The sequence below is a fragment of the Silene latifolia genome, chromosome Y (assembly GCF_048544455.1).
Source record: "Silene latifolia isolate original U9 population chromosome Y, ASM4854445v1, whole genome shotgun sequence".
Classification (NCBI taxonomy): domain Eukaryota; kingdom Viridiplantae; phylum Streptophyta; class Magnoliopsida; order Caryophyllales; family Caryophyllaceae; genus Silene; species Silene latifolia.
In genome coordinates this window covers 89,617,377-89,689,465 of record NC_133538.1, presented here as the reverse complement: position 1 = coordinate 89,689,465, position 72,089 = coordinate 89,617,377, and the positions used below count along the sequence as shown (strand labels likewise).

The 72,089-nt window shown below is 35.4% G+C and overlaps 2 protein-coding genes, 1 long non-coding RNA gene, 1 other non-coding gene and 1 pseudogene across 5 annotated transcripts in view; all 5 read right to left on the bottom strand.

Annotated features, from left to right (window-relative positions):
• The window catches only part of LOC141628505 (uncharacterized), a 4,223-nt gene extending 4,222 nt beyond the window's left edge, over nt 1 (bottom strand). Inside the window, exon 1 of the mRNA XM_074441640.1 lies at nt 1. This exon is cut by the window's left edge and continues 95 nt beyond it. Coding sequence (XP_074297741.1) covers nt 1 — 1 coding nt within the window.
• Nucleotides 2–5,005: 5,004 nt separating this feature from the next.
• LOC141634466 (uncharacterized) lies at nt 5,006–7,472 on the bottom strand. 2 transcript variants are annotated; one of them, XR_012539203.1, is made up of 4 exons: nt 6,453–7,472; nt 6,186–6,361; nt 5,639–5,909; nt 5,006–5,559 (listed from the first exon to the last, which is right to left on the bottom strand). It is a non-coding gene; the product is annotated as an uncharacterized LOC141634466 (long non-coding RNA). The 2 variants fall into 2 exon arrangements; XR_012539202.1 differs by having other exon boundaries at nt 6,186–7,472.
• A 21,221-nt stretch (nt 7,473–28,693) lies between these two features.
• On the bottom strand, nt 28,694–46,135 carry LOC141628504 (uncharacterized). Its single transcript, XM_074441639.1, has 6 exons — nt 45,029–46,135; nt 43,531–44,891; nt 30,971–30,979; nt 30,523–30,865; nt 28,868–28,954; nt 28,694–28,765 (listed from the first exon to the last, which is right to left on the bottom strand). Exons 1-6 carry the CDS (start codon nt 46,133–46,135, stop codon nt 28,694–28,696), a joined length of 2,979 nt encoding a protein of 992 aa, XP_074297740.1.
• Nucleotides 46,136–49,460: 3,325 nt separating this feature from the next.
• LOC141628502 (uncharacterized) lies at nt 49,461–56,556 on the bottom strand (annotated as a pseudogene).
• Nucleotides 56,557–63,144: 6,588 nt separating this feature from the next.
• Nucleotides 63,145–63,251, bottom strand: LOC141636813 (small nucleolar RNA R71). The gene has a single exon (XR_012541397.1). It is a non-coding gene; the product is annotated as a small nucleolar RNA R71 (small nucleolar RNA).
• Nucleotides 63,252–72,089: the final 8,838 nt, after the last annotated feature.

Here is a 72,089-nt window from a genome sequence, read left to right as displayed (position 1 = left end):
TCTTCCCCTTTGTAAAGTGTTTTGCATGGTTGTTAAAGAAACAAAAAATCAAACTCTTACACGTTTATTGTTACTCATCACCATATTTTTCAATGTCGACATTAAACATGAATGATATGCAGATTGTGGAAGTAAATAATAGTAAGTAAATTGTTCTTCAACTTTTTTTTTTCTTTTGTTGTCATTTTTTAAGAGGAGTAGTAGAAGGTGAATAGGTAGAAGATGAAAATTTCATGAGTTGCTTGTTAAGTTATTAATTTTGTGGAGAAATAGCGACGTAATTATTGTAAATATTGAGTTTTTGGTGCAGGCTGTTTATAAAAATTGAGTTTAAGCTATAACAAAACCCTTTTTTTGGTGGGTTAACTAATTCGTGGAAGTTACATATTTAGTATTCTAGAGTTACATATTAGCGCACTAAAGTTTGAATAAAATTTGATTGTTAATATTAAGGTGTTATTTATGATAAAAGGCTACGGATTTTTTTTTCTACAGTGGAAGAATGTTGTGCGGATGATGAAGCGGTATGGGAAGAGGAATTTTGTCACGCATTGCAAGGAGTAGGTGAGGATGAATTTTGTAGGATAGTTGAAAGCCAGTTTACGCCATATGTTGGGCAACAGTTCGAAAGCATAGAAGAAGTTGTCGAGTTCTATAAGATGTACGCTTTAGCATGTGGATTTGATGTGCGTAAATACACCACTAAGAAGTGGCGTGACGGATCGATTAAATCGAAACTTTTAGTATGTAACCGGGAGGGATTTACGTATGCGAAGAAGGTGAGCAAATGCAAAGATTTAGAAGTCTATGAAAGCACGCAGGAGGGGGTTGAAAATGATGGAGATAAGCAGAGGAGGAAAAGTAAAGTAAGGAGGGTTGGGTGTAAAGCGAGGGTTAGATTATTGATGATGAAAGGCGTTCTAGTAATTGACCAATTTCATGCCGGCCACAATCACGAGATTGTAGAAGTTAAAGATAGGGAGTTTCAGAAATTATCAAGGCGCCTAAAGAAGTATCACAAAGGACTCATAGTCTCTAACTCAAGGGTTAGTACAGTAAGTCATATGTTGTTTATTATTGTTTTTTTATGGGGTTAAAGTTACATATTTGCGGAGTAAAATTACAATTCACATCGTTAAAGATATATTTCAATTTTATGTGATAATTTGATATAAAATAAGTATTTTTTAGAAATTTCTGACCTAAAATTACAGTAGTTGTTTAGTTAAATTATATTGTTCGGTGATAAAGTTACATTGTCTTTTATTTGAAAAGTTACACTTTGTTTGACTTAAAGTGACAGTAGTTGTGGAGTGAAATTACACTGTAGCTGACATGTCAAAGAAGTGACTTGAAATCAAAGTAAAATGACAGGGTTGTGAAATGAAGTTACAGTATTAAGGGTTAAAGTTACACTTTATGTTTTTGGTAAAAAGTTACTTGAAATTACACAATTTTATCAGTGTTACATTTTGTATTGTTTGTATATAGGTGAGATTACATTTGAATTGAAAGTTATAGTTCATGTGAAGTAAAGTTACATTATTCTTGGTTTCAATTACAGTAGAAGAACTGACATTGTGTTTAAATGCAGCTGAAGATAGGTGCTACAAAGACATTCAAAATGTGCAAGGAACATGTGAATGGGTTCGAGAATATTGGAGCGAATCTAACAGACTTCAAGAATTTTCATTGAGACGTAAAGTGCTACATTAATGAAAGGGACGGTCAGTTGTTCATAGACCGGTTTAAGAACATGGCTGAAACACGGTAAGATTTTTACTTTGATTACGAGGTGGATGTTGATGGGAGCCTGATCAGGGCAATATGGACGGATGGTGTTGGTCGAAGAAACTACTCGGTTTTTGGTGATGCCGTCTCTTTCGACCCCACATACTCAACAAACAAGTACTCCATGGTATTTACCCCTTTTGCCGGTGTTGATAAACATAAACAATCGGTTACTTTTTGTGGTGCGTTAATTTTTAGGGAGAAGGATGGGTATTTTAATTGGGTGTTTAGCCGGTTTTTGCATGCGATGGGTGGTAAGGAACCAGAGTATATTATAACCGACCAAGACCCAGGAATTATAAGCTCTATTGGGCAAATATTCAAGACGGCTAGACATTGTTTCTGCATGTGGCACATCAGGAACAAAGTTCCTGTAAAATACGGGAGCAACTCGAAAGATTTTCCGGAATTCGTGAAGAAGTTGAATGCCATTGTGTGGGACGAAGATATTGAAGCAGATGAGTTTGATAGTCGTTGGGGTGAGATAATGAAGTAACATGGAGTTGGTAAGGAATGAGAATGGTTTGAGGAAGTATACAATAAAAGAAGGCAGTGGGTGATGGCCCATTGTAGGGACTTAAAAATGGGAAGTGTTATGAGGACAACACAAAGATCGAAGAGTGAAAACAGTTTTTTTAAGAGATTTGAGAACAATTCTGGAAGTTTAGTTGAGTTTTGGATAAGATATGAAAGTGATATAGACCAATAAAGATATACACAGAAGAAGCCTGATAATGAGAATAGGTATACATCACCAAAATTGTTAACTCAACTTCCTATAGAGAGTCACGGGGCTAGAGTGTACACACATGTGGTGTTTGATGTGTTCCAAAAAGAGGTAAATCTATCAACGAGCGGACTTAGTGTAAGGGGTTTCACGGAGCGGAATGGTGTAGAGCTAACAAACCTAAAAGATGGCTTGATGGGAAGAGTGTATGACATTCAGTACAAACCAGGCATTAGCGCTGACTTTGTACTTTTGAAATTTTAGTTCGGTAGGTTGTAACTTTTATCTACTGATTGTGTAATTTAAACAGGATATTCTGTAACTTTATCAAGATTATTTACTGGAGAAAAAACTATTTTTATTTCCTGAAGTTACACTTCAATTACTATGCAGTCAGACGTATAATTTTTTTTTAATGGATGACTACACTATATTAACTTAATTTTGTTTTTGGTTTGTGTGAAACAAGGAACAAATGAGGCGAAATGCACGTGTACAATGTTTGAACGTACTGGAATCCTATGTAGACACATAATTTCGATATACTTAGGTTATGGTTTGAAACAAATACCGGAATGTTATGTGGCTAAAAGATGGACAAAGGATGCAGCCGGCGACACCTCTGATGTGAAGCGTATAATTGATAGGAAACAAATTGAAATGACAAGGTTGTGGTCAGAAGTATATGAAACAGTTGGATTACTAAGGGATATGGAGAAGAGTTATGTAGAGAGCTTGTCCAGTTTAATTCGGGAGTTTAGAGAAAAAATCAGACCATCGGGGGAGGAATTGACGAAGCAACAAGAAATAGAACAGTTACTAGGTTGTAAGCCCAGCGAAACGATTACAATATTGCCTCCTAAGCAGGCCAAAAACAAGGGGACGGGAAAAAGATTGTTGTCTACGAGGACCAAAGCTGCTGCCAAATATGCCAAACCGAAACGGATGTTCAATAATTGTAAGCAAATGGCACACCATGACAAGAGGAACTGCCCAAATCCATTTGCAGAGAGTACACCAACATCAATTCAATATTCTTCAGAGGAGAGTGAGAATGAGGAAGAAGATGTCTCGGACTAGTTGTTTGAATCAAGTTTTATTTGGTTACTCCAGGTTGTGGAAGTGTTTATTTTGGGATTATGGAGAGGATCAAATTATTATATTAAGGTGGTTTATGACTGTAAGCTAAGAGTATAAACTGTAGTTACACAATGTCTGACTGAAGTTATAAGGTTTGTGATATGAAATTATAGTTAGTAGTATAGTTGTTTTGGTTTTTTCAAATCTTGTGTTTAAGTATGACCATCAACTTGACATTCCATAGCTGAATTGATGAAATGGCACTGAAGTTTTATTGAAATATAGTTCGTAAATGTTTGTGTAGTAGCATTTAAAAGTGTAACATTTTAACTTAATTGTGTGACTAAAGATGGAAGTACAAATTATCCAACTTAAGTTACACAAATTGTTGAATGAAATTACAGAAAATATAGTTGCTTAATATCTCAAAGCTGAGTAACTTCAAGCTGAAAGAGTGTAACTTCAGACTGTATACTCTGTAACTTCAAGCGAGAAGAGTATAACTTCAGGTTGCAAGCTCTATAACTGTAAAAAAGAAAATATAGTTTACAAATTACAACTATGCTTAGTTGATTGTTAACTATTTTATAATGAAGGAGTAGTAAATTTTATACTAATGTGTTAATTACAGTTAAATTTTTTTAAAGCATTTAGAAGTGTGTAACTAAATATGGAGTTACATATTGTCCAACTTAAGTTACATAAAATGTGTCTGAAATTACAAAAAATATAGTTTCTTAATATCTCAAAGCTGAGTAACTTCAAGCTGAAAGAGTGTAACTTCAGACTGTATACTCTGCAACTTCAAGCGGGAAGACTGTAACTTCAGGCTGAAAACTCTGTAACTGTAAAACTGAAAATATACTTTATAAATTACAACTATGCTTAGTTGATTGTTAATTATTTTATAATGAAGGAGTAATAAATTTTATACTAATGTGATAATTACAGTTACAAAAAATTTAAGTTTTTGAAGTTACACAACGTATGAGTAAACTTACAAGTTTTTGAAGTGGAGTTATTTATAATTAGTCTGTAATCATTCCATATATTAAATTATTAATTGGGACTGAAACTTTGTTGACATATATTTGTAATTGTAGGTATAATAGTATGTAACAGTGTCTCTGTACAACTTTACTGTGCAACTTCAGTTAGAGTTACATGTTGTGTGACTTAAGTTACACAACATATGAACTGGAGTTACAAAAAAAAAATAGCTTACAAATAACTAAAGGCTGAGTAACTTCAACCCCTAGTTTTGTAGCTTTAGTGTGTGTATTATGTAACTGTAAGCCATAGGTGGTACACGGCGAGATATATATATACCAAACTATGCGTAAGATAACAAAAAACGATGAAAATGATAACTCAAAACAAAGATTGATAATCTTAATTTGAGGACACATTGTTTGCTACATAGGAAAAACGTTTTAAGCGGAAGTTTGCTACAAAACAAAGATAGATAATCCTAGTTTTAGGACATATTTTAGGACATATTGTTTGCAGGTACAAAACGATTGACGTCTTTATCAAGTTTGCAACATATTCAGACATAATCTAAGAAGTTGTAGCCTTCTTCTGTGATCTGGATGGTTTTGCAAGTATCTTGGCAATTTTTTGCCTAGCTTGAATTGACTCCTAAAGTTGGTCTTTTCTAGCAACAAAATGATCGACCCTCTTCAAAACTTCAGCTCGATGGCTATTCATATCAGCTAGTAAAAGGGAAGCAGCCAGTTCAATTACCATGTAACGCCGATTCGTCTTACTGCCAAGGTCGCCGTGTTGAAAGGCTCACCTTTATACATTAACATGTGACTCATAGTGAAAATGCCAGACTCCTCATTATTAGCGGCAGGGCGGGTCCATTCAAACTTAATCTGACGATGATCAAAACCGGTAACCAGGCTTCCTCTTCCCTCAAAACCTTTATAGTCCAAGTAGTCGCTCATTGCGGATACCTGCACATAATTTAGTAAATAAGAGGCTTTACAAAAAGACGGAGTCTGCCATAAAACTTAATATCGGAATAAAACTTACTAGTATAGAAGCCGCTTTGCAAACGTTTGATTTCTTCGGGTCGGGGTGTTTCTGGTTGTCAAAGATGTACATCGTTCTTGCATTGAAATTAATACACACGCATGCCATATGGTCATCTACGTTAATTGGTATGAAAAATAAAATTTGCACCCAAGTTGATCGTGCTGCCACATTCGGTGACGAAGATGTCCCAAACTTTGAAAAGCACATCGTAGTTGTTATCGTTGGGTGTGGATTGAGAAGGTGTATTCATTAGTTTCATGAGAACATCCTACGAAACAAAAAGAAAATGATTAAACATAAGTGACAAACATGATGTCAATAAGTAAGGAACATCTTCTCGTGAAGTTACAAAGTGTAAGCACTTAAGTTATAGGAATTTTCATTGAAGTTACAACATAAGAAATGAAAGTAAAGTTATTATATTCCAGGAATAAAGTTATAAAGTAGCTACACTAGAGTTACAAAATTATGAACAAATTTTGAAAGACTTGAGTTAAGAGATGTACATTTAATTACGACTAAGAAAAGAATATAAAAGTCGTACCGTGTGACCTAAACTAAAGAAAGCCATCCTTGCAACTACGCTCTCCTCTGACTCTATGTTGTTCAGCAACATTGCCCAACACTCTATGATAGAGGATGACATCAATCTATCAGGTAGCATAGAAAGAATGTCTACCCTTCGAAGCTTAGTATTGGGTCCGTGGTAAGCTGCTTCCTCTATGAGTTTAAGATAAGAAAATTAGCCAAACGATTAAAAATTAGACTAAGAAGAGAGAAAGTATTGGGTTTTGAGAGAAATTTAAGTTACGCGTTTGGCAATTGGTAGTCGTCTAGGAAGAGGTAGTCTGCCACATTCCTCCTCAAATCTTTGACATCCTTGAACAATGTTAGATTATTACATAAGAAATTAGACACAACAGTCAAGCCAATACCAGTAGCCTCCACGCAATTGAGAGTACAACCAAGGCCATCCCCCTTACCACGACGTCGGCTACTAATAGCTGAAAGGGGTTTTTGAAGAGGGGAATTCAAAACAGGTTCTCTGTAGAAAACTGGTGTCGTGCCGTCAGGGGTAGATGGACGACGACGTTTATACGTAATTTGACAGTTGGCATCATCCTCAATAATCCTCTTAGAACCAGATGTCCTTCCATCAATATCAGCACTGACAGCATTGAGGAGCTCTACTGTACGACCGACCTCGTTCCCACCTTCCTCAATAGCCACGTCCTCAGTCACCCTTTCATTCTCAATCTGAGTTAATCGAATACTCTCATCAATCTCAGCGGAAGAATAACCCGCCTCCTCTAGAATTGCACGAGCATCGATTTCAGTTGACTTATTAGGTGATCCCCCCCTCCGGACCAGGAACTACATCTTTATTGCCTAAAAAAATTTCATTGACTTCAGCCGTGCTATAAAATGCCCCGGTGTAATTAAATACATCAGAGCCAGTCTGAACATTTGCTGCTGACACTTCATCATTGCCTAAACGAACAGCATGGCCATCCAAAGCCCCTTTGCCCGCTGATTCATCAAACTCAGAGAAACCTTTTTTAAGGTCATGTAGAACTTCACTTAATTGCATTGTAGCAACGTCATCTTCAACATTAATATTATCGACTGCAGTACGCTCCTGCAGTACAGGCGCATTGGCCACAAATTGCTTCATACGTGCCGCTAGATCTTCAACTTCATCACAAAATCTATGCAATTCCTCACTTTCCCAAAACTCTTGGGTTGACTGTGAGGGTAAAAGGGCGGTGGGACAAGTTTGCCAGTTGTGAGGTGTTTGATCATGGAAATTGCATGGGAATACCAAGCATGGAAGGCGTAGAATTCCTCGAATCTTTAAGTAATTCTCATGTACATCCTAAATAAAACAAATAAACATCAAAAAGTGAAGTTCCAGATTAATATCAATTAATCAAACATCTATACAATTAAATTACATAGTATAATAAATGAAGTTACATAATTTGAGGTTTAGGTTCGACAACAGAAAAAAAATAAGTTCATAATGAAACAAATAAAATTTTTATTTAAATAGTTTAAAATTTTTTATTTAGATAATTTAAATTAGTTGAAGTTACAATTTTAGTATGGTAGAGTTACATATTTTGTTGATAAAGTTACATATTATGGCAGTAAGGGTTTATTCTGAAAAAAATCTAAATGACTAATATATAAAAGTCATAATTAAATAATTATTTAAATACTTTAAAAAAACAACTTACATCCACAGCACGGGCTTTCAACTCGTCGTCATCCTCAACTCCTTCAGGTAGTTCAATTTGGATGAACTTTTTGTCAGACCGCGGGCAAGAAGAAGATCCAATAAGAAACTGACGATCGGCGATAGGAGTGACCGGTGTAGTTGTGGGCGCATGAATGCAGCGCGGATACCTAACCGTAGACCATGTCTGGCGACCCAAACCTCCGTCCCCAACCTCACCCTTTATCCTACTCTTTAACCTCGCTTCATCCCAATGCTTGATAAGCGGCAGATCATGGACACAAGTATCACCACAGTAATCAAACCGCCGGAAGTAAGTAATCATAAGGAAGGGAATACAACCAAGCAAATGCGCGTGTCTTTTTTTGACGTCTAGGCCAGCAGTAACAAGGGTTTTTAAAACGTAAGAACACCAGTCCAACTGTGAGATGTCGCTAACATCTCCTACCGCCCTTATAAGTTTGAAATCAACACCGTCATTAGACGTCGGGGCAAGAAATGACGACATACAGAACAACACAAATAGACGACAAAAGTAATCTCTGCCTTCTATGTCAGCTTCAATAGCCTTTTTAATAATTCCTAACGGAATCGAACCGTTTGAACTTTTCACACCAAACTGCTCTCTCCAACTATCTTTTATGGACTTGTTTTCAGGGCTCTTAGAGCCTTTCATTTGTCCAGTAGGAACAAGATCAAGCTCTTTTGGACCAAACGGTAGAAGGAAGCAATCATGTACATCATGTTTGCTCACCATAAATTCCTTCGACTCAGATGCCCTAAAAACGTATGTGCCATCATTAAAAGCTTCCAAAAATAGTAGTACATGTTCAAGAGGGAATTTCGGGAACCTCAACTCTAACAGGCCACCAAACCCAATTCTCCTCACAGGTGTCCGTTGAGCTTCATTCAACTTAGGTAGTAGTTGAAATAACCTTTTCGCACGACATTTGACAGAGATTTGTTGCGTAGGAAGGTCCCCCTCTTAAACTTCTTGGTCATATTCTTCCTCAGACATCTACAATTCAAAGATTGAACAATTTTAGAAGATGAAACAGACAAAAACTTTAGAGAATGAGCTTTAAAAAAAAGGAAAATCATGAATATAAAAAGCTAAAAGACATGGGACTTGACAGGAGTTACAAACTCAAGCACTGCAGTTATATAAATATGCCATAAAGTTACAAAACTTAAAAACATGGGACTTGACCGAAGTTACAAAATCAAGGACTGGAATAACATAAATATGGCATAAAGTTACAAAACTGAATGCCAATAAAGGGTCTGCAAGTGGGGATAAGTTACACAACGAACTTGACTGTAGTTACAATGGAACTTCAGTGGAGTTACAAACTTCACGGCTATAGTTACAAAGTTAAGGGCTACAGTTACAAAGTGTTTTGTGGATTTAAATTGACATATTTACAATTTTAATAAACACAAAAAAAACGAACTTGGCTACAGTTACAAAGGAACTTCAATGGAATTACAAACTTAAGGCCTGAAGTTACAAAGTGTTTTGTTGCTTTAAATTGACAGATTTACAATTTTAATGAACACACACAAAAAAAAACAACAGAAGTACAACAAATCTATATAATCTTGTAAAAAAAATTCAAAATTCAAGCGAAATAACAGTTAAAAAAAAAGGTAATAAGTCTCTCTTAAATATTTTAGTCTGAACAAACCAAGTGAGTCTTAAGTGTAAATGGTGTATAATGCCAACTTTAGCAGACAAAACATAATTCATACACAGATTTAGCAAAAAAAAAATGACAAAGAAAGATGAAGGGTTAATGGAGATTTAGCAAAACATGATTGATACAAAAAAAAACACAGATTTTACATAAAATAGAAAGAAACATAAAAATTACAACATAAATAAAAGTAAAAAACAAAAAAAGGAGCAAAAATACCTTATCAAAGCGGGTTTTTGCAATTAAAAATGGAGATGATGATGCAAATGGCGGGATGAAGGAGATGATTATGCAAAGACGAAGGGTTAATGGAGATGAAGATGCAAATGGCGGTTTGATGAGTTTGATTTGGTGAAAAATAAAAACTGATAAAGAAGATGAAGGTTTGATGAAGGGTTTGATGAATATCAGTTTAATCTCTCCCAAATGAAAACGTATGAAAGAAGAGAAAATGTGTTGAAAAATGGGATGGATAGTTAGAGTGATTAAATTAATTGCATGCATTGAAAATTGGTGTGATGTATTTTTTAATTGCATGCATAGATTACTACAACCAGTAATCATTAGTGTGAGAGAGAGTGAAAAATGTGGGGAAATGTAAATTAATCTCAGCCATCCATCAAAACTAATCTAACGGCTTATATAAGGACTTATGGACTCAACTAAAAAAGAAGGACTTACATGATCCTCTTTCTCTCTCTCTCTCTATCTATATATATATATATATATATATATATATATATATATATATATATATATATATATATATATATATATATGTTAATAACCTAATCATTATTACTAAAAACCGAACTATCACATGTAGGAGATAGAAATTCGACATAACTCAATAAAAAAAAATCGAAATATCTTGACCCCGATTTAGCTCAATAAGTAAATTTGTAGTCACGCACTTTGAATGCCTCGTTTACCATCTGTTAGGGAAAGTTCCAAATTTTATGAATTGAAAACGTAAGATAATTAATCAACTTGATCTTTGCATGATTCAGAATTCATACGTTTTTGAAAGAGTAACCGCACATTCACATACATTGAAAGTTCCCTAATTAACCATACTACTAATAGAAATAACTAACATGCAACTCGGTTTAAAACAATTTTCTCACACATTTATGTGCGAACGGTGAGCTACTATTTATTTAAAGAAGTATTTACTGTTTACTAAATCATAAAAGAAATACATAAAGTATTGTCTATGGTTCGAATTCAAATTGCATAGTTATTGTGTGTGACCTTCGTATGATGAGACTGATAAAAGTGACCAATTTATAATAAGTAGTGAACATTTTGTGTAAAAAGATTATATTTAAAAAGTGGTCACTTTTAATAACAAAATAGATAAAACGCTAATTTTTTACCATAAAATGGTCAAGTTTATGAAGTCGCACCATACAACAGTCTCATAGTATAATTTGCGCTTGCGAATTAGGCCCTTGTCAATCTAGAGTGTAGACTCCTTATTCATTTTATCTAATGCTAAATACCATCCAATCAAAGCTCTCTAATGTAGACCTCTTATTCTTGTTTAAACAATGTCATAATCAAATTTATCCATATAAATTGTCGTTAACTAACAAAAAATTTTGAGAGATCCGAGATTACCTCTAAATAAGTTTTTTTTTTTTTTTTTTTGTTAAAGTAAAAAAACTAGGTTGATCCTCTAGGGTAGGACCAACCTATCTCATCCTTTCGAATGAGAGAGGTAAGGTGAAGCCACCGGCTTTCAAACCACCTCGAAAGAGTTGGACATGAATGTGCAACAGAAGCCATGAAGTCAGCAACCTTGTTGGCTTCACGAAAGCAATGTTTAATTATCACTTCATCGAAGAAACGAAGGTCTAATTTCACATCCTTAATAATATTATATATTTCTCAAGGAATTTTCCAAGTACTACGAAGTGAGTTAATAACACATAAATTATCACCCTCCACAATTAACTTTGAGATTCTTAAGTGTTTAGCGGCTAAAATCTCTTCTTTTAAAGCGAGAGCTTCCGCAACAAGAATACTATTAGATCCGCACTTTTTTGGTCCTAACAAAATAACTTTACCATTATGATCTCTTATACAATATCCTAAAGCAGCTTTATTGCCTTCTATTCTCGAACCGTCAAAATTTAGCTTTAGGAAACTGTTTCTAGGTTTCTCCCACCAGATTTCTTCCTTACTAGAGTTGATTCTAGTTGACTTGTCTTTTTCGGGATTGTTGAGATCCTTATGTCTGTCTCATTCCAGATCTTAATGCTATTATTACATAAAATAATAATTTTGATGCAATTGATATGAACATTGTTAAAGATAATGTCATTTCTATGAAACCATGCATTCCACCAAATAAAGATGATTTTGATGCAATCATCTTTTGGAATTAAGTCTTTGAGATAATTGAGTTTCATAAGAAAGATTTGACTTGTAATATTGTCATAATTTGACAAAAAAATTTGTTAAAACTAATAATATTCATGTCTTGGATAACCGAACCAATCAAGGGATATTCGTAAAAGAAATGATCTTTGTTTTCAATATGATGGTTGCACAAAACACAAATAGGTGGAACATTAATATGACTTTTAAGAAGCCTGCTTTTCGTTGGGAGGCCATCAACACAGGCTTTCCAAAGGAAAAATTTTAACTTTGGAGGAATATTCATTTTCCAAATCCAGTGAAATTCACATTTTTTCAAGACTTTGATTAAACAAACCTTCTGCTGACCATGTTGCTGTTTTGGTAGAAAAAATTCCATCTACAGACAACCCCCAAAGGAGGGTATCCGGAATATCATTATGTGGTAGTGGAATGTTAGTAATCTGATTAACATCGTTGTTCACTAAATTGGATAATTTACAAACATCCCATTGTTTATCAAAGGTTATGAAATCTTTAACCAAAAGATTAAAATCACTGGTACTATCAGCACCAATATTGCTGGTAATTGGGTGTGAAAAGACCCAATTATCAGTCCAGAATTTAATATTGCTACAATTCCCTACCTGTCATCTCAACCCTTTTCTAAATAGAGCCCGAAGACTCATAAGTTTATGCCATTGTCACAAAGAGACTGAATTAGGCTTATGATCAAAGAGTGAACAATTTCTCAGGTATTTTTTAGTAATCACTTTGACCCATATACTTTCCTTATCCATAAGAATTTTCCAGAAGAGTTTCATTCGAAGAATTTTCCATAAGAGTTTCCTTATCCATAAGAATTTTCCATTTCGATAATTGAGTGCAAGAAGATTGAACAATACTTTCAAAAGTATTTTTAGTCACTCTGCTGCTAATTATAGGACATCCTAAATACTTACCTAAATGAGCTTCTTCGTTCATACGAAGAATACCCCTAAAAGATTCACGAAGAGAGCGATCAATATTTCTAGTGCATTGAAAAGTAGATTTGTCAAAATTAACAAATTGTCCTGATATCGTGCAAAATTTATCTAATATAGACTTAATGGTTCTACAACTCTGATTAGAGGCTTTAGCGAAAATGATAGTGTCATCCGCAAAAGTAAGAAATGGAATTTTCTCCACCCCAGCTCCTATTCTAATACCAATATCACTAGAACTAATATCACTATTTTTTGTAGTGATCTTGCTAAAATTTCGGCGTACATAATAAATATATAGATCGAAAGCGGGTCTCCATGTCGAATACCTGGAGTGGATTTAAAGATATCGCCTGGTGTTCCATTTACTAACACCGAGAAAGAGGCATTTTTTATACATTCCATAATCCAAGAAATTCACTTAGCACTAAAACCCATTTGCTTAAAAGTTTCCTCAATAAAGTTCCACTCTAGTCGGTCGTATGCTTTTTCCATCTCAAGTTTAATCACAATCCAACCTCCTTTGCCTTTTTTTGCGTTTAAACGAGTTGAAAATCTCGTGTGCTAAAAGAATGTTATCTTGAATAAAGCGATTATGTGTAAAAGCACCTTGAAAAGGATGTATAATCTTATGCAAGACACTCCAGACACGATTAGCCAGTATTTTTGCAATAATTTTATAAATTGTTGAACACAGACTAATAGGGCGAAAGTGGTTTGCTGTTTGAGGATTATCAACTTTGGGAATCAATGCTATAAAAGTATGATTTATTTCTTTTAGTAATTTATCAGCGTGGAAAAATGCTAAAACCGCTTTAGTAATAGAATTTTCTACGATATCCCAATATTTTTGAAAGAACTCGACAGGAAATCCATCGCGATCTGGACATTTATCAAGAGCTCAACTAAACACAGTTTTTTTAACCTCTTCCATACTAATATTACTAGTAAGAAATTTGTTATCTTCATCTGTAATTAAGCCACTAATAGACTTAAAATCCTCATTTTTGTCGAAATTACAAAGTTGATTTTTTGTAAACCTAATTTTAAACTCGTCAGAAATTTATTGTTTAATAAGTTCTTGATCAGTAATATAAGCACCATTCTTATTAATAAACTGCTTAATACAATTTCTACTACGTCTAATTGTGGCATAACTTTGAAAAAACTTGGTATTGTTATCTCCAAAATTCGCTTTGGTTATACGAGATTTTTGATGCCAATAGACACGTTTATAGTCAAGAAGTACATCACGCTTTTTCAACCATCTCAATTGTGCGTTTTCTAAATGGGTAATATGAGAAGAGCCTAGTTGATTTTGAATATTTTCTAACTTTTTTTTCAGCAATTGAGAGTTGTCTAAAAATTACCAAAAGTAGACTGATTCCATTTCTTAGCCATTTGTTTTAAAAATTTGCATTTTTGAGAAAGAAAGAACATATACGATCCTTGAAACTGATATTGCCAAAAACTTTTGACCATTTTACTAAAATCATTCCGGAGAGTCCACATGAGTTCAAAACGAAAAGGAGGGGCTTTCTTATGAACTTGATCATGAAACTTCACAGAGATAGGACAATGATCGGAGCTAGTAAAAGCATGATGTACAAACTGCATGTTTGGATAACAACTAATCCAACTAGGAGAGACTAAAGCTCTATTGAGAATTTCAATAACATTTTCAGAACCAGTTTTCTTTTTTCTCTAAGTAAAAAAATTATCGGAAAAAGGGAGATCAACACAATTAGTGTTGCATAAAAACTTAGTTAATCTTATGCAACGCGCATTGGTAACCATTTCACCCCCTTCTTTTACACTAGGACTTTTAATTTCGTTAAGATCTCCTAGTAATAAAAAAAAGGCAGATCAAGATTAAGGACAAAATTCTGCAACTCATTCCAAAATTCCATCTTTTCAGTCGGTTAAGGTGGAGCATAAACAAAAATAACGCAAAAAACCAAATTATTCGTTAAGTCACACACTTCACAAGTAATGAATCTTTTTGACTTAAAAGTGACCTTTAACGATAAAGTCACGGAGATAGACTATTTCCAAGATAACCAAATACCACCTGAAAGTCTTGAACTAGGAATAAAATCACAATTACTAAACCCAAAATTAACCATCAAATAAGGTTAAGGCATAGAAGTCGATTTAGTGTCACAAATAGCTAGGATTTTAATCCCATTTGATGAGCAAAAGAAATTGAGTTTTTCGGCAAAATTCTTTCTTTTGGTACCCCTAACATTCCAAAAGGCAATATTCATGATAAATAAATTGAAACGAGATGATGCATAAGTGGCTTAAAAATATCAGAGAATGCTGAACTCCGTATTGTTAAATACAACCATAACCAACAGAGTTCAAATGCTATGTAACATGTATAATTATTCCTAAGGTCAGTCATCCAAGATCTGAAACTATAGTTAATTCTAATGGAAACGAGAAGACCCCAATCAAGCTTAAGAATTTTTTTTAGAAAAAAATTCGGAATAAACCAATTAAATTCAGACGGAGGCAGAGAACCTTCACCATAACACAAATGGTTAAAATATACATATGGTTTCAGCATCTCGGTCGCAAAAGAAACTGCGACGATGGTCGACACAGATAACTTTAGGTAATGCTAAACAAGGTAAACACTTAGAGATGACAGAGGAAAAACCAGAGAAAGCGATGAAAAGAAATTTCATCTCCAATACACGGACAACCGTAGCAGCTCTTAAAATATATAAATAACTGAAGAAGCAACATCTAAACATAAGCAAGGGACAATAAAAAACTTCCAGAAATATACACCAAGCTATAGAAGAAATCGTAAATATTTGCTGGGCAAAAAAAGCCAAGATCATAGAAAAGCCATGACAACACCCAATAGATGCCGAAGAATCCATCCAAACAGTATCCAAAACAGATAATAGGCAAGCTAAGAACCAAAAATTACAACTGAAAAATGAGCTATTAGACTTGGGATAGAATATAGCTAGTATACTCTTACAAGTTAAGGCGTTAAAATAGTGACTGAAATTAGTCGTCGATCCAATCCTTCTTTAAAGTAGGCACACGACTGGATAGAGCTCTCAGTGACTAAAATGGAGAGCAACCAAGTGTCTACTAAAAAAGAAAGAAAAGGATCAAGACATAAGACTCTACAGGAGCCGATTAGTATCACAAACAAGGGTAGACAAAGAGGTAGTTGATTTATCACAAGGAAAAGAACCGGAGAAAACCAATCACGAATTGACCTAAGCGAACCCTGGTCAAATCCAAACATCAAGAAATGCAGGCAAAGTCGAAAGGTTGAAACCTTTGTACTCCAAAACCTCAGCAAAAGCAACGACGAGAGCCAAAGAAATTCATCGTCATCAACACATCGATGGAAGCGCCAACAACCCGCGATCCAACAAAAGGGATGGCCTTTAAAGGACAAGAAGAGCACCAAATCCAAGCTGAAACACCAAAAGAGGGATTCCGGCAAGGAGAAACAAGATCTTCCCATGAGTTTTCTCAACCAAGAGAAAATTGAAAGATCTGGAAGGGTTGACAATGGTATTAATCAAATAATTGAACTTGGGCAAAAGAGAGATTTGTTCATAATAAACAAGATTGGAATTACTTTGTGCTAAAAAACTAGGGATTGGAAACGAAAGGGGAGAAGCAGACTTGTAATTTGTTAGATGTTTCCAATCCTTTGATTTTTTTTTTTTATATTTCTCATAATTTGAGAGAGAATTCTCTCCCCACTTTCTCTCTCATCAAGTGATCCTTTCACTTTTATTCTCTCTCTCTCTCTCTCATATATATATATATATATATATATATATATATATATATATATATATATATATATATATATATATATATATATATATAACACTAATTTATGCGTTTTCATGACCTTTATTATATTGTAATAATAACACATAAGGACTCTTTAGCTTTGTATCTATTGTTATAATAGATGTACTCCTTTTATTTTTAACCTTGTTTGTGTTGGAATATGTGTCCTCCGACAATAATGCGATCACGACTGTTGATCATTATGATCACATGTTTAAGTCTCATTATAAAGAATACAATTGGGAAGTAATATTTTACTGTCAACTGATCAACATATATCAGCAATGATTGGCCGACTAGAGTTTGACATTACTGTCGTGCGACGGTGGTGATCAGTTGATCCTCTAGGTCATACCTATAGGGCAACACTCTTAATTGATCATTTAATTAATCGTATAACGTTACGAGTTAATTAAATTACTTGAAAATTGACGGACGATTTTGGAAGTAAAATTTACGTATCACATTGAAATTGATTAAAATGAGATACGATGCGAGTATTTGAATTGTATCATTACTCGGATGAAATTATTGTTTAAAGAAACAATTAAAATTGAATGAATTATTATAAATACAATTTATTGTGATTTGTAAATTGGTAAAATATTTTGGTACAAGTAATTATGAATTACTAAGTCGATTTTTGTATATGACGTATTTTTATTAATACGTTGATTTTTAATATGTTAAAAATACATAACTAATTTATGTAACATATGACATGTGACATAAGACAAAATTGACAAAAATAAAATGGATTCCATTTTATGTATGTACCGAAATTAAGGGGAGGTTTTGGCTAAAATTGTGTTGTTTAAATTAGTGGAAAACATAATCATTCACTAATAGCCTAGCCATGCAACCCTAGTTTGCATTGTGAAGGCAAACAAGAGCATGCATTGGGTCTCCTTTCTTCCCTCCTCTTCCCTCCTACCCGGTTTTACCAAAGAAAAGGCAAAGGGTTTTTGTCTTATATTTTTTGATATACACTACATGCATGAGTGTGCATTATTCATTCATTCTAACTTATCAAAAATTAAGATTTTAGAAAGAGAAAATACTTCCTCTCCTATTCTCTCCCAACCGGTTTTTGGGAGATTAAAAACCAAATTGTTTTGGGTCATTTTTCTACAAGATTAATATTGTACTAGTATCTATAATATTAATTTTAATTAAGAGAAAGTTAAGGTATAAATCCTTGGGAGAGATCCTACACTTGGGTCTTAGTTCATCCAAAAGGGAAAGCTCAAGAACAAGAGAGAAAGGTGATCTCTCTTGTGCCCATTAAACCGAAAATCACAATGTAAGAACAATGTTTCTTCCTTATTTTGTTTTAATGTTTGCATGCATAAGATCAATCATTAATTTTATGACAAATTAAATTATAACATATATGAATATGTAAGTATATAGATCTAATTTTCCTTCAATCGGTATCATGAGCCAAGGTTGTTTGCATGCAAATCGGTTAAAAGTTTTTCCGAGTTATAAAGATTAACATATAAAACTTGTAAAATTTGTGTTATTATGATATATCACGAAATTAATTCATGCATGTTAAAATTTCTGGTCCTAAAATGTTTTAGGATATTTTGGTTAATTTACGGATTTTTATTGTTCATATTATACAATAATGGCATTTAAATATGATTTTATGAGTAAAAATGTCATTTTCGGTCTAAAATTAGCTATACTTCGAATTTTCCAGTGATTTTTGGATATGTTGTCACATATATTATTTTGAGATAACCTGTAAATTTTCATAATTTTTGGACTTGTTATGCTCGAAAAATGGATTTTTCATTATTAAATTCGGATTTAGGTGACAAATAGGTTAATATGAGATAAATTTCGAATCTGGTCATAGAAATTTAGTTTGTTGTCACATGCAATTTTACAAGATGTGTATAAAATAATGGGCTATAGTGAAGTCTTTTTGCATGATTTATGGATTTTTGAAGAAAAATGGCATGAATAGTGACTTAATTAATGAAAAAAAAAAATTAATAAAACATACTCTATGACTAAAGAAAAACATCATATGTTGCATTTTATTATCTTTTTCAGATCTAAAATTGAAAAGTTAATGTATATAATTTTTCACATGTTTTTATGATTATTTTGGTTAAAACCGATAAACCGCAACATTGTTTTTAGGATAAATTTGAAATTTTTAACCTAAGTTTTTTGAACATTATGAGTGTCATGGTATTTTTCCAGAATGTTCATGAGTTTAAATTTCAAATTTCAAATTTATTTGAAATTTTGTGATTTATTTGAAGTTTATAGCTTATTTTTGAAATTTTTAGTCCATTAATGAATAAATTTAGAAATATGAGTTAATTATGGTCAAATTATTAGTGAAAACTAAATTTTGAGTCCTAAGTGGTTAGGGTAATTAACTTATGCATAAATATGAATTTATGTAATTTTTGTGATTATAAAATGTTGAAATCACGCAAATCAGTAAAACCAAGAGTAATATACGATATTGGCTAATTAAAGGCGATTTAGCATAAAATTGGGCATATTCATACATATTATAATGCTGCATTTTTCCTTTATGATTGTCATAATTTTATTTATGTAATTTTGAATTATGTAATTTTACTTAGTATGGCCTTAGTTTTAATTGGTATTTCCCGAATGTATGGGAATATCGATTCGGTTGTAATTTTATTGTGATCTCGTATCACCGTTTTGTAATTTAATAGATTTATTTTATTTATTTTAGTTACAAATTTATAATAGGAAATTATGTAATTTGTTATGTAATTTAATTTATCTCGGAGTTCCCAAAGACGGATTTCTTCAAGATGGCGATACATAAAGACGATGTTACCTCGAGATGTGTGCCACAACCGAAGTTCAAGGGACCAATGGAGTTGGTTTCCGAATATGTAATAGTTAAATAGTTTTTCTATTTTAGGAAAGGCCATACTAGGATTTATTTATTTTATGCTTGCATTTTATTTATATGTCACATGCATCGCTAAATCGCCATAACTAAAACATGCATCTTCTTTCATCGAGTTTAATCGACCGTGTCAATTAGAATTATCGTAGTTCACCGCTTTAGTTCACTTAAAACGTGATAGATAATAAATTGACATGACCTCTCGCTAAAACAATTAATTGAGACATAGCCTTACCAAATAGTAGAAACCATGAAAACCTATTTCGCAAGGGAGTGCACTCGGCCCTACCGGGGTACAAAACTTGTTACGTAGGGGAAGTGGGTGATAAATGTCTATCCACCGAATTCATGTTGATAAGGGATGAATCGGCCCCACCGTGCCCGAGTTGATGTGGATTTGGATCATGGACACATTTATTCGAAATTTGGATTGAACTCAACAAAAGTTTTTCGATAAGGGTTTCATCGGCCATACCGTGCCCTTGTCGGATGTGTTTTGGGCTATAGATAATTATTAGAGTAATTTTATCGACCAAGAGTTCTAAAAGTAGAATCGATTAAACGTTAATCCACCGAGTTATATTGATAAAGGATGAATCGGCCCTACCGTGCCTAAGTCGATATGAATTTAGGTCTTGGAATCATTTATCTAGTTGGGTAGAGGTCACTAGAAAAATGCACAAAACTTGTTTAAATTAAAATTTTTACGAGTATTATTATTAAAACGACATTTGTTTTACTCCTTTGTTTTGTAGACCACTTTTTCCTCATAACAAATGGCAACACCAACCCCTATTGCAACGCCTCTCGCTAGTTCATCATGGCTCCGATCCTTCATGGATCGATGTAAACTTGAAAAGAATGGGTCAAATTTCTCCGATTGGGATGCCCAACTCAAACTAGCCGCCCAAGGTGACGACAAGCTTCGTTACCTTACCGAGGCATCTCCACCCGAACCTACTACTAGGTCGACCACCGCCACTAGGGAAGCATATGAGGCTTACCAAAAGGAGTCCGCCGCAATGAAAAATGTCTTGATATTTGCGATGGAGGCGGACCTCCAAAGGAGAGCCTTTAAAATGGGCAATGCTAATGAGATTTACTCCAAGCTTGTGACAATGTTTTCACAAACTCCGCGGATCGTCCAATATGAGGCGGCCGCGGCATTCTTTGATCTCGACTTCAAAGAGGGCCAAAAGGTTAGCCCTCATGTGCTCAAACTCATGGAGCTTGTCGAGACCTTGAAAATTAAAAAGGTTGAAATCCCCAAAGAACTCATTGTAGATAGGATTCTACACTCCTTGTCCAAAGTCAAAGCGTATGTTCAATTCCGGATGAATTTTAACATGCAAGACAAGGATGTGTCTCTTGAAGAATTGCACAAGTTACTTGTGCAAGCCGAGAGGGACATGGGGTTAAATGTGAATCCTCCAAAAGATGTGCTTAACATAAGCACTAAGAGTAAGGGGAAGTTCAAGAAGAATGGGAGGAAGGGTAAGAAGCAAACTCCCACATTCACCAAAGCTAAGACTTGTGAAGCTAGCACTTCAAAAATCAAGAAGGGTCCTCTTGATAAATGCCATTATTGTAATGGTATGGGACATTGGAAAAGAAATTGTTCCAAATACCTTGGTGATATTAAGGCTGGAAAGATTACTCCAGTAGGTAAATGACTATCCTTCTTTTATGTTTCTAATTCAACTATGGTATTATGATGCAAAGTTGTGATAATGTATCTCCCTTTCTATTGTAAATAGGGCCTCCACCAAGCAAAGACAAGGGAAAGGAAAAGCAAGCATGAGAAACCATCAAGAAGCTAGGGATAGCTTTCATGGAGCTTTGCTTTTCATTGTCTTATTTTAAATTATGTTTTGGATTTTAGAACCTTAAGTTTCCGTGTTCGACATGGAAAGATATTTTGGATAATGAGTTGTATTTTGGATAATGGTGACTTGGTTTGCAACCCAAGTCACCCGTTTTATCATTTTATCCTTTTGTTCTAAAATTCATGTTTAAATGCTTGTTCTTAGAAACATATAACTTAAAGTGATCTAATAGACAAATATAATGACGGGTTTCATTATATGTCCACATGCTTAAGGCTTGTGTATGATCATTTATAAAGCGATTTCGAGTCTATGAACTCTCTTAAAGGAATGTCAATCACCAAGTACACTTACGAAATCTATAACTATTAGTCAATCTATGAGATAGTTCTCCTTATAATTCAAATCATTATTTGTGTCTCATATGCTATATTTGAATCTATAGTGTATTTATTCTAAAGATAGAGTGGGAGAAAAATGAGGACACAACACACGAGACAAGATAAAAAGTAGATCTATTGTGTAAATGAAGATCTACGCAAGAAAGAATGATTTGAATGAAGGTATATCTATTTACATAGTATAGCAAATAGATGAGATCTATGGTCTCAAGTAAGTTCTATATGACAAAAGAGACCAAGTGAAGTAATCGAAAGAACATATTCTTATGATAACTACACGAGGAGACCAAAAGAAAGTTTTGGAACAAAATGACTAATGTAAAGTCTTAACAAGTTTTTGACTAAGTTTATGATAAATTTTGACCAATAGTTTCAACCTTGAGATTTACTTAAGAGCCTAAATGAATCAATGTAACATCCTAGTAATAAGCGATATTTATCACTAGAAGTTGCAAGGATTGATATACCGATATCTCCAATAGCCAAAGTTTTAAACCACGCAGATGTCATTACTTAACCTCATTATGAAAATGGATTGGTTAAACATCCTTCTAAAAGGGATATTTTGAAGGATGTGTATTAGATATTACTTATATTTAATAAATGACATTGCCACACATCATTATGACATGAGTGTGTTAGAGATTTAAAATCTCTTTCTGTAAGGTTAAAATGAGACCTCTTCGAAATAGGTATTTTGAAGGGATATGATGGGACCATATATGGTTTTATCTTAATAACTTGGCAATGCAATTTATATTTCAATTCTTGAAAAGTTTCGATTGAGAAGTCAATTTCGAAATATGTGGAATTGAGTGGGAGTTAGGAAATTTTCATGTGAAGACATGGAATTTAGTGGGAGCTATCATCCTTTGAATGTTTACAACTCACCACTCATTAAAGAATGACGAGCTAACACATTCCTTCATAGAGGAAGTTTTGAGTTTTCAATTCTGGATGAAAATGGACTATGATGAATCCAATTACATCAAGGGATGTTGGATAAGTATTGGGAGATACACATCGGATCAACAGAAACATAGGTTATTCATCTAAATGAAATGGAATTGCCATTAGCAGTCATGGTCATTCCTTGAACCTAAATATAGTTGATGACATGATTATAAGTTACTAATGTTTCCGCCATTAGAATGATCATGCACATGTCCAATGGTGAATCATATGCATAAGAGCATGATGATTCATTGGTAAGCCACAATAGAAACGTCATGAATTCTCAAGTAGAATCCGATGAGCGATTTCGATGTTTGTCAGAATGCTCTTATATGTGTCAAGAGGTTGCGCATATTAATGAAAATCCGAGCACATGTAAGGATTTATGAGAATCCTAAATCTTTCAAGCCTAGAAAGAGAAATAAGAAGTTTTGGAAAGATACTTAGTTGAATAAGAAGTTACTCAAAACTAATCTTTCTTAACTATGCTAGGACTTGTGATAAGTGCTAGGCTAATCATCTTGTCAAATTGTTGCAAGATTCTGCAAAACATATACCTAGTGCATTGTGTGTGGATGGAGTACTTGATCAGTACAAGTTATATCATTCACCACAAATGCGTTCGTTATGTGATAATCGATAAGGAAGTTCTTTCAAGATAAAGAACCAAAACCGAGGTCGGGAACCTTGATGTGTACTTGGTAAGATTCATGCTATGAGAGAGAACATGAATGTAAAGGAAAATGCTATTATAAGAAGTTTGAACACATGGACACATGGAATGTTAAACTTCTATTGCAATCAATAAGTGTTTACACTTACGATTTGCATCACAAGGTTGTAATATGGTATTGACTACCCGAGTGTGATGTGGACATTTGTCATTTGAGTTATTATTAACTCACCTTGTACATTGTTATATCCAAACGGGTTGTGGAGACAATTGAACCCCGTTAAAGTGAACATGGATTAACATTGTATTTGCCCATAGTTACTTACATGAGGTGACGTCTCGAAGTGACTAGAGTGTGATGCGATTGATGGCAAGTTCAAGTGCCATAGAGTCATGTGAGATGACTGGTCGATCACATAGGCAGACTGTTAGCAACATTTTGTCGGGCCTAATGACCGCTTATAGAGTTATGGCAAATTTATATAGCCTGGTCGTGGCGAGAGCTACTATAGTATTCGAATGAGTTGATTCTTTTGACTAAAGACTATTCGCCTAAGATGGCACAGTTTCAGATTAACTTTGATTTGTGTTACTACGACCTTCGTAAATGGGGTCAAATGGGCATATTTTGGGTTATGATGGCTGTGGCTAGTCGAAGGGAATGAGTGCGATAGGAATTGTCCATCCCTAGTCAGGGTTATAACAATATCTCAGGGCCACTCGAGGAGTAATGAACTGGAAATGCGTGGCCACGCTCGGAAGGTATCTATGATAGATAAATCCGGTCAATCAGTTATTCTCCAGATCGAGGAAACCACTCTCGATATGATCACTTGCAAGTACGACCTGAAAGACACCTTGCATTGAGTGGGAGATAGTAATAGGACAAGAGAATTGGTGATGCACACTTGTCGAGGACAAGTGGGAGATTGTTGGAATATGTGTCCTCCGACAATAATGCGATCACGACTGTTGATCATGATGATAGCATGTTTAAGTCTCATTATAAAGAATACAATTGGGAAGTAATATTTCTTGTCAATCGATCAACATATATCGGTAATGATTGGTGACTAGAGTTTGACATTACTGTCGTGCGACGGTGGTGATCAGTTGATCCCCTAGGTCATACCTATAGGGCAACACTCTTAATTGATCATTTAATTAATCGTATAACGTTACGAGTTAATTAAATTACTTGAAAATTGACGGACGATTTTGGAAGTAAAATTTACATATCACATTGAAATTGATTAAAATGAGATACGGTCTGAGTATTTGAATTGTATCATTACTCAGATGAAATTATTGTTTAAAGAAACAATTAAAATTGAATGAATTATTATAAATACAATTTATTGTGATTTGTAAATTGGTAAAATGTTTTGGTACAAGTAATTATGAATTACTAAGTCGATTTTTGTATATGGCGTATTTTTATTAATACGTTGATTTTTAATATGTTAAAACTACATAACTAATTTATGTAACATATGACATGTGACATAAGACAAAATTGACAAAAATAAAATGGATTCCATTTTATGTATGTACCGAAATTAAGGGGAGGTTTTGGCTAAAATTGTGTTGTTTAAATTAGTGGAAAACATAATCATTCACTAATAGCCTAGCCATGCAACCCTATTTTACATTGTGAAGGCAAACAAGAGCATGCATTGAGTCTCCTTTCTTCCCTCCTACCCGGTTTTACCAAAGAAAAGGCAAAGGGTTTTTGTCTTATATTTTTTTGATATACACTACATGCATGAGTGTGCATTATTCATTCATTCTAACTTATCAAAAATTAAGATTTTAGAAAGAGAAAATACTTCCTCTCCTATTCTCTCCCAACCGGTTTTTGGGAGATTAAAAACCAAATTGTTTTGGGTCATTTTTCTACAAGATTAATATTGTACTAGTATCTATAATATTAATTTTAATTAAGAGAAAGCTTTGGGTATAAATCCTTGAGAGAGATCCTACACTTGGGTCTTAGTTCATCCAAAAGGGAAAGCTCAAGAACAAGAGAGAAAGGTGATCTCTCTTGTGCCCATTAAACCGAAAATCACAATGTAAGAACAATGTTTCTTCCTTATTTTGTTTTAATGTTTGCATGCATAAGATCAATCATTAATTTTATGACAAATTAAATTATAACATATATGAATATGTAAGTATATAGATCTACTTTTCCTTCAGTTTGCATATGTTTTTTTGCTCGTGGTACTGTTTTGTACTATAAATTATTATGAGACCTGATAAGGTTATTTTCAGTCGTTTGCCTTAATCAAAGTAAACCTAAACTACTACTAACAAAATAGCTAGCGGTAAGTCAGGGTCGAATCCACAGGGAGGCGGTGATTATCTAGTTTGTTTATATTTAAATATGTCTTAAAGTAACCAGTTGTGGGGGTTTTGATTGTTTATATGCTAACAGCTAATTGCAAGTAATTAGAAGACAAATAACAATAATATTAAAGAGTCTAGGGATTCGGGTTCACTAGGTAGTCATCAAAGGGTAGAATTTAATTCATTGATTGAGCAATTTATATTGTTGAAAGTCATATGATCAGTCGATTCAATATTTATTTTAAATCTAATTTAACATGCAGTCGCTATCATTAAATTATCTCTATTCAATTATCGTGGCCTATACTAGTCTTAACCCGGTCGGTGATAATCCTAGTTTATGCAAGACTAATTAATCAATTCTGATCAGTAATTAACTAATTAGAAGTAATACGATAATCAAACAACAATTAAGAGCAATTTAACAATCAATTCATAATAACCCCTTTTCTAACAACCTAGATCCCCTTTCACCCTAGATTAATAAATTAGCTACTCATAAATCGAAATAAGCAAGTACAAATAATAATTGAATACATAATTAAAATTAAAGAGAAGAGAAGAAAAACTTAGTCTTGAATTAAACGCAAAGAAAGAACAAAGACGAAGATAGTACAGAAAACGGAACTGACAAAAAGCAAAACCTAAAAACTCCTTCTATGCGTGTCTCCTGGGTACGTATTTATATTCACCATTAAAGACCCATTGAATATATGTCTAAGGCTAATATACGTACAATATAATTGTTTCTCTTCGGTTGACTTTATTTGTTACCAAGTCAAACCCAACATGAGGCCCAAGAAGACGCATGGTCCACCACTAAGCTCATAATTACTTTGAGCATGAATTTCGTCAAAACCTTCGGACATCTTATTACGGTTTTTGAACATTTGGACTTCAAAAATATAGACCATCTTCTTTAACCCATTTATCTCGTTGACAATGGCATCTTTTAGTGTCAAATACTCCATTCCTGCAAATATTATATAAAATCGTAGTAAACCGCAAAGGAAAGAAATACAATACAAAACATACTAAAAAAGCCGGAAATTAGTGTAATTTTACGGGGAATAAGTATATAAAATATAGGTAAAATAATGAGTTATCAAACTACCCCATGCTAGACCTTTACTCGTCCTCGAGTAAACTCAAGAGGCAAAACTACAATACACAACAAAGGTCTTAAGTGGCAAAATACAAGGGAGTCGAGCAATAATCCAACCAAGGTTTTCGAAAAGAAATTAAATACAAGTTCAAAATCATTTTAATTTCGAAATAGAGTTAGATCACAATTTAGCAAGTAAGAACAATCATCCTAACAAATCCGTCAAAATATCATGTAATGTGCACAAGTGACCATTCATTCTTACCACAAACCGTCTAGACAAGTGACAAAGCGGTGACCCTTACTTTCGGGAATGTAAACGCGGAAAATCACTCACTCTCATGTGTCCAAGTGATGAGGACACGGGTCACACATATAAACTAAACCTAAACTTGCCGACTAATACATGTCAAGAGGACTTTTAAGGGTTGTAACGGGGCTAGGGGTTAAAGGGTAGAAGGTGGATAATTTATGGAAATGTGGTGTTAAAGAGTAAGAGCTAGAAAAGTACATGTCAAATCTTGGCCTAAGAAATGAACGCAAAAACCTCCAGCAACTACTCCTCATATGAATAAAGAGCAAAAACCACTTCTTTAACAAAATCTCCATCGTATAGAATATACAACTTCTTTATTAAATCACACTCAAACCCACTTATTAACGAATGGTACCACAATTTACAATTTTTTTCACTACTCTTTTTTTTTTCTCTGTTTTCTGTTTTCTTTTGAATTTTTTTTCTTCAATTTTTTAATACTTTTTCATTTTTTCTTCTTTTTCAAATACAACAACCCTTCTCGTATAACAAGTATTCTCGTATAACAAGTATTCACCAAATCACAATCAATTACTCCCCCATGCTTCGCTTGTATGATACCTTTATTTAAACCGAGAAAAACAGACACTTCACTAGCCCTTACTTGGGTAGGATAATGTGGGGAAACGGGTTAAAATATTGGGTAACAAAGAAACAAGGCTAAGGCTCAAAGGGGTTGCAAATAGGAAATATTAAATTCGGGACGGCTATTTGGCTAATGTAGCTCATAAACAAATGAATGCCTCTATCACTCATGCAATCCTAATGGCAAGTACTAATCCTATAACCACTCATGAAAGAATTAGATTGGCATGGATGTCCCAATCTTGTTTGGCTTATGTGATCTCACGGATTTTTGGTCACACGGTTATATAGTCACAAGTCTAGTCATATCGTCTTACCACAAACAATGTCACAAGATAAAGCACAAAACAATTATTCCGTTGGACTATCAAGGGCGAAAACGTCTCACAAACCTCTAGTGATCAAAATAGGAAAACATTTTGCAAGCAAATGATTTCAAAGTAGAGACTCAATCAAATTATGCTCATTATCCGACAAGAATTTGCCACTAAATACATATAATATGGTGACAACAAAATTTTAAATTTCAGCATATTCACCAGATTCAAGTTCAGCAACCAGAAATCAATCGCAAAAATTAATCCCTCCCCCATGCTTGAATCATGAATTGCCCTCAATGTATGTGAAAAATAACTATATAATCAGAGGACACAAAATGTAATGGAGGACGGAAACGAGCTCACCAGGTCTGAAGCATAGAATACCATTTGGTGACTTGAGGAATGTAGTCAATGGCTGAATGTCAGTGTATCATCAAACGTCCACTGGACAAAACAAGAAGCTGCAAAAACCCAGCGGTAAATTTATGTCCAATCAATCAACAGTCCTGGACTCAATATAGCAGAAATTGAGCTGTGAAACTCAAAAATATAGGCCTGAAATTACCACCCATCGCACCATCATAGAGCTAAAATTACTGCTACTGCAGGCTCAACTCACACACAGACTCGATATAGCAGGAATCGAGTCTAACAAACCCGGAATTTGAACAAGCGAGCGCGTATTCTCAAGAAACAGTCCTCCAGTGTAGGAGAAATTGAACCCCCAAACTCAGCAGCATAAGTCTGACATCAAGCAGATACGCACCTCATAGCCATCCACATAAATCAATCAGAATTAAAATCGATTTAGTTAGACCCATAAAGTTCTGCCCAAATCTTCTTCAAATCACCCTTGATCCGATCTAATCCAAGCTAAGTCGTAAGGAAACTGAGCTCGGCGTTTTCAAGAGCGACTCAAAATAGCATTAATTGAGTCAAATGCATTGCTGGGAAGCAAAGATGACAGAAAGCACCTCATATTCAAGTCAGAAAAGCAACAACACAGACTCAACTCGTCCAGGGCCCAATTTCTACAGCAGAAATCAAGACAAGCCCTCAATTACCAGTTAATTGGACTCAAGTAAGTCCAGAAATTTTCGCCCAAAAGTCGAGTTAATCATTCCTACAACTCATGAACACTGGTCGAAGTTAAAACCAATGCACAACACCGAGCATCACACCATTTAAAAGCAAAATCACAGGAAGTAGTAGCTCATTTCACACAAGGGCTCGATGTAGCAGGAATCGAGCCTAGCAAATCCTCGGAATTCGAACAAATAGAACACGTATATGCAGTAAAACAGTGTTCTGACGCAGCAAAAATCAAACTGAGTCTCAATAGCAGACGCATTATATAACGAGTAGGGATTTATAAACTAATTTGGCTAGAAATTCATACCTCCATCAGAAGCAAGAACTAGAGGAAGCTATCCCGGTATATATCTCCCCAATTAGCATCAATTTCGACCCAATTTACGGGAAGAAATTGACGCCCAAATCGTCATCAACTCATCCCTTTTCCGATTTGATGCGAGCCCAGAAATCCGATTCAGTTGCAATAATGAAATCGATACGGGGTTAGGGTTTCGAAATTGGGGATTAGATGGTGGTTGGGTGAGGATGGTCGCATCAGTGAGTGATGAGGGAGATGAGCACGGCGGAGCCGATAAGTGACAGGCGAGGTCGTCACAGCAGGGGACGCAAGAGGAAGCAGATTGGCTGCGTCGCATCAGTGAGCGATGAGACCGTTGTGACTGACTTGGGAATTGATAGCGCCGACCATGATGAGGGTGGCGGAACAGAGTTTGGTGGTGGCTTGAGGTTGGCGAGGGATGAGTGAGTGACTGAGATACTGAGTAATATGGGTGTTGGATTGTGGGAAAATAAAAGCCCTGGGAGCTTAGAATTCCAGAATTTGTATGCCCAACTTTTGCCTTTCTCGTTTACTCTTATTATTCCTACAAACAAACATACTTGTAATTATTAAACCAATATAGAAATAACAATAATTATTAAAATTAATAATGAGAATAAATTTCGAGCGTCTCCAGATCAGTGGTCATTTATATTCGTGAACTTAACATCACATTCTCAAGAGCGGAAGGACTCAACACTCTTAGAAGTCGATCAAAGGTCCTGTCATGAAACTCAGAAAAATGACATTAATAACTGGTTAGACATGGCAAAGCAAAAACAAAAGAGATATAATTATTTAACAAATTTTTCTTTGTATCTCCATGTTTAGTTCTAGCTTTTTCATCATTTTTAGACCAATTAAAAAGTAATATGAGGGGATAATGGGTGGAAGGTACATAAGGTTCTTCTGAAGGAAAAAGCTCAATATGCTCATAAATTTTCACCGCAGCAGATGCTCCATCTTTTTCATCATCTAGCTCATGGCTTGAAGTGGAATCGTACCCATTACCTAAAAGAGCTGCTTCAATAGCATCCAGTTGAGCTTTCCAAGAATCACCTGCAAAAACCTCTAAACATGGTACGCAATCCAAATGGCTTAAAGCAAGGAGCTTAGAAGAAAACTCCTTCAACAAATCTTCCATTAAATCCTCGTCAGTAAGAACGGGAACTGGGGTGTCAGAAATAAGCGTGTCCTCTTTGTAGGACGGTTCTCCTGACTCAAATATGTGCTCTGTATCACTGTCAAGTATACTCAAGTCTTCTACTTGACCTATTTCTCTTTGAAATTTTCGTCTGTAGCGAAAAGTCCTCTCTGGCTCGAGATCAAAAGGTACAATCTCCTACCTGTAAGACCTGTGCATACATGAAAACAACAAGAAAAATATCAAACTGTCTCAAGGAACTGACGCTCCCTGAAACAAAAGACAAAAATAAACAAAAACAAACAGAAAAATTGTTGCCTCCCCGGCAACGGCGCCAAAATTGATAAGGTTATTTTCAGTCGTTTGCCTTAATCAAAGTAAACCTAAACTACTACTAACAAAATAGCTATCGGTAAGTCAGGGTCGAATCCATAGGGAGGCGGTGATTATCTAGTTTGTTTATATTTAAATCTGTCTTAAAGTAACCAGATGTGGGGGTTTTGATTGTTTATATGCTAACAGCTAATGGCAAGTAATTAAAAGACAAATAACAATAATATTAAAGAGTCTATGGATTCAGGTTCACTAGGTAGTCATCAAAGGGTAGAATTTAATTCATTGATTGAGCAATTTATATTGTTGAAAGTCATATGATCAGTCGATTCAATATTTCTTTTAAATCTAATTTAACATGCGGTTGCTATCATTAAATTATCTCTATTCAATTATCGTGGCCTATACTAGTCTTAATCCGGTCGGTGATAATCCTAGTTTATGCAAGACTAATTAATCAATTCTGATCAGTAATTAACTAATTAGAAGTAATAGGATAATCAAACAACAATTAAGAGCAATTTAACAATCAATTCATAATAACCCCTTTTCTAACAACCTAGATCCCCTTTCACCCTAGATTAATAAATTAGCTACTCATAAATCGTAATAAGCAAGTACAAATAATAATTCAATACATAATTAAAATTAAAGAGAAGAGAAGAAAAACTTAGTCTTGAATTAAACGCAAATAAAGAACAAAGACGGAGATAGTACAGAAAACGGAACTGACAAAAAGCAAAACCTAAAAACTCCTTCTATACGTGTTTCCTGGGTACGTATTTATATTCACCATTAAAGACCCATGGAATATATGTCTAAGGCTAATATACGTACAATATAATTGTTTCTCTTCGGTTGACTTTATTTGTTACCAAGTCAAACCCAACATGAGGCCCAAGAAGACGCATGGTCCACCACTAAGCTCATAATTACTTTGAGCGTGAATTTCGTCAAAACCTTCAGACATCTTATTACGATTTTGAACATTTGGACTTCAAAAATATAGACCATCTTCTTTAACCCATTTATCTCGTTGACAATGGCATTTTTTAGTGTCAAATACTCCATTCCTGCAAATATTATATAAAATCGTAGTAAACCGCAAAGGAAAGAAATACAATACCAAACATACTAAAAATGCCGAAAATTAGTGTAATATTACGGGGAATAAGTATATAAAATATAGGTAAAATAATGAGTTATCAAGACCATCTCTAAAGACATTTACCTAATACTTCTCAAATCCAATTTGTTAGTTGTTAGATATTCAATTTTTTAGGTTTATATACCTATTATTAGACTCCTCTAATAGTGAACTAATTAACTTGTTAATTATTTGTTCTTTAGATCTAGTGCATGCATAACAAAATGAAAGATTTATAAGAAAAATAATGTTCCTTACATTGTTAAATGGTTCGAAAATATGGGCACAAGTAAGGTCACCTTCCTTCACTTGTTCTTGAGCTAAATATGATGGATGATCCTCCTAAGACTCCAAGTATAGAAGCCACTCCAATAAATTGCACCAACGATTAATCCCAAAATTTCCTACTAATATTAACTAGATATGTAGTAGAAATATATCCTTAATAATACTAATGTTATTGTATTACTACCTTTAGTAATAGATTGGAGAGTATTACTATTGTAGAGAGTTTGTTGCAATAGCATATGAGGAAAATTAGAGAGAAAAACAACACAAGCACACACACACTAGAAAAATTGAGCCAAAAATGCTCTCTTATTAAGGCCAAAACCGGTGGCCTCTCCCATGTAGGGAATCTTGTGCTTTTGTTTTTTTTTTTACTCTATTGTAAAGTGTAGGTAGAGTGTAGGAAGCCTAGGTGTAAGATGTAGCATGTAAAGGCTAGTGTGATATGTCACAATCACACAATAACCAACATCAACATAAGACAAAAGAGCATCTCTTGTGCTCTTAATATGGCCGAAAATTTGGACCATTTTTGCCTTTTGTCATTTGTCCCACAAATGCTTATAAGTCATATGTTTAACTATCTTACACATTTAATTATTAAAGTAATCATTTAACACTTAAATATTACAATTAATAATATAATATACACTCCACTTTTTGAGTAGTATACTATCATTATATCATCATATAATGGGTCCCATAATTACTAGTTAGTTAAAATTACAACTTCTTGTAACTTTAAATAACTAATTACCTCTACCTCAAAACTTCTATTAATACCTCAACCAATTTAGTAATATAACACTTAATTACTAAATTTAATCTTATTTAATCACATTACAATAAGACGCAAAATTGCACTCCCATAATTAAGGAATTAATTAATTCATATCGCATACAATTAATTAAATATCTATTTGGGCCTTATCCTATAGGTGTGACCTAAAGGGATCAACTGACCACCACCGTCACACGACAGTAATGTCAAACTCTAGTTAGCCAATCATTACCGATTAATGACGGTCAGTCGACTGTATAAAGAATCATCCCTCACGTATTCTTAATATGAGATTTAATAATGATATTTAAATCATGTGATCGCACTATTGTTGAGGACACATTTCCCAACAATCTCCCACTTGTCCTCGACAAGTGTGCGTCACCAATTCTCTTGTCCTATTACAATCTCCCACTCAATGCAAGGTGTCTTGCAGGTCGTACTTACATTTGATCATATCTTGAGTGGTTTTCTCGATCTGGAGATTAACTGTCTGACCGGAATTATCTATCATATATACCTTCCGAGCGTGGCCCTGATTTCCAGTTAACTACTCCTCGAGTGGCCTTGAGATTTCAAACAACCCTAACAAGGGGCGGACAATTCCTATCGCCCTATTCCCTTCGTTCAGCCACAGTCCATCATAACCCAAAATATACCCAGTTTGACCTCATTTACGAAATCGTAGAGTATAAATAAAAGCTAATCAGAAGTTGTGCCAAATTGGGCGAATAGTCTCTAGTCAAAAGAATTGACTCATAAGAATACTATAGTAGCTCTTGCCACGACCAGGCTTTATGAATTACCAGAACTCTATAAGCGGTCACTGCCCGACAGAGTGTCCCATACAATCTGCCTATGTGATCGACTAGTCATCCCATATGACTCTATGGCACTTGAACTTGCCATCAATCGCATCACACTCTAGTCACTTCGAGACGTCACCTCATATAAGTAACTAGGGGCGAATACCATGTCAATCCAGTTTACTTTAATGGGGTTCAATTTGTCTCTACAACCCATTCGGATACGACAAGGTAGCGGCTGAGTTTAATAAAACTCAAACGATAAATGTGATTATCACATATGAACAGTCAATACACTATTACTACTTCATATTCTATAATCTTTAGTGTATTATAAACACTAATTAAAATGCAATACAAGCTTGGCAAGTGGATATACCCGATATCCATATATTCCAACTTTATTAATTGCTATTTTCTTCAATTCGATGTTATCTCTAATAACTTGAATTCATTTCTAAGTATATGTCTAGACTTATTGCTAGACTTGGGCTCTTTAACTTGATAGATGCTCCCACTGTTATCACATAACTAGTGATAAAGTCATTTGTGGATGGATTCACCCTTAATCCCTACGGTGACCATTTTATCACAACTTACTTAGAATCCTTTTGTAGAATTTGCAATGCGCGAAACTAAAACACCTTTCTTAGTCTCTTACTCCTTAGTCAATATGACATCCTAGGATTATAACAAATCCCTTATAGTTTGGAAACTAGAGTTTGTGCAACCCTTCAACACGTAACTTAGTTTATACTCCAAACATATTAACAAATCCTTAATTCTTCTCAAGAATCTCAAAGATGTTCTTTAAGGCTTTCACAAGCCATATGATGGGAATCGTCTTGTTATTGACTTATAATGCCCTAGGCATATGTTTCATCACAACACATGCGTCTGTTGGCATACATAATCGTTCTAATGGCGGAAACATTAGCAATCGATTTCATGTAATCAACAACTTAATGGGTTCAGTGAACGACTATAATTCCATCATAGTAATTCCACTTTCATCATCATGAATAAGCCATTCATCCTTGTTGATGTTAAACAGATACGAAAGATCTTATCCTCATAAGACTCTCAACTCTATGCCAATATACTCTCACATAGATTCGGTAATCTAAAGTATATTGCACCCTTTCCTAGTCTCCCAATCACTCTTGCCAGAAGAGAGAATTGGTATATTATTCTCAATAAGTAATATGTTATTAACATATAAGACATGGAGAAACAATTCTAGCTCCCACTTAACTTCATGTATATCATGATTCTTCAATCATGTGAATGAAACAATTCACTATAATCACATGAACGAAAAGTATAATCCATTAATGCTTGCTTAAGACCACTCTGTGATCACTTAAGATAGCTATGCATAATATGTTAGGATTCTTAGATCTTTATCTAAGATTTCGTGTTTCAAACACTTCCTTCTCTAAATACCCATTTTAGAAAAAGCGAATTTTAATCTCATTTGCCATTCTTCATTATAATGAAATGCGGCGATTCCTAACACAATTTATCTTGATCAACATCTTCATGTAAATCTTATGCATTTGTGTACTCTAAAGCTCTATTTACCATTAAAGAGACCCTCACTTTAAAGTAAATCTACTCATGAGCAACAATTTTCGGATTGTAATGCTTCGGCTCGTATGTAACAAGGTCATGATACTATCACTTTCACAAAGTAATAATTTTGAACAATAAGACATGTGCGAAAAACTCCCACTGAACTATGCTCTCATACTATCTTCATAGATAATAGTTCAATACCAACTCCCACTCTATAATTCTATTACTTTCACAAAGTAACATTTCAACTATAAGAGATGTTTGTGACGATTCAATCTACTCCCACTCTATCTCTCAGAAATACACCTAATTTCTTGAGAGATAGCTTTGTGAGTCACAAACATATATATTTAATGGAGTATTAGGAGTTTTACTTAGACTGTGTATTATCTTTCAAAAGGCCATCCTAACATGGCAGCTTGATAATATACGAGTCTTATCCATGTTATCTGTTTAATAGACTCTCTATTCTAGGTATCTCATGGTTGACCAACCGTTTAGAATTACTTGTTCGTATTGGATTGCAATTTCCCAAAATTGAGTTCATCAACTTAAACCGACTCATATTAGTTTGATCTTATGGGTAGTGACACTAGGTCATAATCCATCTTTAATAAATCAAATCTATTACTTAGATCTTTGCCACTACGATTGGGTCGTAATGCTTAGAACTTTATTCAATTGGTTCTCTACGTCATTTTAGAAATTTCTCAAATCTCTCAAATGCTTCAGCTTTTATTTAATTAAGTAAATATACCCTTATCTACTTAAATCATTGGTAAAAGTTACGAAGTAGTCATAACCTCTCCTTGCGGTGATACTCGTATGACCATACACATCGGCATGTATTAGTCCTAACAAATCACTTGCTCGTGTTCCTTTACCACTAAAGGAAGTACAAATTATATTGCAAAGGAGACAAGATTCGCATATTCCATATGATTAAAAAATCAAATGGTCAAATAAATCTAGTCGACACTAGCGTTTAATGCGTTTCTCATTTACGTAACCTAATTGAAAAATCAAATGTACAAAACATTTGGATTACCAGTTACGAGTCTTTTGGTGCGTATTATGTTAATATCTTTACATGAGTTGGAACTGTCTAAAACTTGTGTATCATAAAGATAAGTGACATGGCTCACATCCATGTCTATTTTCTATAAAATACAACAATTTTCTTTGATGACAAAATATAGATCCTTTCATGTCTCACATAGAAATGGAAATATGATTTAGACTAAGTGGATACATAATAACAATTATGTAAATTATAACTCAAAGCTATTAGCAAAAACAAGTACATAAGTTTCTCTTGAAGTGGCGGCTACCTGAGCTCCATTTCATTGTCGGTGATCCACATCACCCTTGTTTAGCTTCTCCACATTTCCAAGTCCCACTTGGAGTAATAAGTTCAACTTGATATCTTTCAAATACTCGGGGCAAATATGCTTCCATTGGCCCATGACATTAAAATAATGATATTCATGGTAGGATTGGATACCCATCATGGTTTTGTGGTAGTCTCACTATCAATTTCCAATTCACAATCGGATTTGGGTTTCTTACCTCTCTTTGCTTTTCCTTTATTAATACCAATACTCCTTTCATTTGCAAGGACACTCTTGCTAGAACTCTCACTTAATATGATATTTCTCCTTGTTTCATCAAACAAGGATATCTTGGAATTTGTGAGATTCCCCTCATATGATCCTCTTACCTGAGAGGTAGGCATGAGTATGTGAGTGGGAGGTGAAGAAGTAGTAAAAAGACAAAGATTTCCATCCTCACTCAAGCCAACACGTAATTCTCTAAGCGTATCATTGTCATAATCGGAGCATTTTTCATCGTATGATTGGAGCTATGAATTAAGGTGATGGGTGTAGGAGTATAAGATGAATTCATTGCGAATAATTAACTACAAAATAGAAAATGAAGCAATTAATTAACATCTATCGTTTTAATAATACTCGTAAATTTAACTACAAGCATTGCATTTATATAGTGACCTCCACCCAACTACATAAATGATTCCGAGATCCAAATTCATATCAACTCGGGCACGGTGAGCCGATTCATCCCTTATTAATATAACTCGGTGGATTAACTCTTTAATCGATTCTACTTTTAGAACTCTCGGTCGATAAAAATTACTCTAATTCTCATCTTTAGCCCAGAACACATGCGACTACGAGCAACAATACTTCCGTTGAGCTCAATCCAAATTTCGATGTAATAACATTTTATTACCCCACTTCGCCAACGTAACAAGGTTTGTATTACGGTGAAGCCGGATTAACTCCCTTATGAAATTGGTACTTCATGGGTTTCTACTATTTGGTAAGGCTTTATCTCAATTATTATATGTGAGAGGTCTTGTCAATTTATTATCTATCACGTTTTTAAGTGAACTAAAGCGGTGAACTACGATAATTCTAATTGACACGGTCGATGACTCGATATAATATGCATGTGTTGTTATGGCGATTTGGCAATGAAAGCAACATATTAAAAGAAATGCAAAGCAATAAATAAAATTCCTAGTATGGCCTTCCTAAAATAGAAAATTAAATAATCTATTACATATTCGGAAACCAACTCCTTTGGTCCCTTGAATCTTCAAGTGGCACGCCTCCTAAGACACCGTCTTCGTCGGATCACCTTTCCGAATGTCACCGTCTTTGAAGATGCTCCATAATTACAAATATTAATAAAAATACAAAGCTATTCCTATTATACATTTGTAAAATGCAAAAAATAATAAAAATAAAATAAAAGTGATTCGAGATCACATTAAATTACAACCGAATCAATATTCCCTTTCATTACGGGTAATATTGATTAAACTAAGGCCATACTAAGATAAAGTTACATAATTCAAAATTATATAAATAAAAGACATTCAACAATTGAAATATGCAGCATTATAATATGTACCTATCATGCAAATCATGTGCTAAATCGCCCTATTTAACTTATGTCGTACATATAACCCGGTTTTATGGAAATGCGTGATAATAACCTTTTAAAATCACTAATTAACACTTAAATCACATCTAAGCTCAAGTTAATTATCCTAACACTTTTTAGGACTCAAAAATTAGTCATCACTAAATTTTTGACAATAATTCAACTTGATTTAATTTTATGCTGATTTTTTACCTTAAAATCATTATTTATATGAAATAAATTCAAATCGAATTACAAAAATTTCAAAATTTGAATTTTAAATTTTTGAACATTCTGGAATAATTCCATGACACTCATAATATCAAAATACATGGTTAAAAGTTTCGAATTAATTTTGAGAAAATATAGTTGCATTTTATCGGATTTATCTCATAAAATACATAAAGTATCCAAAAATTAATAAAATAATTTTTACAACTTTAGATCTGATTAGTGGGATATTTATGCAACTTAAAATAGTTTTCTCAAGCCAGGCAATACGTTTTAGCTAATTTTTTGCTAAAATAGTCACTATTTATTCCATTTTTACTCAAAAATCCATAAATCATGCTAAGAAAGATATTATAATCTAGAAATTTACATACACTCTGTAAATGTTTAATGTGACATCATATTAAAAGATCATGGCTTAATTCTAAATTTAACTATTTTTAACCATTTTACCTCTTTTAATCCATTTTTATCTCATAAAAATCATAAAACATGCAATATTGATCAAATTAACTCGACATTTTACACACAACTTGTAAAATATTCATGTGAGGTTATATAAAATTTTCAAGGTCATAAACAAAGTGTAACTAATTTTAGCATTTTATTTCCCATTTTAGTCATAAAAATGTAATAAAATGACCAAAAATCCTTAAAATGAGCAATAAATTTCCATAAATCATAAAAATGACCTAAACACATTTTAGGACCAGAATATATAACATTCATGGTGATTTCGTGGCTTATACTTATAAATCACAAATTTTTAAGTTTTATATGTTAACCTTTTAACTCGGAAAAACAATACCCGATTATGCATGCAACATCCTTATGCTCTGATACCACTTGTTAGGTTTATATACCTATTATTAGACTCCTCTAATAGTGAACTAATTAACTTGTTAATTATTTGTTCTTTAGATCTAGTGCATGCATAACAAAATGAAAGATTTATAAGAAAAACAAAGTTCCTTACATTGTTAAATCGTTCGAAAATATGGGCACAAGTAAGGTCACCTTCCTTCACTTGTTCTTGAGCTAAATATGATGGATGATCCTCCTAAGACTCCAAGTATAGAAGCCACTCCAATAAATTGCACCAAAGATTAATCCCAAAATTTCCTACTAATATTAACTAGATATGTAGTAGAAATATATCCTTAATAATACTAATGTTATTGTATTACTACCTTTAGTAATAGATTGGAGAGTATTACTATTGTAGAGAGTTTGTTGCAATAGCATATGAGGAAAATTAGAGAGAAAAACAACACAAGCACACACACACTAGAAAAATTGAGCCAAAAATGCTCTCTTATTAAGGCCAAAACCGGTGGCCTCTCCCATGTAGGGAATCTTGTGCTTTTGTTTTTTTTTTACTCTATTGTAAAGTGTAGGTAGAGTGTAGGAAGCCTAGGTGTAAGATGTAGCATGTAAAGGCTAGTGTGATATGTCACAATCACACAATAACCAACATCAACATAAGACAAAAGAGCATCTCTTGTGCTCTTAATATGGCCGAAAATTTGGACCATTTTTGCCTTTTGTCATTTGTCCCACAAATGCTTATAAGTCATATGTTTAACTATCTTACATATTTAATTATTAAAGTAATCATTTAACACTTAAATATTACAATTAATAATATAATATACACTCCACTTTTTGAGTAGTATACTATCATTATATCATCATATAATGGGTCCCATAATTACTAGTTAGTTAAAATTACAACTTCTTGTAACTTTAAATAACTAATTACCTCTACCTCAAAACTTCTATTAATACCTCAACCAATTTAGTAATATAACACTTAATTACTAAATTTAATCTTATTTAATCACATTACAATAAGACGCAAAATTGCACTCCCATAATTAAGGAATTAATTAATTCATATCGCATACAATTAATTAAATATCTATTTGGGCTTCATCCTATAGGTGTGACCTAAAGGGATCAACTGACCACCACCGTCACACGACAGTAATGTCAAACTCTAGTTAGCCAATCATTACCGATTAATGACGGTCAGTAGACTGTATAAAGAATCATCCCTCACGTATTCTTAATATGAGATTTAATAATGATATTTAAATCATGTGATCGCACTATTGTTGAGGATACATTTCCCAACACAATTTACACGTATAAAAAAAGAGGAGAGGCTACAATAACATGATAAGCTAAGATCGGTAGCAAAACATCGTTTAGTTCATAGTAAAAAAAAATCAAACATATTAGTATTGAATTTAAATTAATAAAACATATTAGTACGGAGTTTTTAAGATGAAAGTATCCATATTAAGCTTATTGTAAATCTCATGTTAGCGATATAAAAGAAATCTCATGTATTGGGATATTTAGTTAACGAGCCTATTTTAAAGGAATCCTAAAAACTATGTTTAATGTGAAAGTGAGGTTTGGAGGGAAAAAAATATATTGTGGTGGTTGTTTTATTATATTAATATATAGATATATAGATAGATTACCAATCAAACATGTTTTATTTTTATTTTATTATTTTCTTTTTTATTTATTGGAAGATATAAGGGCAAAATATGATGCTAATTAGATTAGAATCATCTTGTGAGTGCCTCTTTTTCGCTTATATTATTAGGTTCGGCATTTCGGGGACATATTTAATTTCAAAGGTACTAAATTCAGTTAACAAATGATTAAGGCTCTGTTCTTTTTGACTGAAATTGTTTGAATTGAACTGAGCTGAACTGAACGGAACTTAATCGAGCTGAACTGAACTTAATGGACTTGAACTGAACTAAACTGAACTGAACTGAAATAATAATAATAATAATAATAATAATAATAATAATAATAATAATAATAATAATAATAATAATAATAATAATAATAATAATAATAATATAATAATAATAAGAACAATAATAATATATAATAATAATAGTAATAATAATAATAAATATTATAATAATATTATTCATTAATAATGTAATATATAATAATTCGTTACTGTGACACCCTGCGATAATGCGGAAAATATAACTAATAAATTTAAGCGAAAATTATGAAAATTTTAAAACTTTTGTTTATTAGATAAGGCTTAACATGCGGGAGTCACTAATAAAATGAAACAAGTGCGACGATAAGCAAACTTAGTTTATTACAAACCAAGTCTAGCAAAATAGGGGGAAAAGATATCCCACGAATAACAAGTCTAAAAGGTGAGTCTAAACATAACGACAGACAATAATCCAACGGTCAAGGTACTCGCTAGCTCACACATGTCTTCACCCCATAAATGTACCAACTAATACTTGTCATTTATGTAAACATGAACGCCACAGTCAGTGGGGTGTAACCCAAGGTTCTCCCAGCCACATTATATCAAAATGAACATAACAAAGAACTCAAAAAGGTAAACACATCAAATAAGATGTGAATAACTTGAATCATAACGAAACATGGGATCATACATGTTGACATAATAAAAGGGGAAAACACGATAGAATGATAAATGAGCAAGTCATAGGCATATTCAAATAAGAAAAGAAAGGAAATAAAGAACATGGACACGGTTACTTAATCGCGAGCACGAACTCCAATGAAATATGACAAATGCAATCATCCAAAGAATATGAGATAGATAAGCAAGAGGTCAATCAAAAGCATATACATAGATGGAAACCATAGCCATTTCTTTGAAAACCTTTTAACAAACATTGAACGGGACATGGCTACTAATGTCACATTCATACTTATGGCTTGCATCTCACCATAAGAACGGATGGAAGCATCAATCCCGGCGATCATATCGCAACTAGAAGGCTTGCATCTCACCTCTAGTATCCGATAGGACCAAGACCTTTAATACTCATTAGATATAATTCCCTTGGTAGGACAACGATAATGATCATAATAACTCAGTCCTAGTCTAAATCTGGCCAGACTCTCAGGACAAAACGGTTCCCGATTTGACATGCGGCAGAACAGTCCGCATCCAAGACTCGATCGACAGAACGAAAGTCGAGTACCCACATTCGGTAGAACGGCACGAAAGAGGCGGAATGAGCATATATTAACCAATTCCCGGCAAAACAGCACGAGAGCGGCGTATATCAATACTTGGCATAACGGTACAAGTAAGGCGTAAATATAAGTCAAGCAAGAAGGCATAGCATTATGGCATTTTCACAAGAATACGACTTATTACAAGTAGATGTTCAAGATAAGCATTCCATAATTGAAACTCGATAAAGATTCGACCATGAACGAGTCAGAACTCATATGTGGAGTATATAATACCATTTCAATCTTATATAACCTGAATAAACCTTATATTTTATATTTATATATCACTTGAGCTCAAAATGGAACAAGTGATAACAAATGACTTAAGTGATACGAAACATGTGGCAAAATGTAAACAAATGAATATGAACTCAAATATGAAGTATAGAGCATCATTTCATACTTTTCTAACATGAATAAACATTATAATACATATTAACATGTTTTTTTTTTTTTTTTTTTTTTTTTGCGTGAAAGGTTAGTATATATAAATCAAAGAATAGAGTCTCCCACAGATACAATAAAAATAGACAAGTAAAGCTATCTACTCAACCTACAAGGATCAGACAAAAGCATACTAAATCAAGATAGACGCCAACCAGGCCCCTTCTCTATTAGAAACAACTCCTGTATTCTTTGCCCAAAACCTTGCAATCACATCCTTAAGAGCCTGCTTGACCAACACATCAGGCTTGATCACAAGCCTATCCAGCCTTGCCTTGTTCCTAGCCCTCCAAATAGCGTAAAGCACAGCAACATGTGCTGCATAAATAATCCTCTTCTGCAAAATAGTGCCACCATGGTGTCTTGTAAACCAGCTAGCCAAACCAGTAGCAGGGAGTGTCTTGTGCAGGTACTGCTGAAGAACTCTGATGCAGTGAGTACTAAAGCAACAATAAAAAAATAAATGACAGTGAGTCTCAGGGTTGCTGCCACACAAGTAACAATCAGGAGTCACAATACTGCCCATTCTGATCAGTCTGTCATTAGTCATGAGTCTATTCTTCATTGCTGCCCAGTAAATGTAACACGTCTTAGGGATGTTGAGAGTGTTCCAGCAAGCACGATACCAACTAACCTTAGGCTGAGCAGTCCTGAGCCAGTTGTATCCATCCATAACCTTATAAGGAATATCCTTACCAAGCCACACACCAGATGAGTAAGCAGGAGCAAAAAGTTTCAAGAGGTAAGCAATCTTACGCCAGGACCAACTACAATCCACAGGTGGCTCATAGGTAGTCCACTCACAACCTTTCATATAGACATGATTAACCCACCTCACCCACAAGTGATCCTTTTTTGAAGCCAACCACCAAACATACTTGCCCAAAGAAGCCTTGTTCCAGGTTTTAGTAGCTTTGAGACCCAGACCTCCCTCTTCTTTAGGGGTACAGCAGTTCTCCCACTTAACATTAGGAGCAGAAACATAGGAATCCTTACCCCCCCAAAGGTAATTGCGACAGATGGCATCAATTTTGTTAAGAATACCATTAGGGATCAAGAAGATAGAGGACCAATAAGAATGTAATCCAGAAAGAACAGAATTCACTAGAGTAAGTCTACCTGCATAGGATAAATGTTTAGCACCCCAGGATCTGATCCTTGCAGTAATTTTGTCAGTAAGCTTCATCCCATCAGCCTTAGTTAACTTCCTAGAAGAAATAGGCACTCCCAGGTATTTAAAAGGGAGCATACCCCTCTTAAAACCAGAGACTTGTAAAATAGAGCTCATAGCACCTTGAGACATACCATTAAAGTAAATTTCAGATTTATCCTTATTGAGGCAGAGCCCTGAAGCCATAGAAAAGGTAGCAAAAGATCTTAAGAGCCACGTGATAGATAGCTCATCCCCTTTAGAGAATAAGAGCAAATCATCAGCAAAAAGAAGATGATTAAGCTGAATAGCACCACAAAGAGGATGGAAATGAAAATCAGGCTGCTGCCCACCACTTTTAAGATCCTGGAAAGATATTCCATACAAAGGGTAAAGAGAAGGGGTGATAGAGGATCACCTTGTCTCAAACCCCTACTCCCATGAAAGTATCCAAAGGTGTTGCCATTCAATGATAAAGAATAAGAAGTAGAAGTAACACACACCATCACCAGGTCAATAAATTTCTGAGGGAACTTTAAAGCAAGAAGCATTTGATGCAAGAAATCCCACTCCACAGAATCATAAGCTTTCCTAAGATCTATTTTGACAAGACATCTAGGAGATGAAGATTTTCTTCTATAAAGCCTCACTAAGTCTTGGCAAATTAAGACATTCTCAACAATATTCCTCCCCTGAATGAATCCACCTTGACTACAATCCACAATATCAGGTAAAACCTTCCCCAATCTAGCACACAAGAGTTTGGCAATACATTTATAGATAGTATTGCAACAAGCAATAGGTCTAAAATCAGTGACACTACTAGGGTTAGGAATTTTTGGGATCAGAGTAATGTTGGTGCTATTAAGTTGCTTCAAAAGTTTACCAGTTGAGAAAAAATTATTGATAGCATAGAAGAGATCCTTCCCCAAAATCTCCCAGGAATCCTTGAAGAACTGGCTTGTGTAGCCATCAGGCCCTGGTGAGTTAGAAGCAGGAATAGAAAAAAGACAATTTTTAACCTCCTCCATACTAATAGGCCTAAGCAGTTCAGAGATATGTTGAGGGGTAATGAGCTTACCAGTCCTGACAGTAGGGACATGGACCTTATGGACAGGATTAGAAGTACCCAACAACTGCTGATAATAGTCCAGAAAGGCATATTCAATTGCATCAGGCTCACAATGCTGAGTACCATGAACATCTTTAATCTGAAAGACCTTATTATGCACATTCCTGGCCTTGATTTGCCTATGAAAGTAAGCAGAGTTTTCATCACCCTCAGCAAGCCACACTGATTTAGCTTTCTGCTGAAGAAAAGAAACCCTAGCTTTTTGAAGAGAATAAAAGGTGGCAGCAGCTTCTTTTTCCTTCTGGATAATATCATGATCACCAGGATGTCTATGCATGTGAGATTGAGCAGCATCAAGATTAACTCTAGCAACCTCAGCAGCTTTCTCAATATCAGCATACCTATTTTTGTTAAGCAGTCTGAGTTGCTGTTTGAGAGTCTTCAGTTTGATAATAACTTGATACATGGTGATCCCAGGAACAAATTTATCCCACTCTCTTTGAACAATTGATTTAAACTCAGGATCCATACCCCACATATTAAAATATTCGAAGGGTGCTTTCCTAGGCTGAGCATCCTTCCTTCTATAGCAAACAATAGGGGAATGAACAATTAATTAACATATTAACATGTTAATTAAACATAGTATAAACAAACGATAACAAATGAATTAAGTAATGCGAAACACTAGGAAAAATATAAACAAACCCAAACCGAACAGCATTTAAGCTTAACAACCAAAATCGATGTTTAACATGTGAATGAGACATAAGTAAGGGGCTCCAATGATAAAAAGGTTTCAATACACCATACACAATCATTAGGACCAAGGTTAAGATGCATATCCAACAAGAAACATAAAACCCAATTTATAATAACAAGTTTAGTACTCGACTACAATAAAGGTCAACTTCAAATGGTCATAACTTGAGTTCTAGACATGATAATGCGATGAAACCAATTGGATATGATAGCTTATCCTCTTACGGTTCTAACAATAGGTCATAAGCCCAAAATGATCAAGAAACAAGGACGTTACGGACATTTTATGAAAATTGGTCAGGCTGAAACCATGGCTGCGGTAACTTCCCACGACACATACAAACCACATCTTTATACCCAAATCAATCTTATCTCATGATTACAATCTAATTGAATAAGAACATGTAATTAACAAGAAATTTCATATGTATACTTGAGACGGAAATCAATAGTTTACATATCCAAGCAACCAACTTTACCCAATTGTTCTCAACTCAAAGTTTACAAACTAACAATTTCATGTCCTAATTAAACACAAATATTAAGCATGAATAAGATGGTTTACTCATTAATTCATCCATGTAACTAACCCAATTCATCCATATAAACACTCATGTAACCAAAAGACTAGAAATTTCTCAAACAACCATAAGATGGTTTCACATACAAACTTATTCAACAATAAACATGTAAATCAATGAAAAATTCAAACTTTAACACACATATGAGTATACTACAACATATAAACACACAAAATTTACATAATGTCGAGTAACCTATCACCGTTACCTTTTAGCACTTCAAATAACACGATTCCGACTCAATACTACTCCGGAATACTAAAACTTTCACCTAGAAACAAGTTTAAGACAAAAGGGGTTAGAAAACTCATTTTACAATAAGATGGATTTTCTAAAAGGTTCAAAAGGTTAGATTTTTCTTACATAGAAAGAAGGAGGAGAAGGAGAGGAGAAGATTGGTACAAAAATCATAGGATTTCGTTGAGAAACGAAGAAATGGCATCCGTCTTAAGCTTTGAGTTTTTGAAGGTTTAATGGTGAAAATCTCATTTTTCCTAAGGAAGAAGATGAAGAAAAGTTGCTGAAAAATTAGAAGGGAAACCCTAAAAGAAGAAGTTTTTGTTGTTTTAAAGATGGTCCATAGGTTTGTTTTGGCCCAATAACAAAGACACTTGGTTTGTGACTCGGTTTTACACTAAAAAGACTCACAATACGACTTTTAAGGCATTCCGGGTCCAAATAAAACCAAATTAATTTTTATTAAACGAAAACACGATTTTGAAATTATAAAACCAAATAAATAATATACCAATTAAAATCGAGTATTATTAAATTAGCGATTTTAATAAATTACCAATCAAGTTAAATTCGCGGGTGTTACAATTGCACCAAAAATATAAGCGATAGTTTACATGGTACCCTCATGTTTTTTGGTTTTCTAAGGGGTACCCCTCTTTTTGCATTAAAAAACTTTGACGGCCCATAATTCGTGGTCATTAGAGCTGGTAAAAGCTGACCCGACTCGACCCGCCAAAACCCGACCCGACCCGAACCCGACCTGAATCGATAACCGATAGCAACATTATTTTTTCCAACCCGAACCTGACCTGAACCGACCCGAACCCGTTGCTGACCCGATACAACCCGAACCCGATAAGACCTAACCCGCTGTGACCCGACCCGTAACCGACCCGAGTGACCCGATTGCCACCTCTAGTGGTCATGAGTTCGGAATGCGACGTTTTTTTTTTTTTTTTCAAATTGGTCGCCTTTACGAGATATTCGATTTGAAAAAAGAATATTGCCACTTTCGAAACTTGTTGCAAGAATTACGACCGGTTAAACGTTTTAACCAAATAAATTTTGACCGACTATATCTAATGGCCACAAGTTCATAAAGTAGCGATTTTTTTTTTCAAATTGATCGTCTTTATGAGATCTTTAATTTGAAAAAAAAATTGTCGTTTTCGAGTTCGTGACCAAGCATTATAGACAGTCAAAGATTTTTACCTAAAAAAGAAGGGTACCCCATACAATATGAAAACACATATGGGCAGTTGGGCACCATGTAGAGTATCCCAAAATATAATAATAAATTAATAAATATATGTATACTAAATATAAATATAATAATAATATAATGAATAATAAGGAGAAGAATAATAAGAATAATAATTATGATGTTGAATAGAACTAACCTGAACTGAAATGAACTGAACTGAACTGAACTGATCTGATCTGAACTGAACGGAACTGAACTGAACTTAATGGAGCTAAACTGAACTGAACTTAATAGAGCTGAACTGAACTGAACTAAACTAAACTTATAAAAATTGAAATTAAGTCCAAAAGAACAGGGCCTAACTTGTTTTTTTCGTTTCCACCAACAAAACATTATCAAGGGAAAAAAGAGGGAAGCTTTGAGCTTGAAATTGGAGGAGGTTAGTGAAGGATCAAGTTGTGGGCAAAAATTATGACTACTCGAGTAGTTGTTTGGTTAGGCTTGTTACTTTGCGAGTCCCTACTCCCTTCAATGTTTAGGAATATATATAGTTCGCATCACATAGGTTCGGATTTAAGCTGTAAATTTTCGTAAGAGTCCGTGTCACTTTTATCATACTCATGCTAATGTGATGTGGAGTATTGTACAAGTCTAGATTAATGTACTTAGGAAAAACATATAGGCATTGAAATTGATGTATTGTTGTAAAACAATACATCAATGGTAGTTGTGAAACTTGGTTTTGAGTAACACACGGATTATTTAACTAGAAGTATTTAACTAGTATGCACTTTACAATGGTAGTTGTAAAGACAAACATGGCTTGGCTGTAAAGTCATTTCAAGGTGAGGACCTAGGTCGCAGGGGCGGCCCGTTACTTTTGGTGGCCATGTTCAAAATGTAAGACGGAGGCCCTAAGAGGCCAAGACTTATAAATATAATATAAAAAATTCATATTTTCTTATAAAGTAATAAAACCAATATAAAACTATTGTTTTTTGGCAAAACATTAAATATAAAATGCAATACTTTGTCATAAGTTATAAAAATGGACAATAAAATAATATTCGACGACATTATTAATCTCGCTTGAATATTGACCTCCTTGCGTTCTGAGAACCAAACACATTAACTATATCTTTATATTCTAATTGCTCTAAAATATCATTCTCGATCGCTATCAACGCCAAACCATTGAGCCTTTCTTGTGACATTGTAGTTCGCAAATAAGATTTCAACAATTTGAGTTTCGAAAAACTTCTTTCTGCACTTGCAACAGTTACTGGAATAGTCAGCATGACTCTATATGAAATAATCACATTAGGAAAACAACTAAAATTCTTCAAGTAGTTTAACACCTCAATCGCTCCCAATTTCTCCTTAGGCAAGACCCCCCTCAAAAACTTTAACTCCATGTATAAATCATTTCCATTAATGTCAGCTTGTTCATCTTTCTTAAGGGCATCTTCGAGACCAATGCAACATAATTTTAAGCGCTTGTCTTCCATGGAGAGAAGTCTTTCAGAAGTAAATAAGAAACCAAAGACATTCTCAAACTCTTGATATTTTTCAAACCTCCATTTTAATGAAGAAATGGCTTGATCAACAATGAATAAAAATAATTAACCCTGAATGATTCCTCAGTACATTGATTATTAACCATCGATGGGTCATCTTGATTTTCATCAAATTGCCTCTTTCTTCGAATTACTCTTCTTTGAGGAAATACGGGGTTGATATTTATTTCAAGAGCAATCTTTTTAGCTTCTTCAATAGCGTTCTCAAGACCAGTTTCTCGGAATTCCTCAAAGAAAGTAACTAAACCCTTCATCTCTTTAATTGCAACATCTATAAACATATCCTTCGATTGCAAACTCTTCCTCACCAAATTAACATGGTACAACATTTCATACCAAATGATTATTGCCACTAAAAACTCAAAATCACCAAGTTCATTCAATGCAAGAGATTTTGCTTCACTCCTTATTTTAGAATCATTATCTTTTTCGGCTACATCAAGCAAAGCTTCTCGTAGGTCCCCGATTTGGAATCTTATAGCCTTTATACTTTCAATACGACTCTCCCAACGAGTGACTGATAATAGTTTAAGAGTTAACTTTTTTACATTATCCTGTAAAATTTTCCATCTTTTATTTGAATTCGCAAATATCGTGTGTAGATGCGTTGAATAATTCCAAAAAAGTCTCTAGCTTTACCACAGGTTTCAGCCATATCACACAATATTAAATTAAGACTATGAGAACCACAAGGCATATAATAAGCTCGGGGATTTATATCTATCAAATTCTTCTGAACTCCTTGGTGCTTCCCTTTCATATTTGACCCATTATCATAACCTTTCCCTCTTACATCATCTATGTCAAGGCCCACATTTTTTAGTTCAACTTGTAGAACATCGAAAAGCCCCTGACTTGTTGTATCATTGATATTAAAAAAACCCACAAAGGATTCTTCGATGGTAAAATATTTTGAAGAGGCATCAACATATCTTAATATCATAGTCATTTGTTCTTGATGGATGTTATCAGGAGTACAATCAAGTATCACGGAGAAATATTTTGCTTGTTTTACTTTTCTTACGATTTCAGATTTTATTCGAGAGGAAAGCAGAAGTATTAATTCATTTTGAATTCTGTGACCAAGGTAATGAATATGAGTATCATGATTTGTGATCCTTCGAACATGCACTTGAATAATAGGATCAAACTCAGCTAACATTTCTATTAGACCCAAAAAGTTCCCATTATTACCCTCGTACAACCGCTCCTTGTGACCTCGAATTGCTAAATTATGCTTAGCAAGAAACTTCACAATTGAAATTATTCTCAACAAAACTTGATACAAATGCTCCTTTTCTTTTTTAATCCGAGATTGATTTATACTATCAATTGTTTGATTATTCCGAAGTCTAAAACGTAAATCATACCATGTGGTCATATTTTGAATATGCTCTGAACTTGATTCATGTTCTTTAAGCCTACTACTAAGATGTACCCAACTATTGTAACCATATGTTGCTAATCCACCTATTCTTGCAGAACCTTTATTAAACACTTTACAACAAAAACAAAAGACCCGATCAAGTTCTTTTGAATAAACAAGCCAATATCTGTCGTATTTTTCTCCATTTGGTAAAATTCTAGTATAAAAAGTGTATGAGAAATATCTATTGAAGCTATCTCTCAGACCTTGATCAATAGTCATATCTCTTTTAAGGCCCTCCTCGACAACAACATCAACCATCTTAGAATCTAAAGCATCCCAATTTCTAGGATCAAAAATATCAAATCCAAATTTTTCCTTGTAATCAATATCTTTGTGAGTTTCACTATCACTTAGAATATGATTATCATTGTTACCACTATTGCTTTGAACATTATTATTTTCAGAATTTTCCTTTAAATCTTACTCAACAAAGGGTGTCGGGTCATCAAAATTCTCACCACAATCCATCGTCTCATTTGTAGGGTTACTATGTGATGGTTTTAAAAAAAATTTATCAAGAGCCCCCTTTTGAGATTGATTTAATTCTTCAATTCTTTTTCTTTTTTCTCGCTTTTCATACCCGGATTCGTGTTTTCTAAAACTAGAAGACATGATTACATTGAAGATTAACAAATACCAGAATCCCAAAGGCCAAAACAGGTAACCAAATAAGAATTAAGAAACTTAGAAACTCTTCAAACAAGGTAAGAATTATTCACCAGAAATATCTTGAGGCACAATCACACACCTTCAATCTTCAATAAGTTTAACCTGTAATTAAATCAGTAAAGATAACCAATTATTAATTAAAAAAAAGTAAGTATTTACAATTAAAAAGAAAGAAAACAGTACCGACTTAAGAATTGAGAAACGAAAAAAAAAAAATATTTGATTAAAAAAGAACTTACTATGATGAATTGATGATGATTAATGAATTGATGATGAGAGGATGTGAGGAATGAGGATGTCGACTTGAGATAATGAAGGATTAATTAACAAATAAAGCTTGATTTTGTTAGGGTTAATTTTTAATTTTAGTCAAGAATTTAGGAAGAAAACTGCCAGTGGAGAGTACGGAGTATCACAACCATAAGGTTTGCTTTTTTCCTTTTCTATTCTTTTTTTTAATGGGTAAAAAATTACAAGGCTGGGCAAAATTTGAGGCCCTTCCACTCTTGGGCCCCTGTGCATAGAACCGCATTGAACTACTATTGGGCCGCCCCTGCTAGGTCGTCTTTTGGCTAGTAAACACATTTATAAAACTTAATTTAGCAAAGAGGTAAGTCAAGGTCGATCCATGGGACGAGGGTGTCTATGCTTAAAGTCTAGAATTAGTCATGCTAGGTGTCACAAATTGGGTTTGATTAATAAACTATGAAACGTAAATAAAACATTAAGGTAAATGTAAACTAAAGCGATAAACTAAAGTAATCGGTGAAATAATCAATCAAAGGTGCAACAGGAGTTCAGGATTCACCCATTTAAGTGTAGGTCCTGCATATAGAACCAGGTCCAGGGTCACACAAGCTCACAAAATTGATCAACCAACACCTAATCCAGCTTAATTAGGACCGTATGCAGAACTTCTTCTTGGGTCGTTAAGGCCAATTTCTAAAGGTCATAAAGTTAGCTTAAGGAACACTTTTGTAGCACAAGAAAATGAGCTCAATCAGTAACATGTGAACATCACTTTCTCCTTTTCTCTTTTGGTCAAGCAGCTCAAGGTGATTTGTGAGGGGCTTCTTTCGGTCTCATACTACATCAGTTGAACTCAAGAACGAGGCAGTTACCAAAGTCCAATCCCTCTTAATTAACCCGAAGCTAGAAAACAAATAAGTTTCTTTATGCTTTATGCTTTTCAGTCCGTCTTTTTTTTTTGGCAGCCAGAAAATAAGATCCTAAAGCGGAGCCAGCGCCCGTCTTGCAAGAGGGTGTGCGTCTTCATTACGCCTCCTGCACACTTAACGAAAACAAAAACAATGGAAATATGCCGATAATCTAGAGAAGTCCTCCAAAAGCCCTTTGATTTGATGATATTTGCTCTCCGCGCCTGCCCATTACAACAGTAGCTGTAGACAGTCTCATACCAAATCCAAGAGTAGAACCTCTTGATTACATGCCCATTCTAAAGCCATTAAGACCCCTCACGCCTCCGCTTGTAAAGGTGATTCCGCCCTGCATTTAACACTCCCTTCAAAGCGAATACGCCCTATATCATCATAAACCACCCAACCAACAGTTGCCTTGCACATAGACTCCCAACTTGCATCGACATAAATTGTCGTCATCCTGTAGAAGCCAGCGGCTCCAATCCAGTAAAACGGTTGCCCCTCCCTGAGCCTACCCACATCATTTACACTTTCCTGGCAAAATGGAGTAGAGCTAATGGTTAAGTCTTGAGGTTCGGCCTGAACACCCTTGACATCCCATTACGAGAAGCCAGACTAACCAGCAATTGACAATGGTCATAGAAGACCTTGGGAATAAGAACATAACCCTTAAAGATAAGTTATTTCTCATGGTCCAAATAGAAAACAAAGTCGCCAAGAAAAGAAGGATCCTTGTATTTCCATCCTCCAGCTTTTTCAGGTAGAAAATCCAGTTAATAATTCAGTCCCCAACACTTAAACCATTAGCCTGATCCGTTTTAATACCTAGAGAGGAACCAGCCCAAAGCCTCGAAACTATGTCACAATCCCTGAAAAGGTGATCCAATGATTCCAAATTTTCCTTTTCCTTGTGGCATAAGTGACAGCAGGGCTCCCAATCCAACTTTCTTTTTATAAATTCAGCGCCTACAGGGAGGGAATTAGTAATAATTTTCCACACTAAAATTTTCCACATTTGCGGTCCAGGGAGCCTCCATAGTCTCGCCTTGCAGAACAACTGTCGTCCTTGATCAATCCGTTTCTTATCCTTTCTTGAGCCCTTACTTACAACGTACTTCTTAAAAATAATACCATACCCACTCTTCACCAAATAATCACCACTTTTATGAAACGGCCAATAGATTTCACCCCCCCTGCTGACTTCTTAAAGGTATTGCTAAAATCTTATTAGCACTTTTTCACTACACACCAACTTAATCATTTCCTCATTCCAACCCCCAGTATTGTAGCACAAATCCTTGATAGGGAGGTCTTTTAGGAAATTAAAACTCGGGTCTAACAAAACATCATTAGGATCAGGTAATCCTCCATCGACCCACCGAGTGCTCCATATATTCAGATTGGACTCACTCCCCGACTTCCAAGCAATATGATCCAAAATAAAACCCAGGCCATGAGCAATACTTATAGTGCCCCAAGAGGCACCACCAGACACCCTATGAATAGACCCATGTTAGAAAAGGGAACAGCCTAAGATTTTCTCCTGAAAGGTACGGCAGAATAAAGAATCCTCATCAGAAAGTAATCTCCACGCATGTTTGGCCAGCATTGCTTGATTCAGACACTCGATATTCCGTATGCCAAGACCTCCCTCTCTCTTAGGGAGACTGGTAAACATCCGACTACACCAGTGAAGCGATTTACCTAAACTGCATCCCGCCCACCAAAAATGCGACAAGAGAGAGTTAATCTTCTTAGTCACACTTACCGGTATTTTAAATACCGATAGAAAATAAGTTGATAAGCTTGATAGAGTGGATGAGATTAAGGTTAATCGCCCGGCAGGTGACAGAAAGACGCCATTTCAAGAAGAAATACGCTTTAAAACACTTTCAACCAGACCTCTAAATATAACTTTCTTAGAACCTTGAAAGTCCGTTGGCATGCCCAAGTACTTCCCAATACCTTTATTATTTCGGATCTTAAGAGTTTTCACACAAACTCTAACATTCCTGAGTTTCATATAAGGGCTGAAGATAATTCCCGATTTCCCCTCATTAAGCACCTGTCTCGATGCCCTGTAGTAGCTATCAAACAACTTTTTAAGGTGCACGACAGATCTACCCTTATCATGAAGAAAGAAGATCGAGTCATCAGCAAAGAAAAGGTGTGTCAGTGGTGTTACATTGCGACAAAGATGAATACCTCTTAGACGGCCCTCCAACTGTGCATTCACCACGTTGCTTGATAAAACCTCCATACATAGAATAAAGAGATAAGGAGATAGACGGTCCCCTTACCTTATCCCACACTTTGGTTTAAACTGCTGAAGAGGAGATCCATTTAAAAGAATCTCATAAGAGATAGTGGAAACACAATTCATAATGAGTTCAAAAAACCTGTCAGGGAAACCAAAGCGATATAAAACGGCTTGAAGAAACTCCCATTGGACTCTATCGTATGCCTTGCTCATATCAGCCTTAAAATCATATAACCCACTCTTTCCAGATTTATAAGAACTTATCTTATGAATGGCTTCATGGGCAAGGAGAATATTATCAGTGATACTTCGCCCCGGAATGAAAGCATTTTGGAAGTCACCAACCAAGTACCCCATTATTTTAGCCAACCGATTAGTAATGCACTTTGTCACAATACGCATGAAGACATTACATAAACTAATAGGTCGGTAATCTTGCACTTCCTCCGGGTTATCCTTCTTCGGCACCAGGGCTATAAATGTTCTGTTAGCCTCCCTCAATACCCTTCCTGAATTAAGAGTGGAGAGGATGGCTTTTGTGAAATCTTTCTTAATCAGATACCAACATTTTTGATAGAAAACAGCCGGGTTACCATCCGGTCCAGGCGATTTCAGTGGACCCATCTGAAAAACATCCCATCTTACCTCCTTAGCTGTGAAAGGTAAGCTCAACCTGTCAGCATCATCATTGGAAACTCGGGTGCATAGAAATTTTAAAACATCATGAGCCGAGCTAGCTGCCATAGCCGATCTATTTGCTATAGAGTGAAATGCAGTCATCTGACCAGGGGAATCAGTAGATTTGTATAGGTCCATAAAGGTGCGTTTAAATATATCCCCCACCTCCTTCATATTATAGGTCCACTCTCCATCATCTCTTTTAATTCCCAGGATAAAATTCCTCCCAGCTCTCCCTTTCACCCAATTAAAGAAGTATTTAGTACATGTGTCCCCATCCACCATCCACTTAATCTTCGCCCTTTGTTTCCAATAAATAGCATTCGTATTAGCAAATTCACGGACCTGTTCATTAATCTGAGAGTACTCTTCATCATTTCCAGTGGCTATGGTAACATCCATACCTTTTTCCAATTTTCTATCAAATTCATCCCATTTACCATTCCATTCATCCTTTTTATCTAGGGTCCATTATTTTACCTCAGTTCTAACACGCTTAAGATTCCCGATAACATTATAAGTTGGGGATCCAGTGACCTTGAAACCCCATGCGTTTTTAATAACTTGTCGACATTCCGGGTATTCTAGATCCCATGCATCAAGTCGATACGGTTTCTTGACTTTATTATTTATAAGATTAACATCCACTTCAATAGGGGCATGATCCGATATTTGTATAGGGTAGTGTTTAATGCCCGTTTCCGGAATTATTTTGAACCAATCCTTTGATCCCAAAGCCTTATCAATACGCTTATACACCCTTTTCACACCCTTTCTATTATTACACCAAGTGAAACTTGGCCCCTTAAATGGTATATCTAAGAGTTCATTTCGCAATTTCCAATTAGCAAAACCATCCGCTCCTATAATCCTACTTTTATTCAAACTCAGCTTATCACGCGTATACTCCACTTGATTAAAATCTCCTATGATAAGGCAGGGGTAATTTCAGTCCGTTTGTTGTTATTCTAGTTTGTGTCAAATAATGTGGATGTTAGTTTGTACTCTTTTATAAGATAATTTGTGGCCCTTAGATCAAGTATTTTAACATGAAAGATGTAAGCCCTTGGCCTATATAAACCAAGGAGCATAAATGTAAGAGGCATACTTGATTTCTATGAAAACCTGAAACCTAATTTCTGAGTTATACCCTTTGTGACACCCCGCAATAATGCGGAAAATATAACTAATAAATTTAAGCGGAAATTATGAAATTTTTAAAACTTTTATTTAAGGTTAAAGTTTAACATGCAGGATTCACTAAAACTCAACGGAAAAAAAGTATGTGGAAATAAAGTAAAGGTTTATACAAACACGATAGTCAAAACTGTGGGAAAATATATCCCACGAATGACAAGACGAAAATAGGTGAGTTTAGCAAAAAGATAAATAAAGTCCAACGGTCAAGGTAATCGCTAGCTCACACATGTCTTCACCCCATACATACATCAACTAATACGTGTCATTCATGTAAACATGAACGCCACAGTTAGTAGGGAGTAACTCAAGGTTCTCCCAGCCACATTATATCAAAATGAACATAAGAAAGAACTCAAATAAGGCAAGGCATAATAAATACGGGATACAATTCACTTGAACAAATAAGCATGGGATCATTCATGTTAGAATAATAAGAAAAATCAAGATAGAATAGCAAATGAGCATGTCATAGGCATATTTAAATAAGTGAAGTAAAGGAAAGAACATAGATACGGTTAGTTAATCAGAAGCAAGAATTCCATTGAAATGTGACATATGCGACTATCCAAATTACCCAATACTAGTACTTAAGTTATGTGAGATAGATAAATGAGTAGTCAATCATCGCAATACGTATAGATAAAAACCATAGCCATTACTTTGGAAATCTTCTAACAAACATTGCACGGGACGTGGCTATTAACGTCACATGCGCACTCATGGCTTGCATCTCACCATGAGAACGGATGGGAGCATCAATCCCGACGATCATATTGCAACTAGAAGGCTTGCATCTCACCTCTAGTGTCCGATAAGACCAAGAAACTTACATTCAACCACATACGACGCAAAATCTCGTGTAGAAAGATATATGCCAATGACCATAATCAAGCAAGACATTTACTTCTCTAAGACTTAATTCTTCCTGGTAGGATGACGATAATATATACGGTCCTAGTCTAAATCTGGCCAGACTCTCGTGTGGTAATTTACCCGATTCAACAAGCGATAAACATTTCGCATCCAAGACTCGATCGACAGAACGAAAGTCGAGTACCCTGATTCGGCAGAACAACACGAAAGAGGCGGAAAGAGCATGAGTTAACCAACACTTAGCAGAACGGCACAAGTAAGGCGTAAAGATAAGTCAAGTAAGAAGGCATAGCATTATGGCATTTTCACAAGAATACGACTCATTACTAGTAGTTACTTAGAATAAATCACTCAGACTTGAAATATGATGAAAACATGAAAAGAAGCAAGTAACAACCCATAAATGAAATATACTATACCTTTTCATTCTTTTATTACATGAATAAACATTATGTGTCATATATACATGTTACTTAAGAATAGTATAAACAAACGATGGCAAATGAGTTAAGTAGTGCGAAACACTAGGCAAAATGTAAACAAACCCAAACTGAACCACATTTAAGCTTAACAACCAAAACCGATGTTTATCATGTGAATGAGACATAAGTAAGGGCACCAATGATAAACACGTATCAACACACCATACACAAGCATTATATCCAAGGTTAATAAGCATATCCATCAAGAAACCAAAACCCCAATTCAAAACAACAAGTTTAGAACTCGATTAAACAAGGGTCAACTTCAAACAATCATAACTTAATTTCTAGACACGAAAATGAGGTGAAACTAATTGGAGATTATAGCTTATCCTCTTACGGTTCTAACGGTAGGTCATAATTCTAAAATGAACAAGTAACGAAGTAGTTATGGCCATTTTACGAAAACTGGTCAGGCTGAAACCGCAATGGGCTGCTTCCCGCGAGACATACAAACTACATCTTTATCCCCAAATCAATCTTATCTTATCATTACAATCCAATTGAATAATAACATGTAATTAACAGGGTATTTCATATGTATACTTGAGACGGAAATCAATAGTTTACATATCCAAGAAACCAACTTTACCTAATTGTTTTCAAATCAAACATTTCCAAACTACCAATATCATGACATAATTAAACATGTTAACAAGGCATATTTGAGACGGATTTCACCAATTAACACATGTAAACAACCAATTTCACCCAATTAAAAGTAAATATAACAACATACTCAAAATTCTTTAAACCAACTTAAGACAACTTCACACATCAAACTACCAAGCAAGGAACATGTAAAACAACATGTAAAGTTTCCAACTTTCACAACCAAGAGACTAATCTATAACAATTAAAACACACAATTTTGATATAAATGTCGAATAACCTATCACCGTCACCTTATTAAGCCCTTAATCTCTAATGGAATTGTCTAACTTGCAAGAATCCACTTCCGGGTCAACTAATCCTTCTCCTAAATATAAGAAACACAAATTAAGACTAAGAACTAAAAAAAAAGTTAGGGTACCATGTAGAAAACATTTCGGCCAGCCCTTATGGGTGAAGAAAACTGGTTCCTTTCTTACCTAGAAAGATGGAAGACGAGAAGAGGAAGTGATAGGCGCAAAAATCGTTAAAAACCGATAAGAAACGAAGATTTTAGAGCCGTCTTAAGATTGAAGGACAAGATGTGCAAAAATGGTGGTTGAGATTTTTTTTTGGTGGTTGGGGGAATGCTGAAATTTTTGATGGCAAAAGTGATGGAAGGGTTTAGGATAAGGGGTTAGGTGGAAGGAAAAAGGTGAGTGGTTGGTCCATAGTCATAGGCCCAATTCACAATTTGAGTCGATTTTTCACTAGAAAACACATCTCAAGTCTATTATAAATTCAAGACGGAAATTATTATCATCATTATTATTATATGACTAAAATTATATTTTCAATAGAAATAGGCCTTCAAAAATATAATAATTTAAATAAAGCAATTAATTTTTTTTAAAACCATTTTGTGAAAAGAGCGGGTGTTACACCCTTGGCTGTGTGCTTGAGTTTTCTTCTTTGCTTAGTGCTGGAAGAGTGTTGGTCTATCCTTTGCTGTGTGCTGGGATAAATCATCACAAGTTTAGTGATTGGATTTGTGCTTTGATTAAGGTTCATCTGTCACTTTTATTCAATTTACAGTTCATTACAGGAATCCATTGCAATCCTGTTATCAACAATTTCCATAGCATTTAACTGCCATTTCCTGTTTTAATTACAACCTGAATTTTTTAGATAATTATAATCCAATTTCAAATATTATAAATTATAGTTCAAATTGGTTATCAGAGTTTTGATTGAGAGTTCATTATTCCTACCTACAACAAAAACACAAAAATAACCCAATAAGTGAAGAGAGGATAGCAGAGATGGGGTATAAAATTGAGGACTTGACAGGAGTGGTTAATGTAATGGTTAGAGCAATGAGAGACTTCATTGGGCCTGCTACAGCTGGTCATGGTAGATAGGCTGAGCAAAATAAACCGAACCGAATTTTTAAACCGAAACCGAACTGATAGCCGAATTAAAAAACCCGATAATTCGGTTTTTTCCGGTTCGGTACCCGAACCGATTTTTTTTTGGGAAAATCCAATTCGGTTTTAGGTCCTAAAAAAGAAAAACCGGGTACCGGTTTTAAACCAGTTTACTTTTATTTCGAAAAAAAAAAGAAAATTAATGCGTGTCCTAAATATGATGTTTTACACCCTATTTTACACGCATTTCAGAGCTCAATTATGTAGTTTATGCTACTATTTGCCCCATTTCGTCTACTTTCGTATTTTTATGTAATATTGCAGATTTATGCGGAAATGAGTAGAAATTGAGCTAAATCCGTCCCCGAGTACCTTGCATTGCATTTGACGTGAAGTATTTACTCAAGAAACGAACTGGGTCCGCATTTCGAGGCTTGAAAGATAACTTTATCGAGAATTAGAAGCGGATTACCAGCTATAGTGGTCGATCGACTGCTGACCATGGTCGATCGACCAGAGCACGAATTACAAGTAGCTCTGTTGCATTGTCGATCGATCGATCATCGCCTTGCATGGTCGATCGACCATCGTTGATTTCGACGCAAATTAAAAGGACGAGAAGTTAGAAGCCCATTGTATATTAGGTTTAGGAATAAGTGTTGCGTGATATTCCTATATAACGTAACCTTAGTTTTTCAGAATAATTATCAAGTTTTTATCAAGTCTTTCATCATTAAAATTTATTAGGGTTCATACATTAGCTTAGAATATTTTTCCGTCAATAAAAGTTTATTTTCCGCATCCGGTCTTGATCTTTCCTTCCTGATTCATACGGTATTTCTCAGTTCTATTATTTAGTATTCGCGGCTTTATTTCGTTCATAGATTAGAAATTGCTAGAGTAGTATTCCCAAAGCCAATTATCGTTTCATGTTATTTGTTTGTTTAGTTAATTTAATCATGAATTCAGTAGCTTTATTCGTAAATCCTATTGTTGTGTTTGTCATAATCATGAGTAGCTAAACCCCATGTGCTAGGATGTAGGGAATCTGTAGTATATGCGGCATTAGAGTAGTAGACCTGGAATCGCGCCACGGTCGATCGACTGGCCACGTGAGATCAGCGTCCTTTTAATTAATTAAATTGCAATATTTGACAAATCGGGTGCACGCGACTAGTTGAATGTTTAGGAATTGACCGACCCAATAAAGATCGAAAGATAGGGGAGGGAAATAGACTTCCTAATTGAAACGACTAAATTAATAAGATCGAGAGATAAGTTAATTTAGACTTTTAAATCACTTTTCAGGACGAAAGTTAGCATTAGTGATATTAGGGACCTGTAGCGAGATCGAAAGATGCCACCTGTTAAGAAAGGACCGAAAGGACTTCTTATTTGCCCGTCTCACGTGTTTGCTTTAGACCTACTTAGTATACTGCCACCGAAACTATAGTGAACCGACCATCTTATCACCCTTTCAATATTTGTTTTCACCTACCTCTTTTATTAGGTCGTTTATTTTAGTTTTGTTGCCATTAGTATAGACCAACTCAAAACAAACCCCAACTCACTTGTTACCTTAGACTAGAATTAGACAACTATAAATTACATTCGCCTCTCTGTGGTTCGACCCTGACTGCCACTATCTATAGTAGTAGTTTGGAATTGTAAATATTATTTTTGACACCTTACGACGGGTATCAAATTTTGGCGCCGTTGCCGGGGAGGCAATCGTTTAAATTTTTAGTTGTTTTTATTTTAGTCTTTTCTGAGTTTAAGGGACATCTGTTCCTTAAACTATTCTCATATTCTTCTTGTAGTTTCATCTTATGCGCAGGTCTCAACAAGGCGAATTAATTCCCCTTGATCTCGAGCTTGAGAGGACTTTGCGCGTGAAGGGGAGATTATTTCAAGAACAACGGTTAGAGGAAGAGCCTAGTTCTCATTCTAGTTTCTACGAGAACGAGCTTTTTAAGGAGGATCCCCCTTCGTCACCTATTTCTACTTCCTCAACTGAGACCATCACATCTCCAGACATGGCTGAAGAAGCGAGTATAGCCAGTCACTCTGAGCCGACAGCTGAGAATCTCTATAAGGGATTCGCATTACCGGGGACAGATAGGAAATTCGAGCCGAAACCATCTTATATCACCTTGGTTGAGAGGAATCAATTCTGGGGAGCGGCAAATGAAGATGCAGCCAAACACATGGAGACGTTCATTGACTACTGATGTTCCATACCCCCACCGACCGGTGTGACCCAGGACCAGGTGAAGGAGACTATGTTCATATTCTCTCTTCGTGATGTTGCAAGGGAGTTGTAACGAGACCTGAATCGAGCTGCTAACGGGATCACTGATTGGAAGTCGCTAGCCCTAGCATTCTACAAGAAATATTTCTCTGCCTCGAAGACCAATGGCATTAGACCTCAGATCACGAGCTTTAAACAGGGTCCTGATGAGAATTTTCATGAGGCGTGGGTCCGTTTCAAGAAGCTGGTGCGAACTATTCCGCACCATGGGTTCGAGAAATGGAGCCTATGCAACCAATTTTATAATGGGCTTTATGACGATCAGAGGGCTATCCTGGATGCGAAAGCTAATGGCAGATTCCAGGAGAATGTTGCATAAACTAAGGGGTGGAAAATTATTGATGATTTGGCCACCCATAAAGCTTAGTATGGAAATTCCAGGGGAAATCAAAGGAGAGCTGCTGAATCCCCTTCTGTAGCTGCATTAGAGGCTCTTACGGCGAGATTTGATAAGTACGAGTTGGGAGGAGCTTCAAAAGGAGGGATCTATCAAGTGAATGTTGTGTCAGACGGTCCTTTCGTCTGCAAAAGATGTGGAGCTGAGAGACATGTTTCAGATTTTTGTCCTAATCTCTATGAGTCTTGTGCTGCTTTTCAACATTATAGGCAGACAAATACTTATTTTGAGCCCAATGTCCATCCAAACTTGAGGTGGAGTAGCCAAAATGTCCAAAATCCGACTCCACCCCCACATCAGCAATACCAAAGTTATGTGCCCCCTCAGCAGCAGCAGCAGTCCCATGGCTCCGATTTTGCCGAGTTGAAAAATTTGTTGCTGAAAGAGTCTCAAGCTAGAGAGGACGGGATAAAAATGTTGGAGAGCCAAATTACTCAATTGGCTAGCAAGAGTGCAACTCGAACTCCGGGGCAATTACCGTCTCAGCCGGATCAAAAAGAGACTTTAAATGCTTTCACCTTGAGAAGTGGGTCTACCCTTGATGGGCCCGCTATGGTTGAGGATGTCACTGAAAAAGATGAGGCGAAACCGAGCAAGAAAAAGGCCGTGGTGAACAGTAGCAAGAAAAAGACGATCAGCAGGTATGTCAGTCGACCGACTGACATACCCGGTCGATCGACTGAAACGCGAAATAAAACAGCTTCTGGTCCTATAGAAGTCAGTCGATCGACTGACCAACATGGTCGATCGACAGACAACGCTGCTGATATTGAACCTTTTCGTCCTCCAATGCCTAATCACTTGAGGGACCACTTATTTCGGGGTACGATGACTCCGGAATTATTGAGGTAAGACCCAAATGCTGATGGTTCAGTCCCGGTTCCAAAGTATAACCCAATGACGATTAATGGCTCATTTTTGAGACGGCCTGAAGAAGGTTCAAGCTTCAACAAGGAGAAGGTAGTGGATTTTCAGCCTAAATCCACCGATGCCGGTGTAAGATATCTAGAGGAGAGGGCTAAGTTGCTTCTTACAGCCTCCTATCTGGAGAGATTGGTGCCGACGAAGGAACAGGTATCGTTTAAAAAATTTGAAAATGTTATTCGCAGCTTAAATGTACAAGTTCCTTTTCTTGAATTAGTTAATCAAGTGCCTGCTTACATGAAATTTATGAAGCAACTTTTGTCTAAAAAGAAGTCACTTGAAACTGTGCATTCTGTCGCACTAACTGAGGAGTCATGTTCTTATTTGACCCGTACTGCACCTTACATGTTAGAAGACCCAGGTAGCTTTTCAGTCCCATGTAGTATTGGCACCTTTTCTACTGAGAAGGCCTTGTGTGACCTAGGAGCCAGTATTAGTGTAATGCCTTTGAGTCTTGCTAGGAAGTTGAAATTGACTAGGTTTGCAGTCACTAACATGACAAAGTCTGAGATGGTGATCGATGCAGATCCACCTATAGGAGTCTTAGAGGACATTCCTGTGCAAATAGAAAAGTTCTTTTTCCCTGTTGACTTCGTTGTGTTAGATATGCCCGAGGATGCTCACATTCTTATCATTTTGGGTAGACCATTCCTGCACACTGCTGGTGCAGTTATAGAGGTTGGCTCAGGGACATTGACTTTTAAGGTAGGGAAACATTTCATTGTCTTTGCCCAGACAGCTAAGAAGAGGGACCCTATGTGGCCAGTCACTTGTAATACGGTGTCTGAAAAGAAATCTTATTTTGTGCTTTCTGACATGCCTATCCCTATGCTTATTCCTGTTGTAACACCTCCACCCCAGATTGGGAGCAAATTGGAGGAAGAATCTTCTGTTTTGACTATTGTAGGAGCTGGTTTGGGGAAGTAGGAGCCGCACGTTGCTCCAGCTGTGAAGGAGCCAATCGTTCAAAGAGGCGGCTTAGGATGTCTTAGCTATGGCTCTGATGAGGAGCCTGATGAGGAGCCAGTCAAAGTGATAGAGTCAGATTTGGGTTTTGACAAGTCAGATGAAGTTATTGATTGGGGAGATGCTGAAGCTGTTGATCCGTCGAGTTCTGCGGATGTTGAAGTTGATAGGAGTGCAGCTGAGGAGATGAGCACTGTAGAGGCTACTTCTTGTAGCCGGGAGCGAGCAAGTGGGCCATTAAAGTGGCCATTCTTGATCAACTATTAGTTGATCAAGACTTAACAAAACATTTTATTGCTTTTTAAGACTATTTACCGTTTTTTGTGTGCGCGAGACTTCGCATTTTTAATAAGTTTGCTTAGGATTTTAAATACTTTAGACTGTTACTTTGGGTTTTGCGCAATTTTGGGCGCGGTATTATGTGTATTTGCAGGTTTATAGACAATGTTGGCTCAATTTATTGAGCTAATTCCAAGAAAATCAGAACTTACAGTAGGTTTTCCAGTCGATCGACTGCCTCCTATGGTCGATCGACTGAGCTGCGACTTCCAGGAGCTTCTGTTCCTGTTCACTCTGGTCGATCGACTGGGTGATGCGGTCGATCGACCATGTTCGCTGTTGTACCTGTTTTCGATCATTCCCCTGCTGTGTTTGGTCGATTTGCAGAGTTGAGGGAGTCTTTTCTCCACTTTATTCTCCGACTCATTTCTGTTTTCTTCCGTTTCTTTATTTTACACATAATTTTGCGTTTAATAAATTGTTTTCTCGGATTACGCACGGTATTTTCTGTCTTTTCAGGTACCTATGGTAGCACTGCTGGCTAATGAAACCTCCTAGCTCGCGCTGGTTTGGGGAGGTTTCCTTTTGCTGCGCTTAAAGTCTTGTGAGTTTCCGAGTCCTACCTTCATGTCTTATTTAGTTAATATAACGCAAATTCCCGTTTCCCTTTTATTTCACTATATGATTTTGCACAACGGGGACATTGTGTGATTTGGTTTGGGGAAGGGTTTTGCATTGCATTCATATGTTTTATTGTATTTTTGTTTCACGTTTATTTCAGTTTGCATTGTTTATTTCATTTCCTATATATATACAGAAAATTCAAAAAAAAAAATTTTGAAAAATTTGAAAAATTTCAAAAAATATCACGTTTAGTTTAGCATATAGGTCGAGTCGGAACGGTAGTATTTCAATGATGACATTGCATTTTCAGCTGTTTATGCCTAAGCCTTGCTAATTGACATGTTATTGGTAGAATCATATGCATAGTCTACGAGTTTTCGTTAAATTTCTTGCTGAACTTGAGACTTGACTTTGATTTTTGGCAAACTACATCATTTTCTGAGGTTTAGAGCTTATAACTGGTGACATCTATGACCAGTTTATCTAGGATTGTGAGTAGTACTCCTTATGAGACATGTTACATCAATATGCATAAGTATGAACCTAATCTGCTTAATACCTGTATGCATTCGGGTTCGTGGTTAGTTGATACATGTGGAAGAGGTCACCCCTTTATTCATTTTGCCCATAAGCTCCACACTGCCAGAAATAGCCTTTTTGTCCCGATAACTACATCCTACACTTAGCCTGCCCTTGTCAAGCTAGTAGTTTATGTTCTTGGGATTGTTACTTTGTTTTTGGTAGCTAATGCTCATTTTGAGATGATGTTTGGAAGATAAAAAAGGAAGGAAAGAAAAAAAAAGAACTTGAAAAAAGAGAAGAAAAATGATCCGAAAAAGAGAAAAGAGAAGATGAGTGTTGTACTGTAGAGGGCGGTCGATCGACTGGCCATCTTGGTCGATCGACTGAAGCCCGAGAAAAGAGAAAATAAAATCATGTGTTGCAATCGTTATGAGTTGGTGATTTTATATTCCCATGCTTTATTATCATCATTTGGGGAATTACAATTATATCGGAGATTGTGAGATTTGTGCTTGCTATTAGCACCGTTTCGATTGAAAAATCTTGAGCAAGAAGTTGGATGTTGTTATAATTTGGTTCCCTTAGTTACTAGCTTGACTTTTAACTCTGTTTTTATCCAAATTTATCTTAGCCCTTCTTACCCATACCTCACATATCCATATTTACCTCGGCATGTGTCATGGTCATTTGTTTGGTTGGAATGGATATGTACGGTTGTAGAGATTATTTTCTTATTAGATTGCAGGCATGTTCTTATAGGTCGTAGTTAGGTGAGTGTCGTTACAAAATGAATTCTTTCTATATTTACATTTTATTCACCTGTGCTTATGTATGATATGAGCAACCCGTGAGAGTCCGATTTGATAAGTCCCTATAGTTGACAATTCAGCAGTTTTTAACGACTTCATAACTCGTTTGCATGATTCATGTTGCTAATTGATTGTTAGTTGTTGCATTAAATTGGTTTAGGCTATTCGGTTTGCATTTCGCTCTGAGATTGAACTCGTTCCATTAGGTTTTAGGATCGAGTCTAGTTCTTGCTTGGGGAAAAGCAAGGGTTTGGTTTGGGGAAGTTTGATGCGTGTCCTAAATATGATGTTTTACACCCTATTTTACACGCATTTCAGAGCTCAATTATGTAGTTTATGCTACTATTTCCCCCATTTCGTCTACTTTCGTATCTTTTATGTAATATTGCAGATTTATGCGGAAATGAGTAGAAATTGAGCTAAATCCGTCCCCGAGTACCTTGCATTGCATTTGACGTGAAGTATTTACTCAAGAAACGAACTTAGTGCGCATTTCGAGGCCTGAAAGAAAATTTTATGAAGAATTAGAAGCGGATTACCAGCTATAGTGGTCGATCGACTGTTGCCCATGGTCGATCGACCAGAGCACGACTTACAGTAGCTCCTGTTCAGCGCTGTCCAGTCAATCAACTGCCTTGTATGGTGGATCGACCAGACCGTTGATTCTGACGCAAATTAAAAGGACGAGAAGTTAGAAGCCCATTGTATATTAGGTTTAGGAATAAGTGTTACGTGATATTCCTATATAACGTAACCTTAGTTTTTCAGAATAATTATCAAGTTTTTATCAAGTCTTTCATCATTAAAATTTATTAGGGTTCATACATTAGCTTAGAATATTTTTTCGTCAATAAAAGATTATTTTCCGCATCCGGTCTTGATCTTTCCTTCCTGTTTAATACGGTATTTCTCTGTTCTATTATTCAGTATTCGCGGCTTTATTTCGTTCATAGATTAGAAATTGCTAGAGTAGTATTCCCAAAGCCAATTATCGTTTCATGTTATTTGTTTGTTTAGTTAATTTAATCATGAATTCAGTAGCTTTATTCGTAAATCCTATTGCTGTTTTTGTCATAATCATGAGTAGCTAAACCCCATGTGCTAGGATGTAGGGAATCTGTAGTATAGGCGGCATTAGAGTAGTAGACCTGGAATCGCGTCACGGTCGATCGACTGGGTTCCCTGGTCGATCGACTGGCCACGTGAGATCAGCTTCGTTTTAATTAATTAAATTGCTATATTTGACGAATCGAGTGCACGCGAATAGTTGAATGTTTAGGAATTGACCGACCCAATAAAGATCGAAAGATAGGGGAGGGAAATAGACTACCTAATTGAAACGACTAAATTAATAAGATCGAGAGATAAGTTAATTTAGACTTTTAAATCACTTTTCAGGACAAAAGTTAGCATCAGTGATATTAGGGACATGTAGCGAGATCGAAAGATGCTACCTGTTAAGAAAGGACCGAAAGGACTTCTTATTTGCCCGTCTCACGTGTTTGTTTTAGACCTACTTAGTATACTGCCGCCGAAACTATAGTGAACCGACCATCTTAGCACCCTTTGAATATTTGTTTTCACCTACCTCTTTTATTAGCTCGTTTATTTTAGTTTTGTTGCCATTAATATAGACCAACTCAAAACAAACCCCCACTCACTTGTTACCTTAGACTAGAATTAGACAACTATAAATTACATTCGCCTCTCTGTGGTTTGACCCTGACTGCCACTATCTATAGTAGTAGTTTGGAATTATAAATATTATTTTTGACACCTTACGACGGGTATCAAAAATGACTTAAAAAATACAAAGACGTGTGTGATTTGGTTGAATTAATGGGGATGCATGAAGGTTTAGGTAAGAAGTAAAGAGTTTGGATGGAGAGGTGGGTTGAAAAGTGTAAATTTGGGGGCAAAAAAAGTTAAAACCGGTTTATAAATTCGGATCCGGGTAACCGGTTTTCATTTCCGGTTTACAAGTTGCTAAAAAACCGGTTATTCGGTTTAAAACCGGAGCTGTTTCGGTTTGGGAAAAACCTGTATTTGAAAAACGATAATCGATCCAGTTTTCAAATCCGGTTTGGTTAACCGGTTTTGCTCACTCCTAATAGTAGAGGCAGAGGCAGAGGAATACCACCTGATAGAGGAGGAAGAGGACCACCACCACCACCTGGAGGGCAGAGCAATTCAGATACTGATGACACCATGGCTGAGAGGTTCAACAGAGACCAAGATAAAGATATAAATGTAGAAATTCCTGACGTTCATGATAGTTTAAATCTTGAGGTGTGGACATGGGCCACGTGTTATGTGTACATGGGCCACCGCCTATCCGTGGACGTAGGCCACCTACACGCCAAGCCGATTTGTGGACGTATAGCGGTCGGAAAGCCACGTTTGGAGGGGTAGAAATGCTTTCGACCGGATCGTTTTAGATCGGTCGGTTTCGTCTCGACAAGGCCCACGAAACGATGTTGAGATTTTCGGAGTCACCACCAAGTATTTATGGGATGCTTGGAACCCGTTCGAATCCACTTTATACCTAGGACAATCAAGGTAAAAAGCGGTGCTTGCCATAGGTACTAAAGATAAGGACTCGTCCCCCTTTAGCATCCTATCGCTAGAATGACTCTCGTACGCCCTGGATAAGGCCATCCACTATCCAAAGGTTCTGAGTAAGGGGTGAGGGTACGTATTGGGAAGCCCTTTAATCGGACACCCAATCCCGCCCGCATTAGCGGCCTCTACTGATCGATCGTGGTTGTTTAAGTGCAAAAGTTGATAAAACGGTTTAAATGCATGAATGCGCATCCAAAAGTTTAACCTAACATGTGAGAATTTCCTAAGTCAGTTTGTTTATCCAAGTATCAAGAAAATGGTGTCGAGTTGGATTTAGATTGATATGCCTGTGAAATGGAAATTAAACATCCATTTACCAAATTCGGGTTATGATGCTTAACACGATCCATTATTTGATTTGAAAAAAAGGGTGTCAAATGACAAAGTGTAAAAACATAAGCTTGTCAAGATGATCCATTATGTATTCGGATTAACTGTAATCGGGATCATCCTAGACAAATGCTAAAAACGAGGCAGAACAATGCCAGACAGCCCCATTGGGGCGCGAGCGCATTGGCGAGGGAAAGGGCTCTGCCCAGGTTTTAAAATATGAAAACAGACGGCCTCTTGGGGAGCGAGTCAGACGACGACCTAAGGGGCATCTCCTGGTTGTTAAAAAGTTTGTTTAAAACTGTATTTGTGATTAAATAATTTGCGTGACTCGGAATAGTTACTATTATCTTAGTAATATTCGTCGTCAGATTTGCAAGTTTGAAAAGTTTGGTTTACAAATGAAAATGTAAAATATGTATGCTTAACCGTTTTATCACCGTACTCGAATTAAATCGACATGGTATTTTATTTAAACCAAGGGTGACATGAAATATGGCCAAGACAAAGATGAAAATAAAATGTAATAAAAGTGAAAGGAAAACGTTTGATTTGAACTAACTATGTTAAGTTCATTTATTTGTAATTAGTCAAGCTCTCCATCGTACTCGGATTAAACCGACATGGTATAAAGAACCAAGGATGATTATGAATTATGACTAATATGTTTGCAAGTTTAAATAAAGGAGAAAAAATGGTAAATAAAAGAAAAGGGTGTTAAAATACCCATTAACTTGTAAATAACCAATAATATCATCGAGTCACGGAATAAACCATCATGGTATATGGAACCAAGGATGATTTCGGTAATGGTCAAAATATTTATCATAAAAATGGATTAAAATGGTAGAAACCTTAAAAGGAAAGGAGTAAAAATAAAAGGATGTGTTGAAGGAAAGACGAACTCAAACACGTTTGAGTCTGACCTGGACACCTCATAAGAGGCGCGAGCCTCTTTGCATAGCAAAGGGCTTCTGTCTCAGGCCAAAACTCGGTTTTGGCTCGTCTAACCTATATTTGAATCGTGTTATACATTGTTCATGTTTATAAACTTGTAAAAACAGTAAAGACATGAAATGAGTGGAATATTTACACCCTCAAACTTACGTGTATTGATGTTTGCGAGATAGGTGACTTTAGAGACGGTTTTCTCGTAGCGACTACTCACGATCAAAGAAGTTTAAAAGAGTGCCTTAAAAAAGGATTTTGTTTTGAAAATGAGTTGAAAATATGTTGTTGAAAAACAGGTTGATTAATGTTGAGTTGGTCGAATGGGTCGGTCGAATGCACGACGACGGTACCAAAAAAATGTGTAAGGCTTGTGTTTTCGATCGGTAGATCGAAAACACGTGTCGATTTTGTGACTTAGGAAGTCGAGTCTAGAAGTTTAAGAGAGAGGTGAAGGGGCGGACGCTCACGTGAAGATTATGGTGTCTGATGGTGGGTATTTATAGAGAAATATGTGGTGGTAAGTCGGTTGAGTTTGCTTAGAAGCTAAGCAGGTAGCTCATTGAGGCGCGAGCATGCTTGCTATGCAATGAGGTGTACTGTCCTTTTCGCAAATTTGGATTTTCCATT

Bases quoted from the DNA above. Each gene is read 5' to 3' on its own strand.
- LOC141628504 (XM_074441639.1), bottom strand. From the start codon at position 46,135: ATGTGGGGTATGGATCCTGAGTTTAAATCAATTGTTCAAAGAGAGTGG. The intron at 44,892-45,028 runs GTGTGTGTTACT...ATATCTTTCCAG, and splicing joins AATTTATTGACCTGGTGATG to GATCTTAAAAGTGGTGGGCA. The intron at 28,766-28,867 runs GTTTGTTAGACT...TGGTAATTTCAG, and splicing joins CTCGCTTGTTCAAATTCCGG to GCCTATATTTTTGAGTTTCA.